This window comes from Fukomys damarensis, unplaced genomic scaffold (genome assembly GCF_012274545.1).
Source record: "Fukomys damarensis isolate Sample0158 unplaced genomic scaffold, DMR_v1.0_HiC HiC_scaffold_9, whole genome shotgun sequence".
NCBI classification, from domain to species: Eukaryota; Metazoa; Chordata; class Mammalia; order Rodentia; family Bathyergidae; genus Fukomys; species Fukomys damarensis.
Genome location: NW_022900921.1, coordinates 44,743,482 through 44,815,570, shown reverse-complemented (window position 1 = coordinate 44,815,570; position 72,089 = coordinate 44,743,482).

Below are 72,089 nucleotides of genomic sequence, written 5' to 3'. Positions count from 1 at the left end.
AAGCTGAGAAGCCAGTCACCTCCCTAATGCACAAGGGACTAGGAGCCATTTTAGATCTGAATTGTAACAGTGAATAAAAAATAACTTGTCAAGAGTAAATTCCACATACCAAAAAGGGCACACAGGGAACTCGGGCCAGGATATACATACATTTTGACCTTCACTCTTAACAGATTAATTAGGAAGACGAAATGTATGATCATAGTGCCATTCTTCAGAATGTAAGGTCTGTAATTCAGCATGTAATATATACTTGTACGGGCCTGACTGTAAGTGTAGAAAGGAGTCAGAGCCCAGAATGTTTCTATATTTGTAGGGTCATGCCCTATATTCCCATCTGGAAAAGTATTCTGTCTGGATTCTGTTTGCAAAGATTCTTCTCTACTTGGAGACTTCTATTTATCTCGGTGAGTCCAGCCCCAATCTGGTGTGCATGAAGAGGAATTCTCTCTGGCGGGCAGTCTGTCTCTGTTTCAACTCCTGGAGAGTTGACTTATGTAGTAAAGGTTGTAGTCGTCTTTGTCCAGGTGTCCACCAAGGGGGAACAAAACCCTAGTCCATCTGGGTGACATTTCATATCAATTAGAGCCAGGAAGGGATGTGACCAAATTTCCTGTTTTAAAGCTAAATAAATGGAAATGTAAAGAAGTTAAGTGACTCATCCAAAGTGGCTCTTAATCTTTTGTTGTTGTGTTGTTATAACAAAATGCCATAGACTGGGCACTTATAAAGGCCAAAAGTCCACACCTGGTAAGCACCCTGTGCTATGTGATAACAGGGTAGGAAGTAGAAGGGCAAAGTGAGTTCGTGTAAGAGCCCACAGGACAAAGGGGCCAGACCTGTTTTATACCAACTCGCTTTGGTGGTAAGGGTCCCAGTCCACCGAGCTGCATCCGTCCCTTCTGGGCACCAGCACTTCTCTGGGTGGTCACACTGGGGCCAAGTGAACCCTAGTTTGGAAGGGGGAAACCACAGAAGGGCATTGGAAAGGTTGCTTGGTTGGAAGTAGCAGCCAATACCAGTTATTCCAAATAAATAAATAGGTAGTGTTAATTATAAGGATTCTGATGTAGTCCATGGAATCCAAAGAGGAAGAAGGAGTTGGGCTGAAAATAAGACTATGGAAAGCCATGGAGAGGTCGAGAACCCTGTGTCTTTGTACCAGTTTGTCGGTGTCAGCTTGGTGGTTTGGCCTTGGCTCACTGGTGTGGACGGCGCACCACATTCATGTCCCAATTGCAGTCACACAAAGAAACTGTCTGATTCTCTTTTGTAACTAATCCAAGCTTTGGAGGAAACAATCTGTTTCCTTTGGAGGAAACAAATGGTCCTATCAGAACTGGTTTTCAACTCCAGTTGACATAGCTGTTTCTGGGCATCAGGGGCTTACAAGGTGTGATCAAAAATACAGTAAAAGACACATTGCCACGAATCCCCCTCAAAACACCACCTGTCCCCTCGAATACACTTATCCTACCATTTGTGCCACTCTCTGAAGGAGTTCCGGAGTCCTCTTCCTTGAGGGTCTTTCTGCTGTCCTGCCTCCCTCTGTGTCCTGAATCCATTCACAATGTTTACCTTTCGTGGTCATGTTGACTTCAGGGGAGAGCCAGAAGTCACCTGGTGCCAGATCTGGTGAATAAGGTGGCTGAGGACACAGTGTCATGTTTTCACAAGTCTGCTTTTCTGTTGGCTGGCGCTCCACAGCAGTATTCACTGTATTTTCGATCATACTTCCTAAAGACACCCGTGAAAAAGGACTTCCAGGTCTGCTGTAGAAAGGGACAAGAACAAGTGGATGAGTGTGTTTGATGCGAGGGGAAGGATTTTAAGAGGGAGTAATGCCAATGTGCATTTTACTGCAAAAATTGTTTTTAAATTTAAACACTCATCCCATATTTTTACCACTTCTTGCACATCTAGGGTTGAAGGATGCAAAGGAACAGTACACAGAAAAACACAGTTTATTGTGAAGGGTGCTGACTTCTCAAAAGCATCTACTTACAGGATTTGTTTCACCAGCTCCTTAGGTCTGGGGAAGTGAAAAAGATAGTTGCATACATGTGCGTGCACATACACACCTACATGCACATACGTGGGCATGTATGCACCCAAACACACAGTGCATACCCGATGCACACACATGTACCCAAGCGCACATCTGTACCGTCCATAACAGGGTGTAAAATCTCAGGAAGCTTCTCTCCAGAGTATCGGGACTTTATCCTTCCTTCAGTTTCCTAGCATTGGAACAATTAAATAAGATGGAACAGACTGAGAATTCAGGGTGGACCCTTTCAGCATTTCTGTACAGTTTCTTTCCCGTGGTGAGTGAGGTCAAGAAGGAAGGGGAGAAACAGCTGCAGAGATTAGGACACAGATAAATAAACAGAGCAACTGGCAACAGAAAGACAACAGAAGAAAAGCAACAGAATCAAGGAACCCAAAAATTGGCTTAGTGAAGAGATAACCCAATTGATAAATCTTTAGATAATAAGGGGGGAAGCATGCAAAGAAATCAGAAATAAAAGTGAGGAGGTTGCAACTGACTTTATAGAAATCATAAGGATAAGAAAGCAGCACAAACAAGTTCATGCCAACCAGTTAGAGCATGCAGATGAAATAGACACACACCTAAAAACACACAGATTATCAAAACTGACTCCAGAAGACAGAAACATTCAACAAAGCCACAATAGGGGCAAGGAAACAGTGATCACACACCTTCCCACCGAGAAAGCCCAGGACCAAGAACTTCTATGGTGAATTCTGCCAAACATTTGAAAAGGAATTAGCACTAATCTTACTCAAACTCACCTAAACAAATAGAAGAGAGAAGGGTTTCTAACACATTTCATGAGGGAGAACTAACAGATGTCAAAGCCAGACAAAATATAAGAAAACTATAGATCAATCAATATTCCTTACAGGTAGACACAAAAATCCTAAAGAAAACATCAGGACAAGTAAACCCACACAGATGGAGGTGGATAAGCAATTCCCAGCAACCTTTCTATCTTCTGCTTTGCCATGGATCAGGTCCTTCCCTTCATGAGCCCACCAACAATTGTGGGTTTTCTCCAGAGCCACAGCTGAGCTACTTGGACTTGTAGCCTCTAAAACTGTAACCTTATAAACCTTTTTTAGTGGGTGAGGGAGAGGGACTGGGGATTGAACCCAGGGCCTTCACAATGAGTGACACCCTCGACCCTTTTTTTATTTGGGGACAGTCTGGAGTCAAACTTGGGATCTTCAGCCTTAGTCTCCCAAAGTACTCCAATGACAGGTATGTACTACCATGTCAGGCTAAATCTGTTTTCTTTATGAAAGAAAGAGGAAGGAAGGGAGGGAGGGAGGACAAAGGAAGAAGAGTGAGGGGAGGGAAGAAGGGTGGAGGAAGAAAAGTGTGATTTACCAGTATGGAATATTTTATGGGGTGATGAGAAAATTCTGAAATCAGGAGCCACTGGTTGTGTATTATAAATATATTAAATACCACTGAACTGCTGTTTTTTAAATGGCTAGTTGTGTGTTGTGTGAAGTTCACCACCTGGGCCTCACTGGCCCCCTTCTCGACTTGTCCTCAGGCCACAAGCTGGGCTCTTTGGAGGCCTGGGACTGGTGGCCTTCTGTTGGCCGTGTTCACACTCCCTGGGCTGGCGAAGGACTCACATTGCATTCTCCCCTGCAGGTGCTCATCCACAGTCCTCTCTTCCTTGTGAAACATGGTGACATAGCCCAGTGGCCAGAGAAAGGCCAACACCCGTGAGAAGAAAATGCCCCGGGAAGAAGATCCATAGCTCACAGTGGGATCACAGCCTTGAAGCTCTTCCATCCTCGCCGCAGGGGCTCGTGGGAGAAACATCAGACCGGACCTTGATGGACTCGGGGGAAACCATTCACAGCCAAGTCAGGGGCTGACATCTGATCCAAAACTCAAATTGCACCTGCTCCAGCAGGTTACTTGGCATAATTACTCTAAGAGCTGGGCTCTGCAGGCTGAAACAGTGTCTTCGGTTGAGACAAGTCCTAGACACTGGTGCTTGGTTGAACCCAACGCCTCTGCCAGGGCCAGGGTGGCCCTCAGGGCCTAGAGCCTAATTTAAGGTCAGGACCATCTCCTGAATTGATCGGTTAACCAGCCGCATTCCTTGTGTCCTGCCTACCCATTAGAATCCTCCTTTCCTCTCTTCCTTGACTTCTTCTCCTTTGTTATCTCAGTTTTGAGCAACTTTATGAAAGAAAAGACAGGAAATGCTACACTATTTACATTCATCCAGGAACTGTTTTGCCAATAAAGTTTTGCCTAGTTGCAATGTGTCAGTATTACTTTCTTGTACTTTTCTCCCTTTGTGCTTTGCGTCACTGACCAGTTTTTTATCTGGACATTTATTTAACTTCAGAAGCGAGGGGGATGAGACAGGGCAGTGGTGTCCCCTAAATGATCCCAATGGGACAGCGGGATGGAGATTTGAGAGAAGAAGAATCAGTGACCGAACACGTTCAGGAGACAGTGAGCTGAACACTCAGACAAGCTCCTTTACCTCAGCAGACCAGCTTGGAGTGCAGGTTCTCGAGAGGAGGACTTGAAGCATTCTCCAAATTCGTATGGTCCAGACGCTTTTTCTGCAAGAAATTTCTAACCAACTAGCTTCGAAGAACAGTAGTTTGCAAAGATTTCTGTCACAGTCCTTAAAGAATTTGAAATTATGCATTCACTGCATATTTTAAGCTGATTGATTGATACTCAAAAGTTTTATCTGTTTGGTAGGTCAAAGGTGTGAACATCAAAAATAAAAGTCATATCCTTCCTTAAAAAGTTTCCAGTGGAATTTCAGAATAATAATTCAGTATTCACCAATGTCCATTTGAATAATGAACAAGACAGTTTTTCTTCTGTACTTGTATTAACAACTGACTTTCCCATGGCTTTTGTTCTTGTAACATTGTTACCCTTGGAAATGTCTTACTCCTTACTCACCATGCAAAATAAACACATGGAAACTGGAATTTTGCCATTTCAATGTGATCATAGTGAGATAAACACTAACTTTCTTCCAGCTTGCATTTTTATCATAATTACTATTTAGAACATTTATTATAATTATCATAATATATATATGTTATAATTTATTACCATCATTATTTTATAACATGATTGATCACAATATAAACACATTACGGATTTAATACATAATGAAACATGAAAGACAGAATTTCATTAGAACTAAATCCCTAAATTAGATGCAACATGATCAAACATTTCCTATGCATTTAATGAAAAATAGACCATGCCAAAAGCTTAGTAACTGGTAGTATATTATTTATATACTGCAAGTAGGAGATAACTGGTTATTTTGTAAAATAAAGAGCTATCTATTTGATTATTTCATGATACTTGCAAAAGCAGTTTTTAACCACTACTTTGAAAAATATGTATCAATCCGAAAGAAATTATACTAACAATTTTGTCTGTGGGTTTTCATCAATGACTCATGAAAACTTTGGCAGTCTTAGAAAACAGTGCGGTCACACTGTGAATCTCCAGTGACACTGACTTCTACTTCTCCCAATATTCAAATGTACATTTCTTCTCAGATGTGTCACACCCTAGGGCTGTGAATGATAACAGCTGAGAAGAACAGCTTACATCTAAGTATGAAAATAAGCTCTTCCTGATACTATTTCTTGGAATTCCTCTCTCTTGCTTAGCTTTGAAAAGGTTTGTTCTCAAGAGAGAAAATGGTGCCGCAGCAGTAATAAGGAGGGTGAACCAGAACTTGGAGCTGCACTTCCCAGTCGAGGGGATGGATGTCTAAGACGGAAACTATGTGCCACTGTAAATGTCGCTTCTCCTGGAAGTCTCCATCTATGAAATAATGGTAAAGGACTATGCACATTTAGCTGAAGATGTCACAGCTCAATCCTTGATTATCTGGAATGATTCTTACCTTTTACGATGGCAAGTACGTAATTTTTATACAAGGTATTTCCCAAAGCACTATAACATTGAGTGAGAAATTAGAAAACAAACCTGTAGCTCTTACTACATGTACTGCCACACTGTTGCCCCAGAAGATCAAACTAACTCTGAGCTGACTGAGCTGGGTGTTTACTCTCTTATTTGCTAGCTTTATAGGTATTCTGGGCTCTCATAAAATTTTATATTTACATTTCTAAAACTGAGGCTATGCATTGATTGATTCATCGTATTTGCTTAGGCGTCCGTGATCTGTCTGCTTTGATCCTGTATCACATGGAGGCTTGGTATTGATCTTTCATATTTGCATTCCTCGGGTGTGTTTGGAAGCCTTTCATCAGTGATGTTGCCCCTCCACTCTGCACACAGGTTGCTGGCTTGCCCTTGTGCATGACGCCCAGGGCCTCATTATCAAAGGAGAATTTGCCAGGGCCCAGCTGCTCCGACCTTGAGCCTCTTTGAAGTCTCAACAGAAAGCACTGTGGTGCTTATTTAGCACAGGGTTAGAGGCTTCAGAGCTGTCTGCCTGCAGAGTCAACTCCTGTCCTTTGCGTCTTCTCATGCCTCCTTCCCAGCCCTTCAAATGCAATATTCCAAGTCTGAGAACTTTGTTAACGGGGAAAGATGAGTCACGCAATTCTCGGTGCCACTGTTTCAGTCACCTACTCACCCAAGCTATTTAGTTTTGGGGGTTCGCTCCTCAAATCCGAGTCAGCCCTGCTCTTGAGGATTCAGAACTGAGAGTGCACACACCCCAGCCAGCCTCCTGAGCACGCTGGTCCCCAGGCCTTAGGCTCACACCTGGACTATTCCCCTCATTCTTTCTTGGTCTCCATCCTGGTAATAATAGGAACTGGATAATGCAGAAAAGGACATTGGTTTTCTGTGTCCAGAAGTGGAGGTCCAATTCATTTGTGATCAGCAGTTGATGCTAAGTAGGGGCAGCACGCCAGGCCGAGGCCTCCTCAAAGCAGGAAATGGCACTAACACTATAGCCAGGGTTCATGCCCATCTCAGCTAGCTTTCAGGTAGAGGCAAAGGCTGCCAGAGGAAGGAGAGCTTCTTCATCACCTCTGGTCATGACTGGGAATTCGCTTTCCCTTCTGGTTCTGGGGTATTATCTCAGGAGCTGCTCAAAGCAGGGAAAACACTCACCCGGTCCGTGGTGGGTCAGGCTCCTCAGGACTCAGTCTCCCCGCAGAGTATTTCCAAAGACCAATGCAACCCAAGGAAGAAAGCTAAGAAGTTGTGGTCAATTAAAATACAGAGACATAAAGGGTGGATGTGGAGACCTCAGCCTGCTGCCTCAGGAGAGAGGTGTTCAGTGGGGGAAATGGAACTGCATAAAAGTTCTTTTCCTTAACCCAAAAAAGAAGTTGTAAGTATGTGAGTTTGATACATAAATGTTTACATTTGACCTCTGATAAGTGTGTTGATATGGTTCTCAGCTCAGGATTAGAGGCATTTCTTCTTTTTGTAAATCCTCCTTTGAAAATGGAAAAGGAAAAGAAATTGAAGGTGTTCACAACAAACTCATGCACTGTATAAGACAGTTTGATCAACGCCAGATCCCAAGTATGACAAGGTCCCACTGTGGTAAGGCGCTGTCTCCTGGTGATGTCCCACCCCAGTGTGTGCAAGTACACGCTATGGTGCTCACACAACAAGGGTGAGGCCAGTGGCACCTCCACACACACACTGTCTCCGCTGTTAGGTGACCACAGATGCAATCCATGCACAAGTCCAACCTGAACACTGGTCCCTTAGGACATCTGGAAACAATTTTTTTTTTCAGTATTAGGGATTGAACTCAGGGCATTCACACTGAGCTACACCCCCAGCCTTTTTTTATTTTGAGTCAGGGTCTTCCTCCATTGCTAAGGTACCTAGGCTGGACTCAAATTTGCAATCCTTCTGCCTCAGCCTCCCAAAGTCCTGGAATTACAGGTATGCACCACCACACTGGGCTTCTTCTTGATAGGAGCATTTCAGCCCCATTTCACATAAAATTCCCTGTACCCTCAAGAGCCACACAAAAATCCACACCCATGCCCAGGCCCATCCTCACCAGGTGATGGTGTGTAAGGCTGGGCCACAGGTGCTGATCTGTGGAGCACTGAGAATAAAGGGAGCACAAGGCTGCCTGCCTTCTGCATGCCAGGTTTTGGCTTCCTCACTTGGTCTCAGTTATCACTGTTAGGGTTCTCTGGAGAAACTGAGTCTATGAATGTATTGTGTTAATCAACTTTCTGACACTGTAACAAAATACCAGAGATAATCCGCTTATAAAGAGGAAAGGTTTATTTGGCTCAAGGTTTTGGAGGGCCCAGTCCCTCAAGGTTTCAGCCTGTGATAAAACAGCACATCATGGTGGAGGGTCGAGCAAAACCATTCATCTCATGGACAGGAGGAAAACAGTGGGAGAGGAGAGAAGTGGGATGCATGGTTCCCTGAAAGTTTATGCCCACAACAACAGGCCCCACCTCTTAAAGTCTCCAGCACCCCCAATAGTGCCAAGCTGGGGACTATCTTTAACCCATGGGCCTTGGGGAAATAGCTAAGATCCAAGCTATTTGGTGGGAGTGTAAACTGGTACAACTCCTGTGGAAATCAGCATGGAGATTCTTCAGAAAATTAAAACTAGAAATTCCGCCTGACCCAGCTATTCCCCTTCTAAGTATCCTCCCAAAAGAGTTAAAGTCATCATATCACAGTGACACATGCACACCCATGTTTATAGCAGCACAACTCTTAATAACTAAATCTTGGAAGCGGCCTATATCTATCAACCAGTGAATAGATAAAATGTGTTATTTATACACAATGGAGTACTACTCTGCCATAAAGAAGAATAAGCTGCAGTCATTTGTAGGAAAATGGAAGCACCTTGAGACCATATATTACGTGAAATAAATCGGACACAGAGTTTAAATATTGCATGCTTTCTCTTACATGAGAAAAACCATAATTTCTTTTATATGAGTATAAATAAAAAGCAAAGTAGAAGATAATAGGAAACAGGAAGACAGATCTTTTGCAAATGGGAAGGGGACTGAGAAACGAGGGGAGGAGACAGGAAGGAAGGGAAGAGGAAGGGGAGGTAAAAAGAAATAAGATGCGTTATGTAAATGTACCAACTCCACATGAGGAGTGTGGTCATTATGTACCAAAAACTTGTATTAAAAAACCCAAACACTAATGGGATGGGTAAGAGTGGGAAGTGGGAAGAAAAGGGGTAAAGGTGTAGGGAAAAGGGGAAGGGTAGGGGCAAGGAAATAAAGGAAAAGAAAAAAATATGAGAAAATGAACAAATGGAAATAAAGAGTTCGTTAATGGGAGGGGAGGAGGGGGTGAAGGGAGGGCAGGGACAAGGGGAAAAAATGAGAACCAAGACCTGTCATGTGAAGGTACAGGATCCCAGTAATGAATGTAACTGTATTGTAGACGTAGATTGTACCAAAAAACTCAATAAAAAAGAAAAAAAACCCAAACAACAACGCACACACTTTGAGGAATCATCTCCCACAGTAAAGAGGTTGGCAGGTCCCAAGATCTGTGGCTGAATGGGCAAGCTGAGACCACATGGCCCCAGTAGTGTAGTCCAGTCCTGAAAATCAGGAGAGCCACCCATAGGAGCTCTAGGCTGGAGGCTGCAGTGTTAAGAACCAGGAAGAGATGATGTTTCAGCTCAGGTCCAAGAGCAGGACAAAGCCAGTCTCTCAGTGCGAACACAACTGAGCAGAAAAAATTCTCTCATCCTGGGGAGATCAGCCTTGGCATTCAGTTGAGGCCATCAACTGATTGGACAGGGCCCACCAACACGGGGGGAGCAATCTGCTTTATTCTGGTTATCCAGAATCTCATACACTTACCCATGATATTTTTTGATCAAATGTCTGGGTACCCTGGCCGGGTGAGGCTGTTATGTGAAGTTGACCAATCACCAATGTCCAGAGGAAGAAGTTACTTCAGGAAATGGAGGGAATTAATAGGTCAGGGCCCCAGACTCCTAAGGGACAGTCAAGAGAAGGTCCCTTCCACAGTGCTGTGTGGTGGGAAACACACCACTTCCTCGACAGTGTGGCCTATGGCTTAGCTAAGGAAAGAGTGAAGTCAGCCAAGGTGACCCTTTTCCAGAAAGCAAGGGTGACTGAAGCACCAGGCAGAGGGTCTCTGAACTGCTGACCCCTGGGGACTCCTTGAATGCTCCACAGCATCCCCTGGTGGCTCTGTAATCCCAGCACTCAGGAGGCTGAAGCAGGAAAATCTTTTAGTTTGAGGCCAGCATGGGTTTCACAGTGAGTTGAAGTCCAGGCCTGGTTACATAGCAAGACTGTGGCAAACAAACCAGAAAGATACTAATGAGATGTAGTTATTATTAGTACCTAATTAAAAACCCTCAATGAAAAGGCTTTTTGATCTCTGACAATTCTTTTATAAGAGGGAGCACCCCCTTTCCTGTTTAGGAGTTTAAAAGGCTGGCAAAGAGCATGATTGTTTCTTTTTCTGTTTTTCTTGTTTCTTTTCTCACATTCCAGCAACTTCCTTTCTTCCAGACCTTTTCCCACAGGTAGTCCAGCCCAGTCTCTTCAGGCAAGGAAAAAAGGGACCTCTTCTGAAGGGACCAAGAAGGAGTCTCCCAGGGAGGGTCTGTGGGAGCGTAACTAACAGGGCTTAGGGGTTGTCTCACCCTCCCTTCCAAGAGGACACAGCAGTCCCTACCCACACAGGTGCCACCACCCCTGCCCGGTGGCATTTCAGGTATGAAAGCGTATACAGGACACACCTGGAACAGGCTCCAAAACCCACAGCCACAGCCGGAGCTGCCTGGGACCTCGGCAGGAAGTACAAAATGGTAGGAGCAGAACAGCAGGGCTCATTTCCTGCGGGGGACACAGGTCATGGCTCAGGAAGACTCAAAGGGGAGAAGGAGGGCTGGAATCCCAGGGGCCCATAGACAGTGGGGACAGGCGGGAGGCAGAGCAGGGACACATCCCAAAGAGGTCCCTTGGACCAAAATCAGCCCATCGTCAGGGCCAGAGCCAGCTAGCTGTCACCAAAGAACTGGAGTCCGAGAGCCACGGGGCTGCAGCCTCCACGTCTGCCTGAGGTCATGACAGCTCCCGTTGGAGTGGCTCGCACAGCACAAGAGAGGCCATTCTTAGCCTTCCCAGGCCTTACATCAAAGAAGCCCCACAGTGCACCCAGGAGATGCCACAAATCTGCAGTTTCGCTTTCCTCAGTTAAATTAAATGGAAAAATCCCATGAAATATTTAGCACTCTTATTATAGCCTATTTCTCTAATTAGTCTATTGTATTATTAACCTTTTACCATCCCCAATTTATAAGTTAAACTCTGACATAGGTACATAAGAAAAAGCATTAGGACATGCAGGGCACTCTCTGGAGTTTGGGCTTCCCTTGGGGGTCCTAGAACACCCACAATCACTTTGTTTAATTCTGTGGAGCCATCTGAGAAAGCCAGATTCTGGTGACTCAACTCAGTTCCTCTTTAAAGGGTCCAGCTTGTCAAGACACCTTTCTACCCATAAAGCCACCATGTTCAAAAGCCCCCAAACTAATGGCAGCTCTTACAGGAGTTGTGGACTCTCCTTGGTTCCCACCAGTCCTGATCCTCAGATGAGTGAATTGCAGCTAAGGAGCTTTCACAGTCCCTGGCAACACCAGAGACCACAACCCTAGGAGCTCCCAAGCTCCCTTTCCTAAAGTGCATCGGCCTTGCAGCCCCTCTCCCGCGGTCTGGGGCGTCACCATGCAGCTCCGCTCGTCCTCCCTGGTCCTCTCGTCTCTGACACCCTGAGATCCTCCAGTCACGGGCGAGGACTCCTCGGAGCTGTATTTGCCATCTCCACGGTAAACCTGGGGCTGGTTCCAATTGCTTTAGATTCTTCTCTACTAAGCACAGGGGGCATGAAATAATTACAAACCAGGTGAAAAAGCCTCTTCGGGTGATGCTGAGGACCCTGAAGGGAGGCGAGAGGTGACCCACTTACAACTGAAAACCCTCAAGTCTGCCATCAGCAGTGGCCTGTTTGGAGTGGGACCGCAGGCTCCCCACTTGCACCTGGTCTCCAGGGCTGCACCCCAACCTAAGGAGGGAGTCGTAGTGGGTGTGGAGGGGGTTCTTCCTGTGCAGCAGACCCACCTCAGGGCAATGTCAGGCAGAAACCAGCACCCACAGAGCAACGCCATTAGTGAGGCAAGGGTAGAGGTGTGGTATAAGGCAGCCTTTTATAGCTTCTCCGTGGATGCTTCCCTTGCTTCCTATGTCCTAAAAATAAGACAATACAATCAGTTTTTTTTAAAGAAGGGAAAAAAAGAAAGAGAGTGTGAGCCCCCAGACAGATTCTCTTAAAGATCAAACAAAGGGACTGGGCACTGGGGCCAAGGGCACCTTCAGAGTCAGGCCTGCTGCCAGGGTCACTTTCTTTTCCTAGCTGCTATATATAGGCTCTCCCACCCAGGGAACCACCCAGGGAACCTGGAGAGGAGGAGGGCTGCTCTCGTTTGCAATTTCCCCCTTGGTGTTTGGTGCTACAATGAGCTCTAAAGTCATACATTGAAAGAAAAAAGATTATTTGAAGTGTATAATAAAAAAATACTGCTTTTATAGCCTGCACAGCTACATAGTTCAGCCAGGGAAGGTGATTCTATTTAAAGGAATGAGGTAAGTTGTGGCACCGTGCATGTATTTACAAACATATGTTATGTCTCTAAGTTTCTAACTCCTCGCTATCAAAAAGATTGTGAGTGACTGCTAGCTAACCCGGATATTTACTGATGGCAAACAGAGACAGAAATGCCTTATTTAGATAATTGATGTTGGCATCGGGTGCCAGAAGTTTCTGCCAACCATTATTTCTCTCTCTCTTTCCTTGGCTGACATCTAAACCTCCTGTGGCCACAGTTTTCTTTTTCTTTAACCGGTTTCTTTAACCATTTTACTGATCACACGGGTGTTGGACATTTTGCCAGGTCTTCTCATAAAATTTTATTGCCAAGGGCTGGAAACCAACTGCATTTCCAAACAAAACTGATTTGGGAATGTGTTTGCTTTGGCATTTCAGAAATCATGTGAATTCTTCCCTCTCTTTACTTGCCTGAGTCAAGTAAACATGGAAAGCTCAAATTTGTTCATTGATTGGGAGGAAAAGCTTGTGAGCATGTTATTTATTTGAGATACCAATTAACTTACTTAGAGGTACAGAAATTTACAGAGTGAAATCTAGAAAAAAAAATCTCTCAAAATAGAAGAGGTAGCACTTAACATCAACTATGAAGTTGTCTTTCCAGAATCAATGGATCAAGACTCTAGATCAGTGATAGTGAATCTTCTAGAGACAAATGCCCAAACTGCAAACCAAAACCCACTTATTTATCGTGAAGTGCCAGCACTGCAATTAAATCTGAATACTGAGATTTTAGTTTAGAAAAAAAAAAACTTACACATTAATATCTTTTGTCTTAAAAAAAAAAATACTCGTGCTATAGGTTCACCACCACTGCTCTAGATCCAATTACCCACTTGCAGAAGAACCAGGAAGCAGATGGGTCCCTCAGGGGGCAGCCATCAGTTGCTAGCCACATGATCAAGGGACCAACCTAGTTTTGTTGGTGCAGTTTGTTTCACATCTGTGGAGTCTGAGAATTCAACCAACCAGGACTAAAACTATTTGGGAAAAATTCCACTGTCTGGAACATGTGCAGACTTTTTTTCTTGTCATTCCCCGCCCCCCACAAACAATAGAGCATGAGAACAATTTACAAAGCATGGACGTTGTGTAGAAGTCACCTAGAGACCATATAAATATATGGGATGGTGAGTAAGGAGCTCGAGCAGATAGGTGGATTTGGAGTTTGTGGGGAGCACTGAAATCCGTCCTCTGTGGAGACTGAGGGGTGACTGCAAGTATGTTAAAAGGAAGAGAGAAAATATCAGAGAGTCGTCTTCTGGGTGAGCAGACTGAGGACATGCCGATCATGTCCACATGGATGAGGTCAATGCATGGACCTCATTATGGGGATGAATCCAAGTTTGAAATTGAGTATACATTTGATTGTTAGGGGATTATTGTTAATTTTTTAAATTGAGAAAAAGTATTGTGATTATGCAGTTTTTAAACAATTTCTTATCTTTTGGAAATTTATACTTAAATATTTCAGACAAAAGATCCTGGGCTTGCCTCAGACAATGTGGGGGCTGGGTGGGTGAAGCAGAGATCACCTGCAAGGTAACCAGGATCGTGGCAGAAGCAGAGATCCAAGTTCCAGAGGACTCATTAGATTGTTCTGTCTACTTACCAATGTCTGAAATTTTATATGATAAAACAATAAAGCAAAGAAGACAGCACTGCTTAAAGCAAAAATACAGAAATCTGGTGATGACCCTAAAACTCACCTGGGTTAAAAAACAAATTAAAGGGGCCAGGGACTTAGCTCAGTGGTTCCACCACCTGCTTTGCAAGAAGAAGGGCCAGAGTTCAATCCCCAGTACCAAACAAACAAACAAACAAACAACAACAAAAATTAGAAGCGGCCCAGGTGTGAGCTCCTGGATGCCCTCAAACCCTTGGTGCTGCTCCACAGCACTCACCAGGGGCCTCACCTTCCTAGTATCACAGGTCTGGTTGTGCATGGGACCCTGGACTCCCCTTCCTGCTCCCCAAACCCCTCCGTACTGGCCACCAATGGAAATTTTAATTTTTAAAAATTTTGGAAATGTTTTTATTCAGTGCAATTTTTTTCTCTTTGCTCAGTCTGAGTCCCCCTTGGCATCGCTCCAGGAGCTTCTGACACAAGCTCAGCTTTCAAACCAAGGCAGTGGATAGCACAAGTGGCCACAGTTGCCCAAGGTTTCTCCTGCCTGGAAATGAAGGCCATTCCTGACTCCTGGATTCTGGGACAGCCTTGTCACTTGGACCCAATCCTGTAGCCTGGTTGTAGGGGCACAGTGCATGTGCTCAGCCAGGCCCTGCATCTGCTACACGCCTCTTGCTGGGATCTGACACCCTTGGGTCAATCTTGCCTGAGAGTGATGTGGAGTAGGAGACCACCCAGTACAGACAGGAGCAGTGGGGTGCAGCCTGGGTCGCCCAGCTCCTGGTGGACTTGCCAGACCATAGATGCACAAGAGAGGTTGGCAGAACCAGACAGGCCGCCACAGTCCAAAATCAGCTGACTAGCCCACAGCTTGATGGCCAAGGTAGACTAGTTGTTTCCAGGCATTCACTTGGGGATTTTTCTTTTAAAGACAAAAAGTAACTAATCATTCTTCTCCTGCACAGTGCTATTGGGTGGTACCAAGGAATAGCAGTCATTTGACCAGTGTAGGAATGGGGGTGCAGAGGATGTTAATCAAGATTTACAGGTCCCAGAGGACTTCCTAGAATAAGAGACATCTAAAGTCAGACCTGCCAGGGTCTACAGACCAGCCAGGGAAAGGATGGAAAATATTTCCAAGAGGTAGGATTTGTTCCCAGAAGGCTAGAGGTTCAGAATGGATGCATAATGAATAAATGAACTGATAAATGAGTAGATGGATGGGTGGATACTTGGATGAATGGATGGATGGACAGATGGACAAATGGATGGACAGTCAGATGGATGGATGCGTAGTTAAATGAATGAGTAAGACTCAATGGATGGATAGATATATAATTGTCAATATCACATCTTTGATTCAAAGACTTAAAGTAAAAGTAGTTGAAAGGACGCAATGATATGAAACTTTTAGTTTCCATCTGAACTGCCTTGGAGTATTCTGTCTTTGCCACCCTGGAGTTTAATCCTCTCTGGAAGGGACAGTAAGATATTACTAATGAGCTGTTTAGCATTGTAGATGTCCTAGCATAATCTCCTATCCAGTATGAGACAGTAAGCTCATTGGTTCCATGTGGATGATTGTGGTGGATTAATGAACGGTCAGCTTGTAACAGCCAGCTGAACTGATTCAGCATGGTTTAGGTGCGGAAGATCCTCCTGAAGATTGTTGCAAGTAGCCATAAAAAGAGAACTGGACCTGGGGTTTAGTTCAGTGGTGCTGCTGCTTGCCTCACAAGTGAAAGGTCCTGAATTCAATCCTCAGTAACAAACAGACAAACTGGAGGGGAAGATCATGGCCTCTTGATTTTCTAGGAGAAGCTTGCTGAGGACAGCTTTCCTGAGGCAAACGTGGCTGTTCTCATCAGAGGAAGAGCTCAGGGCCTCCCTGTTGCTGGCAATGTGGGAATGGCTGCTATTTTTGTTCACCATGAGCATCACTTCCTGGCTCCAGTGTGGATCACTCAGCTGATTGGCACTAATTATTCATCCCACAGGTGTAGGTTTTCTGGCTTCCACCAGTGGCCTCTGGGCCTTCCAGGTGCAGACCCTCAATACGGACAAGCATGAGGCATTGCTATGGGCTCTAACACACTGGCTGGACTTGTGGGGGCATTACCTTGGACTCTAACCCTTTAGCTGGATTTGTGTGGGACATTGCTGTGAGATCCAGACATTTGGCTGAATTCTTTAGGTCTCTAGTGTGTGACTAATCCCTTGCAGTCTTCTGTATTTGACTTTTTGGGTTAATATTATAAAATAATCCTATAAATTATGTGTCCTGTATTAAATGTATTCCCTTGCTAAAACCCTGACTACAACAACAATAAATGAACAAGCCAATGTATTACTCAAAAGGCTTTAGAGTATTTGAAATTTTTAAATTACTAGAACTAGTCATCATACTTTTCATTAATGCAATGGGCCCCAATTTGCCCACAACCCTCCCCCAGTTTTTATGCCAGAGCACATAAACACCCCTGTATCCATGCACTGAATGGTTTAAAATCAGTACCTCTTGAGTTCCTCCCCAGACAAATTTGCGTTCCTCCATGGACTTGAGTACTCTCCCGGGCTAGAAAATGATGCACCTGCAGTACCTGCTGGTTTGAAGAAGGGCAGTGCTTCCCAGAGGTCCAAACAGGTGATGCATAAGGTTGCAACTTATACAAAAACATGCCAGTTTTTGGCAAGAAGCCACCGATGTGTACACCTTCCTGGAATGCAGGAGGAAAAGCAGCTAAGGAAACTGTTTTTATTTTAAAAAACAGGCCTGTGATATATAAACAATTTATTCAATCTCTAGGTTCCATCTGTGGATTTTTACTTAGAGACGAAATCTTGGCCTCTCATGTTGATCCCCACCGTGACAGAATAATGAGTCCAGGAGGAGAGACAAAGAGACATTTGGGCAGTGAGGGACGTTCATGACCATCTGGTTCTCCACACCTGTCCTTTACCTGCACTCATTGTACAGCAGAGAAACTGAGGCAGGGAAAAATTAAATGCATGCTCCAATTCAAAGAACAAAGTGTGTTTGGAGGGGTTACAAATGCACTCATCATCCTGACTGTGCTGGGAGTTTCTCAGTGCAGACACAGGTTAACATTTATCGAATTACAGTTGCCCCTCTGCATCTGCAAATGGTTGTGTCTGGAAATCCCCACAGACAGTAAAATCTGAAAGCTCAAGTCCCTTATATATACGTGTGCAGCTCTTGTGTGGGATGTATGCAATCCTCTGTATTCTTTAATCATCTCCAGGTGACACACAATTCCTCATATACAGTGGGAATCTCCATCACACTGTATTGCTGAGGGCATAAGAATGAAAGAGAAAATTCTCCACATGTTCTGTGCAGGTGCAATTTTTTTTCCAAGTGTTTTTGATTTGTGCTTGGTTGAATTCGCAGATGCAGGCTCCAAGCGTACAGAAAGCTGACTGTGTATACTTAAATTTGTGCAGTTTATTGTATGGCAAGTCTGCCTCCATAAAGCTTTCTTTAAAAGAGGGATGAATAAAGTGTTTGTAAAAGGGGAGGGGAGGAGGGGGTGAAGGGTGGACAGGGACAAGGGGAAAAAATGAGAACCAAGACCTGTCATGTAGGGGTACAAGATCCCAACAATGAATGCAACTGTACTGTATACCTAAAATGTACCAATAAACTCAATGAGGAAAAAAAATAAAAGAAGGATGAGGCTAAATAAAGGGATGAGGACCAAAACCACTGTTGGATTGGAATCTTTAGAAACCCAGATATTGACACATTCTTCAACAATTATTTGCGAGAATAAGAGGGTAGGAGAATTCATAAATAAAAAGTAGTGTTAGGGATATATCTATCAAATGCAACACATAGATTTATTTGAATTCAGCTTCAAACAACTCAACCATAAAATAACATTTGTGAGAACATCTGAAAAATATACGCATTATGGGAAATGGGATGATATGAAGTGATTCAGTGTTGTAAAAGGATGATATTAGTATTGTAGTTTGCTTAAAAAATAAAAAAAGCATCCCCCCACCCCAAGATACAGACCAGAGAAAGCTTGGATTTTTGCTTCATAATAATACAGTGGAGTTTTTTGAAGTGTTAAAGATTTATTCTTACATTTTTTTGGTGTAAAAATAGTGTCCTGAGGCTGGGTGTGGTGGCACATGCCTATAATCCCAACACTCTGTGAGGCTGAGGCAGGAAGATCACAAGTTCAAGCCCACACTGGGAAATTTAGAAATTTAACTAGAGCCTTTCTCAAAACATAAAGTAAAAATTAGGCTGGGGAATGCAGCTCAGTGCAAAGGTTGTGAGTTCAATCTCTAGTACTGAAAAAAATTGATGATTGATAATACATGATAGATAGGTAGATAGGTGGGGTGTCTGGGTAATTTTTAAAGAGTCTTTGTGTTTCTGAGATAAGATGTTTCTGAGATGAGATGTTCTGATACCTGGGTGGTGGGGAGTTGGTGGTGGTATGGAGGTCTTTGTTGAGGTTGTTGATGGACACCTGGTGGATCAATGGAATTTCCTTTCTAGATTTGTATCCAGTTCACATTCTCCTCAGGTTAAAGGTTAGGAACTGATTTTCTGCACTCACCAATTCATGTCCAGATTACAAATGTTGTTATCCCAGGGAGAGAATGGTCGCTGCAGGGAAACGAGGGTTATAGGGAAGAGGGACGCTGAATCTTTCCAGACCCTGGAAGCATCCTCTGGTGCATTGGATGTACAGAACCCAGGCAACAAGGCTGTCAAAGAAGGAACCCAATCTCTTTAGGGACAGGCCAAAGCTTCCCGTGTCACCAAAGCCTTCTGCACTGCTGTCTAATGTGAAATCAGTGTGCTGAATGTGAAATGTTAGGAAGTCATCCTCAGAACCTGCATCAAAAGGTAGAAGAAACTACTGAGTGCTCTGTTTCTGCAGCTTGTTGTTTCCCTCAGAGAAAACTGAGGCTTGGGTTGTAGTAGATTCTCATCGCATCTTGCTTTGCCCTCAAAATCAGAAACAAACAAGAAATCCCCCAGCCTCCAGCAGTCTCTTCTAGGTGTTGGGAATGAAGGCTCTCAGTTTTTCCTTTGGCAGGATTTTTGGCTCAGGTCTCCATTGTCAATATGTTTACTGTCTCCCTCACTTTCAAACTGCACTTCCTGCCCAGAAACAGCAACCAGGGATATATTTAGCCTGGCGCACAGGATGCCTTGTGCACAGGATGCCTCGTGCTGCAGCCAGGAAACAGAGTCCTCTCTAAGTACCATGTGAGGTCACAGGGCCAGGATGTTTCCCAGATAACGGCACCTGCATTGGGCCAGGGAATTTAGCTTAGTGGTTCCACTGCCTGTGTCACAAGCTCAAGGTCCCGAGTTCAATCCCCAGTACCAAAAAAAAAACAAAAACAAAAAAAACAGCACCTGCACTATTCTGTCCAGGCCTCCTGCTCTCTGCTGGCCCCCACTCAACTCTGTATGGGATGGAGGAAGAGCGATTTCATGGGAGAAAATCTGCCTCTTAGTTTAGTGATGGGAATCTCGAATCAGCAGTAAACCTGCCTCTCAGTGACACACACGTTCGTGTAGCGCATGACTCATAGCAGCCTGTCGCTTACATAGGTGACTTTCCTGTCCTATTACTGCTGCTTCCCACCTGTCCCTTGTTGGTAATGCTACAAAAGAGATACTCTCCTGCCCTCTGAGTGTGGACTCCATGGAATGGTAGAAAGAAGCAGAAGATGGAGATGAAAACAGAGCTTTATTGCTGATAAGTGCTAGGCTTGAGGGTATGGCTACGTGCACAACCCACACTGTCTTACATTACTTCTCTTTCCCAGTCTCCTCCCACCCCCAGATGTGCAAAGCCCACAGTCCAGATGTGCAAAACCCACTTGAGGGAAAGTGTGGGTTTGAAGTACAGCAACACAGTTAAGACAGTGCCTCATGCTGTTCTGGACCGGAGAGTGGGAAAGAGAGGACCTAGAGCTCAGATTAGAACCTCCCACTGGAGATCACAGAGCAGTCACTGTCACCATGAATTGCATGACCCAAGGAGGGATGGTTGAAGATGAGAACAGGCTGAGAGTGATGCTAACACACAGTCACCCCATAGGTACTAGGAGAGCACTAGTGAGCACGCCGGGGTGGGTGGGTGGATGGTGGTGTTAGGAGTGGGACTGGTGAGAGACAGGAGGCATTGAGGGTTCAAGGCAAAGGAACGCAAAACAGGAAGGAAGAGTCAAACTCCCTTGTCCTAACATCCACAAGCTTAATGGAGGGATGAGACCAAGAAATGGTTGGTCACAGCTGAGTTCCTTATGGGTTCAAGTCAGTGACCAGCTGATGATCTCCATGCTACAGCTTTGCTGAGCCTAAACAGATCCTCAATGGTGAGGATGACACAGTGGATTTTGTTTTGCTTTTAAACATGGGAGCCAGATGACAAAAGGAAACCATTTCTAGTTCAGAACCTAGGAGCAAAATTGAATAACAGCCTGTGGTGGCCTTTGCAGTAAGGTGATATGCAGAAGAATGGCATGGTTTAAAGCAGTGTTCAAAGTCACCTCAAATATTCCTTGTCTCACTATGATGGAAGGCACTGGATAAAGGAAATCAGAAGTGAAGTGCTTTGCGTGTAGTCACTTTGGTTATATCTAGAATTACCTAAGGCCTATCCGGCCCACCAATGCTAACCAGCTCTTCCATACGCCAAAGCTACCCAGCTGTACACCACCCAGAAGGACCAGGGGTAACAACCTTTTGGGCTCTCACGAAACCTCACAATTCACCAAGAATCAGATGGAGAACTCAGAAGAGTTTGACCTTAATAGAACAAAATTATCATCAGGCTATGCAGTGCTTCCAGCCTCACCTACCAAAACATCAAAGCAAGACCTGGAAGGATAAAACTGTCTCCAAGGGATTCACCCGCATCTCAAGGCAAAGCTCAAGCATGTTTGTAGCAATATGAAATTTCCAGCACTCAGAAGGTAAAGTTTATATTCTCACATACAGCTAAAAATTATCCCCCAAAATCAGGAAAATATGACTCAGAAGAAAGGAGGGAAGGAGAAATGATAGAAATTACCCAGATATAGCACAAATGATAGAATTAGTAGTCAAAAAGTATCACAAGTTATTGGAGCTGAATTCAGATATGCCTACAAACCCAGAAGAATGATTGAACATAATAAATACAGACATGGAAGAAGAAAAATAAAAGACAAATTAAACTTCTGGAAAACTTCAGCTCATAAAACAACAGAGGAGGTACAATGAGATTATTTTCAAATGTTCAAACATTCCAAAAGGAGGTAGAAAAATAAGAGAAAAACAGAACAACTGGTATAATACATGAAGCACGATAGTAGATTTAAACCCACCCATATCAATAATCATATTACATATACATAGTCTAAATAGTTTCATTAAAAGGCAGATATTTTCCCATTGGATTTATATATATATATTGCATTCCACAAGAGACAAATGCTCTATAGTCCTTTAATTCACCATGTCCTGATGGCACTGGAGCACATGAACCTTCTCTCTCTTCTCTCCTTCCTTTTCTACCCAATGAGCCTCTATTCCTGAAGCCTTTTATGCAACCATGTTTGGCTTTTAGTTTCCCTTTCTGCCAGACTCCTTAGTACTGAGCCATACAACTCATACTTTCATTTTAGGCACTATGAGTTGTTTTGGGCCACCATAGTTTTTGTTGTTGTTGTTGGTGGTGGTGGTGGTGGTTTTTTTTTTTTTTTTGAGTCAGGGTCTCACTATGTAGTTGAGACTGACCTGGAACTCACTATGCAGCCCAGGCTGGTCTTGAGCTCACAGTGATCCTCCTGCTTCAGCCTCCCAAGTGCTGAGATTACAGGCATGCGCCACCATGCCTGGCTCCAATATGTTTGTTATTGGCTTGGACAACTGATCTCCAGCTTTCTTCTGTGTCACCAATACATCATAACTGTGAGTCAAGATGCACAGAGCAGTGCACTGTGATGCAGGACTAAGGCTTGCTTGAGCCTATTTGTGAATCTTTATTCAGCTCTAGCTGCCTGTCCTCTGTGGGGCTAAGACTACTGCATAAACACTGTCTTTCGCAACAGCTAAGGAAGTTGACCAAATTCCTTAGCATTAAGACCCCTTGTTGCTCATCTACCTGTGCCTTAAGCCCCACTTCTCCTAATTCCTTGAAATGCACTCCCCAGTGGATTAGTTGGGGTTCTCCAGAGGAACACAACTGAGAAAATATTTGTATAATTATGAGGGAGATCTGTTAGGTAAGCTTGCAGCATCAGAAGCAGGCGAGTCCATAGTGGCCATCCCAGGAAATCAGAAGTGGACGAATCCACAATGTCCTTCAGCGTGCTAGAAAGCCAGAGGATTCAGGAGCTGCTCAGCTCAAGCATGGAAGCTGAAAAACAAGCGGGACCAAGAACGCAGCACCAGTCCATGGTCAGAGCCTGGACACTCCCTATGGAATACCTGGTGCATTAGAAAGTTTACACTGGAAATCTGAAGAAACTGAGGACTGTGGTCTAGAGGTAATGGTGAAGACCGGAGTTCTTCAAAACAGGCGTACTTCTTTCTTCTTTCCCTTTTTTAATTCCATCCAGGCTGTAAGTCTATTGGCTGGTGCAACCCACATCCGGGATGGGTTTCCCCCACAGTTTGCTGGCCTGTATGTCAGTCATCTACAGATACACTCAGAACTGTGCTTTGCTACACTGATGGGCATTTATTAGTCCATTCAGGTTGACTCATCATTATGAACAGTCACACCCCCACTAGCTTTCCTGGTGTTGTGTAGAGTTTAAGAATCTCCCACATCTGGATTCCCTATGCCAACATTTTCCCCAGTTGTCAATATCCATTGGTTTAAAAAAAATCAAGGGAGAAAGAAAAGAAAACACATTTCCAGCACCAAATGTATGGGTTTATCTCCCATACTGACCAGTTCTCCTATGCTAGCTGTGTGTCCTACAATGCAATGCAGTTCTAGCTGAGGCTAGCACAGACCCAGCGGGTTAAGGGCTCAGTTCTGTAAGACTGCTCCCTCCCTACTTCAATGCCCAATGCAGGTCTATGTGGTCACCTGTGCTTCTGGCTGACCATCTGTAAGTCAGAGGTTCCCACGCCTGCTTCCTTGTGTTTAATAATTTGCTAGAATGGCTCAGAGAACTTGGTAAAACAACTTACTGGGTTACCAGTTACTTATAAAAGGACACAACTCAGGAGCAGCCAGATGCAAGAGGTGTACAGGGCATGGTATGGAGCTATGACGCCCTCTCTAGGGGTTCCACCTGCCATATGTTCACTGCCCTTGATGGTCTCTGAACCTCTGAAGCAAGGTTTTTATAAGGAGGCTGCAGGATGCAGGTGTGATAAATTTCAACTCCATCTGCAGTTCCTCTCCCCTCCCTGGAGGATGAGGGTGCAGCCAATGCTCCAATCTTCCAGTCATGGTTTGGTCTTTCTGATGACCCAGCCCCATCCAGGAACCCATCACTTCATTAGAGCAATAGATTTCCTGTCACCCAGGGAATCCTGAGGATTTAGGAATTCTGTATCAGGAACAAGCAACATGGAAAAACAAAAGATACTGCTAGCATCTTTATCACTCGGGAAACTAAAGGGGTTTTAGAGGCTCTGTGCCAGGAACAAGAGGACAGACACCAAATATATATATATAGATATAGATAGATAGATAGATAGATAGATAGATAGATAGATAGATATACCAAATTGGGTCATAGCTTCTGTGAAATGATTGTTGCCAGTCGTTACACTTTGCTGTAAATACTGCTGGCAGAACCAGCACAGATGGTAGCAGTGGTAGAGTTGTTGTTCATGTCAACAGGAAGGGCCTGAAGGAAATAAGTCTCAGTCAGATTTCTGGATACAGTCATGTGAGAAGGTCAAAATATTGTTTTCCCCCCAAAACAACTATAAAGGTGGAAAAAATTCACAAAACCATTATCAGTGCCCTGGACACTGACTGAAGACTATATCGATCTAATCAACATTTATGCATGAAAAAACTACTAAGAACAGTGGGAATCTGTGGATGGTCTCTTCTCTAGTCCTCTGGTCTGGCACAGATAATAATCATCCAGGACAGGCCAGGAGGAGCAGCACTTTCAGAGCCACCTTGATGTGAAGCAGTAGGCAATACCTGCATCTAGCTGCATAGCCTGGCAAGTACACTCCTGGCAGCAGGTGAGCTGTAGCGTTATTCACCTGAAGCTGGTCTGTGAGTAGGAAAGGTGCTCCTGGCTCAATCTGTGAGCTTGCATAGAAGAGACTGGTGGAAGCCCAAGCTAGCCATGGCTTGTATGCAAGACACAGAAGGAAGACAAGAGGAACAAGTGGAAAGTAAGAGCTCGGAGAAGTCAATGTTCTGAACTTTGAATGTGCTGCTGTCCCTGCCCATTCACAGACCCAATAGCAGGGGATAGAGCCTTGCAGTTCAAGGTGCTGAGACATCTACTCTAATCCCAAGGCAGAGATTGTTGTACTGGAGGGAAAAAAGTCAAGATCCAACTCTATGCCGTGTGCACCAAAGAAGATACAAAGATTTGAAGATCAGAGGAGGTTGAAAATGAAAAGATAAAATGAACACACAAAACAGTATCCCAAAGAAACTTCAAGTGGCTATACAATATCAGGTAAAATAGGGGTCCGCGACCTCCCCTGACTGCGCATCACCAGCCTCAGCAAGGAAGGCCACCCGGAGATCTCTCCCGACACCTGCTTGGGCCCATTCGGCAGGATCGCGACCTCCTCTGACTGCTCTGCCACCAGCTCCAGTAAGTAAAGCCGTTGAAACACCCCCATGACCTGTCCCCCACCCTGCGCCCTCAGACCTCTTGATTGGGCCAGTCCTTGGACCCACTCTGCAGAAGCATAGGTGGTCATAAAGGGTATTTTTCTGAGCTCCCAACTTTGAACATCTTTAAAGAAAGGGCCGGGGAAACCTGTCACAGAACTGTGTGGAGTTCAACCCTGCAGGTTGGGAAACTCAGTTTAGGCCTTGTGGCCTAAGGTCAGTTTGAGTTGCGGGGATCTACTGTTGGCTAATTTAGATCAGGGGACTTCGTTCTGCACATGGCTGTGCATGTGGTATATTATGACAGCAGAGACATAGTCTGAAAGAGGCCCTTCAAATTTTTTTTTCTTTGCCTCATTCCACCCTGCAATTTCTTTTTTCTGTCTTCTTTCTCCAACTCAGTCTATTGCTCCACCATATTATCCCTCATCTCCCTTTCTATTCCTGCTCCTGCCCTAAATCAGACTTCTTCTTTTATAATTTTTCTTTTTTCTTTATGTTCTTTTCTCCTGTCATTTTACCTCACTCATGGCTCAGTAGTTTCAAGGAAAAGAGAACCCCTATTACTGTTAAGAGGATATATTCTTGTCCTTATTCTTGCACTCTGTCTATCCCTTTTGAAGTTAATAGTTTTGTAAAGATTGTATGATCATTCTACATCCTCTGGCTTCACTTGAAACCTCCAATTCTTTCACTTATCTACTCCTCTCTTCCTAACTCAGTCTAAGCACCCATCCTAAATGGTAAAGATGCTATATTGAAAAGCATATTCACTGCAAACATATTTTATTTGGGCTGCTTCTTGATATTAATTTAATTCACAAGGTTTAAAGGTGATAGATTAAAAACTACCACTTGTGGTCAATTTGCAAGTTGTGCTTGATCCTATTGGGCTGCTTAATGTATCAATTGGGATAAAGGATTGTGATTGATTTAATGAGTTGTTTTCTCCAATATTATGAAAATGAGGATGTCTATGAGTCATTAGAGACTCAAAAGCTAAAGCACAACTATATCAGGAAGATTTAAGTAATAACCCAGAAATTAAACCAAGGACAAGCCAACAACAAAAATAAAAATGAGAAAACACTTAAGCAAGACATAAAGACAGACTTCCTGTTCACCAATGGCAAACAGTAGGGCAAATTAGGATGAAAAGTCTGATAGTGAACCAGCAGGACACCCTGGACCCATAGCACAGGAGGTAACAAAACAGATCAATCAGGCTCTAGAAAAATTCAAAACAGAAATAACTTCCCAGATAACCATAGAGATGGTGGGCAAAATGGAAGTCGTGATTCGAGACTCTAGAATAAAAACAGAGAAAAAAAAATAGATGAACTCAGGACCATGGTAGAAGCCATGAAGGCTCAGCATAAGAAAGAAATGGAAACAATGAATGCCCAACAGAGGAAAGAAATGGAATCCATAAAACAGATTTAAACAGATATTCAGGAGATTAAAAACTCTATTGAAAGTGTACACAACAGAATAAAATATTGCGAAGACAGAATTTCAGATATGGAAGATAGGATTGCAGTCAGTGACCATGAAAAGAGAGGTCTCTTAAAAATAGTAAGGGAGCATGAGAAATCAATCCAACAACTTCTACATGATACAAAGAAGAATAACATAAGACTGATAGGAATCCATGAAATAGCAGGAGAAAATGCAAATGACTTAAAAAAGCCCTTCACAGAATTAATGACAGAAAACTTCCCAAACAGAAGTGAAGAATTAGATATACAGATAAATGAGGCACATAGAACTAGAACTAGCCACAATAAAAAAAAATCTACACCTAGACATATAATAACCAAGATCCCAGAAATCCAACAGAAGAACAAAATACTACAAGCAGTAAGAGAAAAAAAACAAATCACACACAAAGCAAAGCCCATCAGAATCACAGCAGACTTTTCAACACAAACCCTTAGATCAAGGAGAGCCTGGAGTGAGGTATTCAAGTCCTAAAAGAAAGCATATTGAAGATATACTCCTAAGTGAAATAAATAAGTCACACATGTGTAAATATCGAATAATTTCTCTGGTGTGAATAAACTGTAACAATACATACGATCCTAATAAGATTACTGACATTGTGAAATGGGAAAAAAGGGGCTAAAGGTGTAGGGAGATGGGATGGGTAGGGGAAAGGTAATAAGGGAAAAGAAAAAATGTGAGATAATGAAAATATGGAAATAAAGTGTTTGTAGATGTGGGGGGGTGAAGGGAGGGCAGGGACAAGGGGAAAAAAACAAGAACCAAGACATGTCATGTAGAGGTACAAGATCAAAACAATGAATGTAACTGTACTGTATCCCTAAAATGTACCAATTGGGATGGGTAGGGGAAAGGTAATAAGGGAAAAGAAAAAATGTGAGATAATGAAAATATGGAAATAAAGTGTTTGTAGATGTGGGGGGGTGAAGGGAGGGCAGGGACAAGGGGAAAAAAACAAGAACCAAGACATGTCATGTAGAGGTACAAGATCAAAACAATGAATGTAACTGTACTGTATCCCTAAAATGTACCAATATAAAACCCAACAGACCAAATCAAATAGGCAAGGCAAGAAACTAAAAGGAGAGGGGAGAAAAAGCAAAAACAGTCAACAAAAGGACAATAACATGACAATAATAAGTCAGAACATATCAGTTATAACCATCAATGTCAATGACCTCAATTCACCAATCAAGAGAAATAGACTGGCCGAATGGATTAAGAAGCAAAATCCAACAATATGTTGTATACAAGAAACACACCTAGTGCAAAAACAAGCCCATAGACTGAAAGTGGAAGGATGGAAAAAAATTCTCCATGTGACAGGAGCCCAGAAAAAAGCAGGGGTAGCAATCTTATTCACATACAAAGTAAATTTCAAACCAAAACTTATTAAGAGAGACAAAGAAGGCCACTATATCCTTGTAAAGGGAACAATTCAAGAGGAAGAGATGACAATCATAAACATATATGCACCAAATATAAATGCCCCCAACTATATAAAACAAATATTAACATGAAAAACCAAATAAGCACTAATACAATTGTAGTGGGGGATTTAAATACCCCCAAATAGACAGATCATCTAGGCAGAAAATCAACAATGAAATACTAGAACTGAACCAAGCTTTGGAACTCATGGACTTAATGCATGTCTATGGAGTATTCCACCTCACAAAATCAGAGTATACATTCTTTTTGGCTGCACATGGGTCATTCTCCAAGATAGACCACATACTAGCTCACAGAACAGGTCTAAATAAATGCAAAAGAATCAAAGTTATCCCCTGTATATTATCAGATCATAGTGCAATCAAGCTGGAAATGAATAGCACAAGAAACTGTAGGACCTTCAGAAGCACATGGAAATTGAACAACACTCTCAATGAGCAATCAATAGATCACAGAGGAAATTAAAGAAGAAATTAGACAGTTTTTACAAATAAATGAGAATGCCAATAAAACATACAGGAATCTATGGGACACAACGAAAGCAATTCTACAGGGAAAATTCATAACACTGAATGCCCACACTAGGAAAACAGAGTGAGCTCAAATAAACAACGTAATGATGAGTTTTAGACTCCTAGAAAAACAAGAGCAAGAAAAACCCAAAGCACAAACAAGAGAGGGAATTATAAAGATTAGAGCAGAAATCAATGCAATGGAAACTAAGAAAATGATAAGAAAAATAAATGAAACAAAGAGTTGGTTTTTAGAAAGAATAAATAAAATCGATAAACCCTTAGCTAATCTTATCAAAAAAAGGAAAGAAAAAGCTCAGATCCATGCAATCAGGAATGAAAAAGGTGTGTGACTACAATAGATCCAACAGAAATCCAGAGGATCATTAATACCTACTTTGAGAACCATGCAATCAGGAATGAAAAAGGTGTTGTGACTACAACAGATCCAACAGAAATCCAGAGGATCATTAATACCTACTTTGAGAATCTGTACTCCAATAAAATGGAAAACATAGAAGAAATGGACAGATTTCTAGATACTTATGAATTACCAAAGTTGAACAAAGAAGATAAAAACATTTTAAACACCCCAATTACAGTCAGTGAAACTGAAAATGTAATTAAAAATTTACCAACAAAGAAAAGCCCAGGCCCTGATGGATTCACTTCTGAATTTTACAAGATATTTAGAGAAGAACTACTGCCTTTACTCTTCAAATTTTTCAATGAAATTGAAAGGGAAGCTATACTTCTAAATTTATTCCTGGAAGCAAGTATCACTTTGATTCCCAAACCAGGGAAAGACCCAACTAAAAAAGAGAACTACAGGCCAATCTCCTTAATGAATATAGATGCAAAAATCCTTAATAAGATACTAGCAAACAAAATACAGAGGATCATACATTCTGACCAAGTCTGATTTATTCCAGGGATGCAAGGATGGTTCAACATACATAAGTCAATAAATGTATGAAGATATACTCCTAAGTGAAATAAATAAGTCACACATGTGTAAATGCCGAATAGTTTCCCTGGTGTGAATAATCTGCAACAATGCATAAGATTCTAATAATATTACTGACATTTAGAAATGGGAAGAAAGGAGCTAAAGGTGAAGGGAAGGTGGGATGGGTAGGGGAAGAGTAAAAAGGGAAAAGAAAAAAATGTGAGAGAATGAAAAGATGAAAACAAAGTGTTTGTAGATGGGGAGGGGAGGAGGGGGTGAAGGGAGGGCAGAGGTAAGGGGAAAAATGAGAATCAAGACTTGTCATGTAGAGGTACATGATCCCAACAATGAATGCAACTGTACTGTATCCCTAAAATGTACCAATAAACTCAATTAAAGATGAAAAACATAAAAAATAAATAAATAAATGTAATACACTACATTAACAAAGCCAAGGACAAAAACCATATGATCCTCTCAATAGATGCAGAAAAAGCATCTGACAAAATTCAACACCCATTCATGATAAAAAAAAACCTGCAAAAAATTGGAATAGATGGTCTATATCTCAACTTAATAAAGGCTATCTATGAAAAACCAACACCCAACACCATATTATATGGCCCAAAACTGAAAACCTTCACATTAAAATCAGGAACAAGACAAGGATGCCCACTATCACCACTCCTCTTTGATATAGATCTGGAAACATTAGCCACAGCAATTAGACAAGAGAAAGAAATTAAAGCAATAAAGATAGGAAAGGAAGAAGTTAAACTGTCATTATTTGCCGATGATATGATACTCTACATTGAAGACCCAAAAACCTCCACCAAAAGACTTCTACACTTAACTGACAGATTCAGTAGAGTAGCTGGATACAAGGTCAACACCCAAAAATCAATAGCCTTCTTGTACACAAATAACAAACTCACTGAGAGAGAAATAAGGGAAACAATTCCTTTCACAATAGCATCCAAAAAAATGAAGTATCTAGGAATCAATCCAACAAAAGAAGCAAAAGATCTCTACACTGAAAACTACAGCACTCTGAAAAAATAAATTGAAGAGGATATTTAAAAAATGGAAAGATATCCCCTGTTCCTGGGTAGGAAGAATCAACATAATGAAAATGGCCATACTATCAAAACTGCTGGACAGATTTAATGCAATGCCAATTGAAATTCCAACACTATATTTCACAGAACTAGAAAAAAGAATCCAAACATTCATTTGGAACCATAAGAGACCTAGAATAGCAAAAGCCATCTTAGGCAACAGACACATAGCAGCGGGTATAACAATTCCCAATTTGAAACTATACTACAAAGCCACTGTGATAAAAACAGCATGGTACTGGCAAAGAAACAGATCTGAGGATCTGTTGGAAGACTCAAAAACAAATCCAGATGTACTCAGCTACCTCATCTTTAACAAAGGAGCTGACCATCCTCAGTGGAGGAAAGATAGCCTCTTCAATAAATGGTGTTGGAAAAATTGGATCTCAACCTGCCAAAGATTAAAACTGGACCCTTATCTTTCACCATGCACTAAATCAAAATCCAAGTGGATGAAAGATCTAAATATTAAAACAGAAACACTAAACTTGCTGGAAGATAAATTAGACAGAACTCTCGAAGACACTGGCATAGGAAAAGACTTTAGGAACAAATCCTCAGTAGCATGGGAACTAGCAGAAAGAATCAATAACTGGGATCTCATCTTATTAAAGACTGCAAAAGAAACCATCGACAGAACCTACAATGTGGGAAAAAATTTTTACCAGCTGTTCCTCAGACAAAGGACTATTTTCTAGAATATATAAAGAAATCAAAACAATCAGCCCCCTCAATATAGAGACCCAATTCAAAATGGGCATCTGAAATGAACAGACATTTCTCAGACAAAGAAGTAAAGACAGCAAGTAAATATACGAAAAAATTTTCCACATCACTGGTCATTCGAGAGATGCAGATGAAAACAACACTGAGATTCCACCTCACCCCACAAAGAATGGCTGCTATCAAGAGATCAAACAATAACAAGTGTTGGAGGGGTTATGGGGGAGAAATGAACCCTTATCCATTGTTGGTGGGAGTGCAGACTGGTGCAACCACTGTTGAAATTAATATGGAGATATCTCAAAGAGCCTGGACTGGAGGTTCCATTTGACCCAGCCATCCCTCTGCTGGGTATCTTTCCAAAAGAACTAAAAGAATCATGTCACAGTGATGTATACATACCCATGTTTATAGTGGCAAGTTTGTAATAGCTAAAACTTGGAAACAGCCCATTTGCCCATCAGTTGGAAACTGCATAAAGAAGATGTGGTTTTTCTATAAAATGGAATACTACTCAGCCATAAAGAATGAGACATTAGATTCATTCATAGGAAAATGGATACATATTGAGGATATACTCCTAAGTGAAATAAATAAGTCACAGATGTGTAAATATCAAATAGTTTCTCTGGTGTGAATAAACTGTAATAGTACATAAGATCCTAATGAGATTACTGACATTGTGAAATGGGAAGAAAAGTCTATAGGTGTAGGGAATGTGGGATGGGTAGGGGAAGGGTAATAAGGGAAAAGAAAAAAATGTGAGATAATGAAAAGATGTAAATAAAGTGTTTGTAAATGGGGAGGGAAGGAGGGGGTAAAGGGATGGCAGGGACAAGGGGGAAAAAATGAGAACCAAGACCTGTCATGTAGAGGTACAAGATCCCCACAATGAATGTAACTGTACTGTATACCTAAAATGTACCAATAAACTCAATTAAAGCTGTAAAAAAACCCAATGTCAGGTAAAATAGACTGGATTGCAAGAATATTACTAGAGATATAAACAATATTTCATATGGGTCAATATGCCAGGAGGTAAAATAATCTCTAATGCATAATGCCTTAAAAAGGAGCTTCAAAACAGATGAACAAACTCACAGAATTGAAGTTTAAATAAACAATTCCAAAGATATTTGGATATTTCATCATCCCCCTCAATACATGGAAGAAAAACTCAGTGTAAAATCCACAAGGACATGGACAAGTCGTACACTATCGATCAGTTCCACCCCGTTGACATGTGTGGAACATTCTGGCTGCAGAGGCACACACTTTTCAAATGCATATGGAACAGTCCGTAAAACAGCCCATTTGTTAGGTGATAAAATGAGTCCCATTATACCAAAACAGGTTAGTTGTGTGAAGTGTGTTCTCTGCAACTGAATTCAATAATCAAATACAGTATTGTATGTTCTCTGACAGCAACAGAATCTGAAGTCAACAGAAGAAGAAATCTGGAGAATCCCGTGGTATTTGATATTAACAAATTGCAACCTTGCCTATAGGTCAAGGAAAACATGAAATGGAAATATAGTAAACAATGTAAATGAAAACACAGCATATAAAAGTTTAGGGAATGCATCAAAAACAGTGCTGAAATGGATATTTATAGCAGTAAATGCCAGAAGAAAAGTCTCAAACTAATAATCCAAGTTTGCACATTAAAAGATAGGAAAAGAAGATGAATCTAAACCAAAAGCAAGTAGAAAATGGAAGGATTAAAGATTAGAAATTAATGAAATGGAAAGCAGAAAAATCAATGAAGCCAAGGTTTCTTCTCTGAAAAGATCAACAAAATTGAGCTATCTTGGGCTGGGGATTTGGCTCAGTGGTTCCACTGCCTGCCTAACAAGCACAAGGACCCAAGTTCGATCCCCACTACTTAAAAAAAAAAAAAGAGCTCTCTTTAGCTAGAATCATGGAGAAAGAGAAAGAGAAGGCATAAATTTCTGAAATCAAGAATGAAAGAGAGAATATCTTAGATCATACAGAGATTAAAAGAATAACTTTATGCCAACTAACTGAGACAATTTAAATGAGCTGGAAAAATTCCTAGAAAGACAAAACTTACCATAACTCATTCAAGAAGAAACAGAAAATGTGAGTAGTATTATGAGTAGTAGATTGAAGTAGTTTACAAATTCTTGGGCCCGGGATTTATCTCAGCAGCCTTCAGCCTGCCTGATAAGCACAAGGCCCTGAGTTCAATACCCAGTACCACAAAAACAAATCATATTATTGGGGCCAGGGATTTAGCTCAGTTGCACTGCGCCTGCCTCTCAAGTGCAAGGTCGTGAGTTCGATCCCCAGTACCAAAAACAAAAACAAATTCCCACACAGAAACCTCAGAACCTGATGGCTTAACTGGTGAATTCTACCAAACAATTAAAGACACATCAATCCTTCATAAACTCTTTCATCCCAGTTCCTTGGATGAGAACAGTATTATATGTTAAGAAAACAAAACTATAGCCCAATATTCTTAATGCACATAAATATATTCATTTTTAACTAATAACAAAGTGAACCCAAGGACATATAAGGATAACACACCATCACCAAGTAGTATGTATCCCAGGAATACAAGATTGGATAAGTCTCTGAAAATTATAATACAATATAATATGCTAATAGAATAAAGGACAAAATAAATTATCATCTCGGTAGATGTAGACAAAACACACGACAAAATCTATTTATGTTAACAGGAAAAAAAGAAAAGAAGAAAAAACTCTCAAAACACTAGAAACACAAGGCACAGCTGGATAAACGGCATCTGTGAAAATCTAGTTACCGTCGGTACCGGTAAGGCGCCTCAGAGGAACAGAAGCGTTGGGCACCATACACACAGTGACCCAAGGGGAGACACTGGGTGGCCCAGCCAGAGACCAGAGAGCCCTCAGTGAGCGCCTGCACACTGGAGCAGACCCGCAGCTGCTCAGCCCAAGAAGATGGAAGCTGCGGAACAAGAGGGAAAAGGATGCAGCTCACACCAAGGCCAGAGACCTGGAGGCTCCCTGGAGGATGGCCGGTGAGTCTGAGGTGAAAGGTGGACGAAAACTTGAGACCGAGGCCCCGGGGTGATGGCAACTAAAGTCGCACACACTCAAGTGGAAAATGGCCGCACTTCCTTCTCCTTTCCCCTTTTATTCCACCCAAGCCTATTGGTTGATTCCACCCACAGCCGAGGTGGGTCTTCCCCCTTCAGTTTGTTGCCTTTCACACCGACCTTCTCTGGAAACGTCCCAGACACACCCAGAACTCTGCTTTACTAATCCGTTAGGCGTTCTCACTCCTGTCAGGTTGACACATCACCATTAACTGCTGTCACATTATACTTACCGGTAGGAGAGGGAGTGCTTTTCCCCTAAAATCAAGAACAGGTCAGGGATGTGTACTGTCGTTACTTTTTTCAACCAGTTTTAAAACCATGTTTTAACCAGTAAAATAGGCAGGAAACAAACAATAACAACAAAAAAGAAGGTTCATCCAGAGTAGAAGGACATTACTAAAACTGTCTTTATTCTCTAAAAACATGATTCCATGATTCAGTATGTAGAAAATGTCAAAGAATCCACCTAAAAGAAATAAATGAGTTGATCAAGATTGTCTAGTACAAGATTTGATATACAATGAAAAATCCAAAGTGAAATCAAGGCACTGTTTAGAACAGTGTCACAGCCAACAAAATACCAAAGACTAAATTAATAATGTATAAGATTTGCGCATGAAAAACTACAAAGCATTACTGAAAAAATTTAGAGCAGGGCTGAGTAAGTGGAGAAATTTCTAGATGCTCAGTTATTTCAATATTGTCAAGATACAAATCCCCTCCAAGTTGATCAACTAATCTTCACAATCCCAAGAACTGGCAACTAGATTTAAAATAACCATATGAAAATGCAAAGGACCTATAGTGACCAAAATTTTTTAAAGAAGAACAAGTAGGAACTTGCATTGCTTGATTTAAAGATCACCATAATCCACACTTGGTAGCAGGGAAAGTATATATAGATCAAGGAATAAAAATAAAAAAGAGTCTAGAAATAAACCTTCACATTTACAGCTGATTGAGTTTTTACAAAGTTTCCAAACCATTCAATTCCACATGATGGGGTAACCCCTGCAACAAATAATGTTAAATATCCATATGCCACAAAACAGAAAAACAAAGAACCAGAATTGATACTGTCATCTCATACCATAAAAACCTTAGCCATAGTGGACAATAGACATAAATATAAATGCTATTAAATGTATAGAAGAAAACAGAAACAGTCTGGGTGTACTGATGGTCTGCACACTTTTTTTTTTTTTTTTTTTTTTTTTTTTTTTGTACCAGGGACCAAACACAGGACTTTGTGCTTTCGAGGCAGGTGGCAGCACCGCTGAACTAAATTCCCCCTGAGGCTACACATTTTTACATATGATACCAAAAACAAGAGAATGAAAAAAGTTGGTAAGTTTTTAAAAAACATTTTAATATTTCAAAATTTTAAAACATTTGTGCTTCAAAGGATGCTGTTTAAAAATGAGAAGATAAGCCATAGACTGGGAGAAAATATTCACAAATCACATTGATAAAGGACTTATATGCACACTATATTAAAAAAACTCCCCAAACATATTGTTATGTGCACAAATAACTCAATATAAAATGGTTGAAAGATTTGAATGACACTTCAGCAAAGAAGTTATACAAATGGTTACTAAGCTGATACAAAGATGTTCAACATTCATCACTAGTCAAATGCAAAGTAAGGCCACAGAGATACATGAGCACACACACACACACACACACACACACACACACTGGGAAGATGTTATGGCTTACATTCAGATGTCCCCTTAAAGCCTTATGTCTTCATAGGTGGGGCTTTGGGGAGGTGGCTGGATCTGGGTTGTACTATACTAGATCATGGGTGTGTGATGCTGGATTAGTTTACTAATTGGTTTAGCATCATTCTGGGCTTAGATGACGGATTTACTGAAGAGGAAAGACCTATCCTGAGTGTTGGTGGCACTAAGCAATAGGCTTATAGCCTGAATGGGAAAAAAAAGGTAAAGAAGAAGGTAGGCTCTGCTACTTTCTGCCTGTCATGCCATGGACTGTTTCTCCTCTGTGATGCCTCTCTGCTATGCTGCCCTGCCTTGGAAACAACTGACTATGAACTGAAACCTCTACAAACTAAATCTTTCCTCCTATAACTTGTGGATATTATATATTTTGTCCAAGCAACTAGAAAGTAACTAAGGCATATGGCCATCATTAAAAGCAACAAAGCTCATTACCCAGGCCTTACAAGTGTGACAAGGATGTGGAGAATGTGGAGAGACTCTAGCCCTCGTATGTTGCCAGTGGGGATTTAAATTGTGCAGCCGCTTTGGCAAACGTTGGCATTTTCTTAGAAGTGATACTTTCCACTTGACCTAGCAATTCCACACGTGGGCATGTCCACAACCAGATGGGTGTGCAAATGTTCAGAACAGCCCTAACTATCCATTAATTGATGAGTGGACAAAAAAAGTGTTAGCTGTATGCAGTGGACTGCATCTCAGCAATAAAAGGAAAAAACTACTGATAGATCTTCCATATAGAGGACCCTCAAAAACATACTAAAACCCAGCAAAGTCAGGCCCAAAAGGCTACGTATTATATGAGCCCATTGATCTTCAGTGCCAGGAAAGGTAAATTTTAGAGACAGAGGCAGATTAATAGTTCCAGGGAGAGCTCACGGGACTGTTCTAAAGCACAGTTGTGGTGATAGTTGTACAAGTCTGTATGTTTCTTAAGAATTTTTGAATTGAATGCTTATAGTCGCCAAATTTAAGGGTGTTGAGTTATGCTACAGTAAAGCTGCTCAGAACTTGAAAACACAAACTATATAAACCTACAGTGAAACTGCAGCCACATTCCATTTGGCTCTGCTATAAATCATTTCTGCTGCTGAAGTTAAGCTTGAATTTGGAATGATTAAATGAGTTTAATGAGCAAATCTCCAAGAAGATTGGTGTGTGTAACTAATGGTATTTAAAGAAATAAACATTCTGTAAATCTTGTTGTCTGTTTACAGCAGACTACTGTTTGCTAGGCCTTTTCCAGTACAAGCTGTTCACCTCTCAGGGGTGTTGCTACTTTATGTAAGCAGTCATTAATTAAAAGCTCAGCTCCTGCCCAGGAATCAGGCAAAGGGCAATGAAGCTCTAACAGATGTCCTCTAAAAGAGTTCACTTCTTCAAGCAAGTCTCCTAATTTTTACTAATTCATGCTTGTACATTTTTGGGTGGGGAAATACATCCTTTGTGGAATAGCAGTAAAAATAATCAGCCACAAACAAATACCCTTTTTATATATTGACGATTGACATGTGTGGATATAAAATCGATTTGTGCATTGAACCAACTTCTATCCTCATGTCCACGTGAGGAGGTTGTTTCATGGGACTTTTAAAAGAAGACTATGAGTGGAAAGAAACTTTGTAAATTTAGGAGTGGTATTGGCATTGTGATATAGTAGGCCTAGGAAACCAGAAAGCGAGAAACAGTCATATAGTATTCTATAATATGATAATAAATCAGATGCATTATACTACATTGAGAACTGGGTATAGGGGCACACACCTGTAATCCCTGCATTCTGGTAGGCTGAGGCAGGAGGAGCTCAAGTTCAAGCCCAGCCTGGGCAATTTAGCAATTTAGTGAGATTCTATTTCAAAATAAAAAATAAAAATGAACTGGGGATATAGCTTAGTATAAAGGCTCTGGGTTCAGTCCCCAGCACACACACACACACACACACACACACACACACACACACACACACTCCTTCTACATTGAAATTAAACACTTCTCTTCAACAGCATCAAGAGATCACACAATTAGTAAACGGTGCCAAAGCCACTGTCCCTTGCACCTGCCCACCCTACGCAGCACACACCCCAGACTTTGCCGTCCTTCTGGTCTCCTTGACTAGACATCTGTACCCGGTTGCGCCTGCTTCCTTCTTTAGAGAGCACCATGTGTTAGCCCTGTGCTTGTTATCGTCTGCACACAGATGGTCCGCCCACTCAGACTGCAGCCTCTTTCCTCGTCCCTCCCCTGGCCAGCTCCACAACTCCGGCTGACTAGTGTCCCTGGGGACAAGGCTGACTGCTTAGCATTTCTTGGAGAGCTTTTTGCAAGGCATCTCAGGCTTGGGCCCTGGCATCACCTGTGCTTTTCTCTTTTAGGCAGTTTATTGGTATGATTTAGATATACATAATGGTCACATTCATCATGGGGAATTTGTACCTGTACATGAGGTACCTTGATTCCTCTTTTTGTCCCATTCCCCTACCCTCCCTTCAACTCTTCTTCCCCTCGTTATTTACAAAGCTTTATTTCTATTTTATCCTTCTTTTCTCATTTTTTCTTTTTCCTTCTTTCCTTTTCCCCTCCCCCTTCCCAAGTTCCCCTTTCCTTTTAAATTATTTCTTCATATTTCATAGTGTCTATTATACATTTTGGTCCTTATTTATATTTCCAGTTTCTCACACCAGAGATACATATGTGCCCCATTTATTTCACTTAAGAGTATGGTCTCAAGTTGCATCCATTCACATAGAAATGTCTCAAGTTTATTGTTCTTTATGGCTGAATAGTACTCCATTCTATAAAAAAACATTTCTTGGGCCTGGGGATTTAGCTCAGTGGTTCCCCTGCCTGCCTCGAAAGCCCAAGTTCCCAAGTTTGATCCCTAATACAAAAAAACAAAACAAAACAAAAAATATTTCAATCCATTCATTCTGTTAAGGGGCATTTGGGCTGTTTCCAAGATTTAGCTATTACAAACTGTGCTGCTATAAACATGGGTGTGCATATATTACTGGGGTATGATGCTTTTAATTTTTTCACGAAGACACCAAGAAGAGGAAAGCTGGGTCAAATGGAACCTCTAGTTCTTTTAGGAGTCTCCACACTGATTTCCACAGTGGTTGCACCAGTATACACTCACACCAACAGTGGAAAGGGGTTCCTTTTTCCCTAAATTCCCTCCAGCATTTGTTGTTGGTTGATTTCTTGATAATAGCCATTCTTTCTGGAATGAGATGGAATCTGAATTTTTTTAATTTGCATCTCTTGAATAATCAGTGATGTTGAACATTTTTTCATATATTCATTTGCCACTTCTATGCCTTCATTTGAGAAGTGTGTATTCATCTCAGATGCCCGTTTTTGGATTGGGTCTTTAAATTTGGGGCAGTCTGATTTTTTTTCAATTCTTTATATGTTCTATATATCAGTCCTTTCTCTGAAGAACAACTGGCTAATTTTTTTTTCCATTCTGTGGGTTGTGTTTTCACTGTTGGTGATTTCCTTTGTTTTGCAAAAGTGTTTTAATATGATGAGGTATTTATTAATATTAAAACATAAACCATAAATATGCTGAAAGAGAATGGGTCTGACTCTTGAAGACATAGGTGTAGTCAAAGACTTCATGATCCAAGCCCCGATCACATGGGAATATTACAAAGAATCAGCTGTACTTGAAACACAAAGCTTCTTGGCTTCCAGCTTTCATATCCAAGTGCTCCATTTCATTCTGGTGAGCAGAGAGCCTCCTTAGGGTCCAGGGTGCCAGCCTGCAACCTGGGGACAGTTTTCTTTTGAGTCCTAGCCCGTGCCTCAATGCCCCAAACACAGACCCTTTTGTCCTATAGAAGAACAGGGAACAGCCCTTTCTACCCCACTGAGTAAAAAAGGGCCAATTGGCCTCCTTTCAAATATGCTAATTTCCAGGCTTCCAAGTTTCAGTTCAAGGCCTGCTTTTATGCCTTACTTAAAAATAAAGGCCTGATAATATGGTGCTGAATGGAGATGCTGACCACACTCACCAGTGCCAAGAGATAGCTATGCCAGGAGCTGGGCATGGAGCTCATCGGCCCACCTGCTAACGGGGCCGTGGGCTGGGCCTGTGCAGAGTCCCCAGCCCCAGGCCTGGCCTGGTTTCCCTTAGGAGCCTGAAGAAGATGGATCCTGACTTTTTCTTCTCTCCGTTCAAAAGTGGAACTCGCTGTGCTTTGTCTCTGGTTATGCTGGTGGGGGAGTTTGGACATCTGCCCTTGCAGGGACTTCTTCTGAAATCCCAGATAATGGATGCAAGTGTGTGGGCTTGGGTGTCCCTGTTCTGGGGGGAGCCTGCGTGGCACTCACAAGTAAACAGGGCTTCCAGGCCACTTGCCATAGTCTGGACTGAAGGAACCAGATGAATCCCACTAAGCCCACTCTTCCTGACCTCATAATCCAAATGATTTGGGCCCCAACCCAAAGATCAACAATCCTGCCTGCCACACAACTTCAGAGAAGGTGTTACATTCTCTGTGTCTTAGTTTCTTTATCTTCAAAATAAGAGTAATGATGTGCTCACTTTGGCAGCACAAATACAAGATAAGGGTAATGCTATATTTTAGATTGATTCTAAACGAGACCATATACATATATACATACATACCTGTATGTACACATATATATCTACATCTATATACCTATATCTCTAACTGTCTATCTCTCTATATCCAGTCATCCCCTGGTATCCACAGCATATTGGCTCCAGGACCCCCCCCAAACACCCACCTCACAGATACTCAAGTCCTTTATATAAAATGGTGTAGTAATGCATAGAACCTAAGCTGATCTTACCATATACTTTAAATCAGACTTATATTATTTATAATACCAAATACAATGTGCATACTATGCAAATGGTTGTATTATATTGTTTAAGGCAAAGGTCGTAACCCCTGGGCCACAGATCTACATGGGTCTCTGGTCTTTGAGGATCAGGCTGTACAGCACTGTACAGCACGAGGTGAGCAGTGAGCAAACAAAGCTTCCTCTGTGTTTACAGCTGCCCCCATTGCAGCTGCTCTCACTGCCTGAGCTCCACCTCCTGTCAGATGGGGGTGGCCCTAGATTCTCACAGGAGCTCTGTGATCCCTAATTGTGACTGGTCACACGCTGAGAAGAAAAGACCCTCCCCAGATGTGGGTGGCACCAATCAATAGGCTTGGAGCCTAGAAGGCATAAAAAGGGAAAGAAGCAGGAAGTCTGCCCTTGGCTTTTTCAGAGGAGCTCCAGGCTTCACCATTGCCTTGGGATGTTTGTCTCCAGTTTCTTCAGGCAACTAGCACAGACTCTTTAGATTTCTAACGCAGACCCTTTGGCATTCTGACACGAACTCACACTAGACTCTGCAGCAAGCTCCAGGCTTTCAACCTTGGACTGAGTCCTCTGCTCTCCAGCACACACGTGGCCACTCTGCATTCTTCCACCCCTTACTCCACAGGCAGCCATTGTAAGCCTACTTAGTAAACCCTTTATGTATCATATACATATATAATATATATATAATATATTATATATGTATATAAAGACATGTAATTTATATACAATGATTTGTGTATATATAATATAAATGTTATATATAATTTTATTATATAATACATATATAATAATTTTCTATATAATATATACATCACCTACATATACACATCACATATCTCATATATATTATATAGCACACATATGTTCTATATGTCAAATATACATCACATATATGTCATATATATCTCACATATCTCATAAATAAATATACATATCTATATATCAAGCTCAGACCCTAGTGTGAACTGCACAGGTGAGGGGTCTAGGTTGTCTGCTCCTTCCCTCCTTTGCTCCTTTGAATCACCCTAAAATCGTCTCCCCTCAAACCCTGTCCATCAGTGGAAAAATTGTTTTCCAGGAAACTGGTCTCTGAGGCCAAAAAGGTTGGAAACCTCTGGCTTAGGGAATAATGACGAGAACAAAAATATCTGTACTTGTTCAGCATGGACGCATTTTTTGTCCTGAATGTTTTCTGTCTGCACTGGTTAAATCTGGGGATCCAGGACCCACACAGACACCGAGGGTTAACTGTAGAAATCATGACTAGAACAGCATAGGGTGTCAGTAAGTGAGCACTGTTAAATTTTAATGAGCATAATCAGCATCACAGGGTACAATGAAAAAGGATTTTCTTGCAAACAACAGAAACCACTCTGGCCAGCTCGAGGGACTCATTCCTGAGTGACTGCTCCACATTTTCCAGTCTCTGTAGGAGCTGGAGAAGTGCACTCTTGGGGGATGTCCCAGGGACAATTCCCAGCAGAGAGCCATCTGTCAGACAGCAGCGACCACAGAGCCTGGCTCCAAGGCCATCCCAGCTGGCAAAATGACTGCTTCGCCTGCCCTCTGGGTCCTCTGGGCTCAGGTCCAAATTGATATCTCTGCTTGTTATCTCATTGGTGAACTCTGAATCACAACTGCAGCCTCAGTTGTGAGGAAACCTGGGAAGTGGAGTTTTTAACTCCCCAACAGCTTCAGGACAGAGAGAGGCTCCAGCAGGAGTCGGGATGGGGAACAGGGCCAGTTCACACAGTATCTGCCCCAGGGAGCTACAAGTCTTTACTGTGTCCTAAATGTGCTGGTCTGACCAAGGGGCCAGGACCTCAGAAAGATGGAGGTGGGGGCTGTGGATAGGGACAGGAGGAATGAATAAACAGGAGGCAAAAATGTCACCAGGAGCTGCAGAGCAGCCGCCGGGTAGGCAGTGTGTGGGACTTGAGGCTACAGCCAGAACTCAGGGCTGCTGGAAGGGCCTCCTGGGTTCCCTTAAGGCCAGGCTTTCTCCTCATTCTGTCTGCTCCCTCATACCCAGACCAGGCCTCATCCTGGAGCCCAGACTGCATCTGGTCCCCAAGCCCACTGCAGTGCCCACCTGGCCAGCCTCTTTGGCTGTGCTCACTGATCAGAACAAGCTCCGCTGCACAAGTAAAGGAAGGGCTGAGGCTTAATGAACCCATCCTGGGGCTGTGCCTGGGCTCCACTGGAGCCATCCAGGAGTGAGTCTCTAAGCCAGGGAGGTATACAAGCTGAAGACATGAATTGGGGTGCTGGCCAAATGTCCCAGAAAATTTCCAGCTCTGAAATTAGATACGACAGTGAGACACAGAGTCCCAAATACCCAGGAAGAGACTCAGCCAAGGAGGAAGTTAGCCCCTGTAGTTGACTTCTACATAGGACTGAAGCCAGGTTCTTTAAAACGTGTAGTTTATTGTCTGCTTTCCTGAGCTGAGCAGCTGGCCAAGGGCTTCTCAGCAAGAGGAGATAATACTGCTATCTATTTTTCAGCCAATTAAAGCATAGTCCTTATGCTTTTGACCTAAAGCAGTCAAACTTCTTCCCAAAGGGCCTGGGCTAGGCCCTGAAAAGACTTGGGGGAATGACCATGCCTGTACTCCAGCCAGAGCTGACATAGAATAGTCTTTTGACAATTATGAATTTAGTTTATGGACCAGAACTAATTGAGAACTGGAAAACAAAAACCGTGTGTTGAGCAGATATGAGTAATAAGTTTCTTTTTCTCTCTTATTTGTATTACTGATAATATTTTTTTTATAAAGTTTCTGTGTAAACTTCAGAAAAATAATTTATTTGAGCTTGAAGGACATTTTAGTAATCACTGTACTAGGAAGATATAGAACATGCTTCTGAATTTGTCTTATTTTATTTTTAGTGGCTGCTGTACTAGGTCTGAAGGGTTTCGGTCCATTCATAGCCCATGGTTCCTGCTCCACAGATTCAACTAACTATGGGTAGGAATTTTGCTTTTTAAATTTGCATGTGTCCTGAGTTAGGAAAGAAGCACTGAGTTTTTTTTTTCTTAGCATTGTTCCATTGCCTTATCCTTTTATTGTTTGCCATAGTAGAATGACATTGAGGAAGCAAATCAAGGTGGAATGGCATTTGTTCAGGGTCCTTAGGATGGAGTTGAGGGACCATTGTTAAATAAGACTGGACAACAGCTGGACCTTCCAATGGGAGTGCAGATCTGTCCCCTCCCTGGGCAAGCTGACCTCTGGACTGGGCCAAACTGCAGTTTCTGGAAACACTGTTGACTTCTGCTGACCCTGTACAAGGGACCCCTTCCCTCAAACTACCTGGAGCCTCAGAGCATGCCCAATCCCTTCCTTATAAGACAGTTTAATTTATGACACCATGGTTCCTAACTAGGATTTAAACCATAAGCATAGTTGCCATTTTGTCAAACCTCAGAGTGAATTTTCAAGATTTCCTGACTCCATTTTTCATGACTAGAATCCTTATCAGCCCCCCAGATAAATGTAATTTACTTGGTTCTCAATGAAGTTGATTTTTATGCTCTTTGAACAACTACTTACATAACATTTATACTGCTTTAGGTATTATAAATACCCTAGAGATGATTTAAAGTGGCAGCAATTGAGCATACAAATAAAAACATTATTTTCATCCTTAAAGAGATCAGGTCATAAAAGGTCACAAAGAATTGTTCCAGGAAATGCCCACACTAATCCAGCCCAGCAAAACAACCAGCCTTATCTTTAAGACTGTATTTTTTTCTTCTTAGCAAATGACCACAGAACTGCCAACTGTGACCCAAAGGCTAACTTTAGTAACTGCTACTCTCCCTGGTCAGAAAGTTCTGGTTCTTGCAAATAACTTTTACAGATTTCTCTGTTCTGATCAAATCTTCTATCTTTTCTTCGTTCCCCAGATACACGGAGGCCTGTGCATGTGTGTCCTGATTGTAATCCTACTCTTTATTGCCAAGTGAAAGTTCCTTTACCAGAGATGATGCCTTGTCCAACTTTGACAAAGCATATAGGACAGTGTGGCTAGGTTGGCACCAATCTCACATCATTTGACAGAAGGAACTTAAACGCCCTCATATTTTAGTATCTGAGAGGCCTGGATCCAGTCTCCTGCAGACACCAAGGGATGATGCAATTCCAAATACATTGCCAGAGACTCAGACTCTGTAGTTCACCATTTGTGTGTGGACATCTCCTGGATGGTTTGGTTTTGCTACAGCTGGGTGGGCAGGTGTAGTTTGGGGTGTTGGCATCCATATACCTGGGGCCTTTTCCTTTCCTTCAAAAGCCAAATATGCTTTCACATTGGACAGATACTTGTGTCGCTTCCTCGATGTAGATGGTGGATTGAACACTTGCATCTACTTCCTACCTCTCCTACCATAGAAAAGAGAGGGAACAAGAGGGGACCAGAGAGGGACAGTGTGGCCTTAGAAGATAAAATGCAGGTGAAAGTCAAAGGTGACAGGTCAGAAGCCCAAGTGTCCTCAAAAGGCGTCCTGGGGACTTCTGGAAGAGGTGGACCCAGGAAGGGACCTGACCAGTGCTGAAGAAGCAGTTGGGTATGAAGTTTCCCCACCTCCACTCCCCAGCCCCTGCTCCCAAGCCCATGAGGGGTCAGGAGATTTAGTCATGGTTCTCCATGGAGGCACGTGGAGGCTCTCAGGAGGAGGATCAGGTACAGCAAGGGCGGGGTCCTCACTGTAGGAGAGTGAGACACATCACACCCCCTGGAACTAAGGGTGGGGCTGGCAGCCTCTTCTCTAGTGCCCAGAACTGAGGCAGTCAGTTCTTTACCCTCTACTCAGGATGCTGGAAGCTTCTCCTTCGAGGAATCAGACAGCCCAAGAGGAGAGATCTGAAAGTACTGACGTCAGGGATTCCCCGACTCATGGTCCAGGCAGGTCAGGAGTCACAGTCACCAACACCCACCCTTCCTTCACCCCATTTGCAGCCAGCCTTCCACTCCTGATCTGGCCATCTTCTCTGCCCCTTTCCCCCTTGGCAAGTCAGGAACTCAGACTGGGCAGTGCAGACCCAACCACTTTGGCCTTCCAAATATGGCTATCATGAACATCCTCCTGTCAAACCTTTTGAACGCTATCAATCCTTCCAATAGGCACTGGAAACCCCACCAAGTCTTTCCATCTTTAGGACTCTTCCTTCAGTGCACATTGTCTCCAGTCCCCACCACCCTGCCTCTTCTCATGCAGTCGGCTTTCTCGCCTTCACTTCTCAGTCCACCACATACAGACTTCTTCCTCACAGTTCCCCAAAACCTGCCTTGGCCAAGGAAGGTCATGGAAATTGCTAAAAATAACAGTGCTTTTCTACTTGACTTGGTGGCAGCACTCAACAGTGCTGGCTGCCACCTTCTTGAAATACTCTCTGCTTTGGCTCTGAGATGTCTCCAGAGGCCCCTGTGTTGAAGGCCTGGTCACTAGCCCGTGGTGGTACTGGGAGACAGTGGAACTTTAAGAAGAGAGTCCTAGTGGGAGGAAGTCAGGACATTGTGGACATGCTCTTTTAGATGATCTTGGAGCCCTGGCCTTTCCACTCTTTGCTTCCAGGCCATCATGAGATGATTACCTTTGCCCCACCATGTGCCCCCTACTGTGACTCTCTACCTCCCTACAGGCCCAAAAGCAATGGAGCCAGCTGACCATGGACTACACCTGTGAGTTACAGTAAGTCTTTTCTCCCATATGTTGTTTATCTCAGATGTTTTGTCATGGTGACAGAAAGCTGACTAACGTAACTTTCTTCCCAGTTTCCTTAGCATCCTGTTCTATGTCTTTCCTATGCCACTGACCACATCTCAGCTTCTTTCACTGCCTCCTTCTTCTCTACTCAGCCTATCAATCCTAGTTTTCTCCATGGTTCTATTTTTCTCACCATCTGAGCTTTCCCACTGATCTTAACCACTAGATCCCCACACGTGTGCCTCCAGCTCAGACCTCTCCTCTGTGTCCAGTGTCATCCTTGGCAGGAGCAGAAGCCCTGCCAACTGAACACATCCAAGGTTGAGCTCACCATTTCCCATCCAATCTTACTTCTCCTCCAAAGCTGTCCTGATCCACAGCCAACATCTGAAAACACTGAGAGTCATCTTGGACACCTCTTCTTTACTTCCCATATCCAAGCCTTCACTAAACCCCATGGAGTCTACATTCAAAGCAAATCACAACTTCAACTCTTTCTCCCTGTCTCCGTGACCACCACTCCAGTCCATCCCCCATCATCTCATGCCACCTGACAGTTTGTCTTGCATTCATTCTTTTCCCTAGTGTTATTCCCCAGCTTGCTTCAAGTCCCCTAGTGGCTTTCCACCCATTCAACATAGGATAAAACCTTCACCCTATCCTCCAAGGCCTGGGTGACCCATTCTTCCTCCTCCAGCTTCCACTCCAGCCACATGGACATTTCTTCATTCCCTGCCCCTGCTTTTTGCACTTGTTTCCACTCTCTCACAGCATCTTTTCTCTCTTCCATGCTCAGATAGCCCTCTTCATCCCTCGGGAAGAATTGTCTGATTCTTCACTCCCACATCACAGTCCTGTTTGGATAGGAACCCTTGGTGTTCAGTTTGTGTTCTCCTTGGGAGCACTTACCATGTAGCATGAGTTATGGAAGTTCTGGTGTCTTCTCCACTAGGCTATGCTTGAGCCCAAGGGTCTTGTCTTATGACATGACCTCAGGACTTATCTGCTGTGGTTTGGGTCCCTGAAAGTCTCACATGAAAATTTGGCCCCTCACAGGATGCCTTTAAAGGTTAGGGATAGTGGGAGGCAATTAGGTCCTTGGGTGCTGCCCATGAAAGAATTACTGGAGTTCTCAAAGGGTCCAGAATAGTTCCCAGAATAGCCAGTTACTATACAGAGTGATCCTGGTCCCTGAATCTCTCTGGCATCCCCTTGTACTATGTGACTACTCTCTTCCTTGCGCCCTCTCACAGTAATACTGTGACCATATTGGGATTTACCTAGCAGGCCCTCACCAGACACCAAGCTGATGGGGCCACCAGATCTTGGACAAAGCACTGAACTAAATAAACTCTTTCCTGTCTATATTAACCAGCCTCCAGTATTTTGTTACAGCAATGGAAAATGGACTGATGTGCTACCACAGGGTACAGAATACAATGTGTGTTCAACTAATATTTTCAATAGGAGATCACAAAAGCCATCCCTAAATATGAGAAAATCTTCCATAGTACTTTGAAATTTTTGACTCCATAACTCTGTAGGAAAAATGAAACAAATTTTGTAGTCCACATCACCCCTTTAAATTTACAGTGCTTGTCAGTGCTTGGGTAAACATTAGTGTGTTCTAGCAGCCAGTGCTGCATTATTTTCTGTTATTCTACTCCAACAGAAGAGATGCTGGGTTAATGTCCTTATGGTTCCTGGGCATCCAATCAAATGCTCCCTTTCGCATGGCTTCTCCCCTTTGGTTACAAGACTGTCCCTAACCTCGTTCACGTTAATGGTAGGATAAGTTCTATGCGAGACAATGCAATAATGCAGTCATTTGCTTTAGGTCTGAATGCTGGGTCTGAGTCACAGGCCTGCGACTGAGTGTTAGTGATATAATCTGAGCAGATGGCAGGGTCTCTATGTGGGTGTGATCCAGCCCTGTGCGCCCAGCCTGTGCCCCCAGAGCTAGACTGTATCCTGAGTCCCACAGGAGAGGCAGTTCTTGGGCTCCCTGGCCTGGGCTATTTTTGTGCATTCTCAGCATCTGTTGGCAGAACTGTCCCCTACCATGAAATGAATGTTGCATCCCCCTACCAACTTGTACATAGAAACTCCACTCCCATCCGGAGATTTCCTTAGTCTATTTTGCACTGCTATCACAGAATACCTGAGACTGGAGGTGTGCAGAAACAGATTTATTTCCTGAAGTTCCGAAGGCTGGGAAATCCAAGGTCCAAGCCTCTAATCGATGAGAGGTTACCTAGGACCGCAACCCATGGCAGAGAAGGGGACAGGGCTTTTATCAGGAGCCACTTCTACAGTAACTAGTTCACCCCAGGGACAGTACCCTCAGCCTGTTCCCAGGGACAGAGCACTCATGACCTAATCATCACTCAAGGTCACACTGCGGTTTGCGTTTCTAGTACGTGGACTTTAGGGGACACATTGCATTCGGAGCAGATGGTCTTAGAAGAAGGGTCTGGGGAGAATTAGGTATAGATGCAGTTGTGAGGGAGGAACTGATGCTTTTGTACAATGAGGAAGTGAGACCAGAGCCCACCCAGGGCAGGAAAAAGGTGCCCATCTGACAGGCCAGGGAGCCCTGCCCCAGGGACCAGCCCTGCCATATCCTTGATCTTGGACTCCCAGCCAAATGTCTGCTGTGGTCCTTTGTTCAGCACCAAAGCTAATTAGAAGTCCCTGGTACCTCTTTCCATAAGTCCTCCCTGTGTCAAGGACCTGGAGGAAGGCCTACTCCCTCCCTGCGCAGGGGTGGGAGAGAAACAGCTGTTGACTTTTGTTTTACTCCCATCTGGAGACACTTGATTGTCTGTGTAAGAGCACATCACATAAAAATGATCTGCCCTTGATCTCACTCTGTAAAGTAGAAGGTTAATCTTTAAGTACAGAAAGCAGTCTCATAAGTTGACCTCTTCTGCCCGGTCCCAGCCTGCAGTCACACTTCTGGCCATTTTCAGCATCTTCGCATTACACTGGTGCCTGCTATTAAATGACTCACTCCCTTCTCTCAGCTCCTAAAGTTACTTTGGAGTTTTTATTACTACAGACAGCAGAGAGTTTAATACTAATTCCTTTCTTCTGACTTTTAGACTTTTCCTCTGAGTTTCTTGGTCAGAGATTTGGAGTCGTCTTGCTTTTATGAGAAAGGCCATGCTGCTTTGCAAAAGCTGCAAATACAGAGGCCCAGCGCTTCAAGCCTGCTCTCCTGACCCATTTTATTGGTTCTCCTTAGTTGAACTAGTTTAATAGACAATAGTAGACCCTCAGAGTTATTTGACTACTTATTTCTATCTATGCTGTGCTATTTATGTTGTAATGAACAAAATGGCAGTGCTTGGAAATCTCTCCCCGACGGTTCTGCGTCAATCAAAAACCTGCAACTGAGGAATTTGGTTTCGACATGCAGTGCGAGTATGAAAGATGTTTGTTTTCCATATCAGCTGTACTGTACTTTCAGAGGTTTATGGGGACAGATGGTGAAACAGAAGCAAACAATGGAACAGATAAGGAAGGAAGGAAGTGCTCCCTGGTCCAACACAGGTCTCCTGGTCACTGCATTCATCACAGGCCACCTAGTGGACCCATGGTGAAGAGGGCCCTGTGGGGAGGGCAGGAAGTCACTCTCCTAGGCCCCACACACAGGCAGCTTCCAGAACACCCCACTTGGGATTCTGTGTCCTCCCCAAGACAGACAGCTGCCGTGTCCCCAACTCCCATGTGCTCTGTTGCTTCGCATTTCCAGTCACATTTCCAGGGGCTTTGTCCTGGCGTGGTCATGTGCGGGCCAGCAAGGAATGGAAACAGTTGTTCCTTCTTCCTACACTGGACCACATGGGGAACTCAACTGGAGGCACAAGGTTGCTGCACAACTGAGAATGGAGAAGGTTCCACGGAGGACATGGGGTTTGTCTTTCCTCAGGGCTCATTTCTGGTTTTCTTTAAACAAAACAATATGTGCTTATATAAACACATGTTTTATAAAAGCAAATGTTTTTATAAGCAAAACACAGTCTGCTCAAGCCCCTATGCACTTGAAGACCTGGAAGGAAACACTGCTTTGAGTTTGCCCAGTGTAATTCCAAGTGGTAGATTTTTAACTGGACCTCACAGGTTGAGAAGACTAGGTCAATGAAAGGATGGTAAATATGGCAGGATCCTTCAGAGTGGGAAGGGTTGACATTGTAACTTCCTGACACGATTGTCCCTCAGCATTTACAGGGAAGTAGTTCCAGGAACCCCCTTAGATATCAAAACCCCAGATAGGAGTTCTTTATAGGAAGCAGTGTGGTATTTGCATAAAATACAGGCACATTGTCCCACAAGTCATCTTTAGAGGACTGATAATACCTAAGACAACAGCGGTGCCATCAAATATTGGTTCTACTCTACTGTCTGGGAATGATGATAGGAAAATATCCTTTCCATGTCCAGTATAAACAGTTCCTCCCAATACTTTTTTTCCTCCAGTACAAAGAATCAAACTCAACTCAGGACCTACGTTTGCCAGGTAGGCACTGTGCCTCTGAGCTACATGCCTGGCCCCTAGCCCCCAATACATTTGATCCTCACTTGATTAGATCCATAGATGTAGAACTTGCTAATATGGAGGCTGAGTGTGTTCCCAGGTTTCTTGAGTTTCTAGAGGTCCTGGTAATTAAATAAGAGACAGAGGGAGAAAGGGGGAAAAGACTTAGTTAATTCATTCCAGATACCTGGCTTCTTTCTGACTTTTATTTTTTCTTCTCTGGGTTGACCACAAAGTGAACCCAATACTATGAATCATAAGGCTTCACCTCATGAATGTTCTATCCCAAGACCTTTAACTTTCAGAACTTTTCATGTTGCATTCAGATCCTCAGGAACTCGATATTTCCCTGTGCTCTGGGTCCTTTCCAGGCAGGGCTGTGTAATTGCAGGGGGCGTGTGCCATGTAGAGTGTGCTGAACTCCTGATTCAGTCAGCAGCAGCCTGGTTCTTTACAGACCTCCTGGATGAACCAGACTTACCCCCAGAGCACTTAACCATTCATGCTGTAAATGGCTGCTAATTTTCTGGCTCTGTGAAGACCATAAAGCTCAAGAACCTCACCAGAGTAGGCTCGGTGCCTGCAATCTCAAATACCTGCAGGATGAACATGTGACTAACGACCATCATCCTACAAGGAGTTCTCTGTTGTGGGGTGGCTTCAGATCTGGGATCAGACCTCACCTCAGATACAATCAGCCCTTGTCCCACACAGGAAGCTGAACTACACTTCCCTCATTGAAGGGGAGCCAACTCATTCATCCAGGAAGACAGATGGGCTCTCTTACAGCAGGGGACACATCCTCCTGATCTTTTTCCCGCAACCTCTTTCCTGGAGAGGGGTGACTAACAGTCAATGCAGCCCACAAAATCGTCCTTAGCCCATGTCCACAATTACACTCCCTTGTCTGTGCCTGCCACCCGACCTGGGCCCCTCCGAGGGACCCAGCCCATTGTGCTGAGTATATAGGTAGCTCAACCCCAGTTTCCTGCCCAGGTCCTGGTTCCCTTACCCAACTCTTCAGCCCTGAACTGTCCTGTTCAGCCTTCTCATACCCACCTTGGGGGCTCTGTGTTCACCACAAGAGGCCAGGTGCCCTAACAAGAACACATGGCCCCAAAACCTTAGTTCCACAACACAGCAACAGTTTATTTCTTGTTGGTGCCACACATCCAGTGTGCATTGGTGGGGAACTTCTACAACACTAGGGACCCAGGCTGGTGCAGGCTCCTCTCCACCTACAGGTCCACTGGGTCACTAAGACCTAAAGGAGGAAGCAACATAGAGAGCTATGTGCCCACTCAGGACACTGCTGCTCACATTTCATTGCCAAAACCAAGCAGCTATGCCTAATTGTAGTGGGTGCTGAAAAGTGCAGTCCCAGCACATACCAGAAGGCAAAGAGGACAGGAATATTTGAGGGTGGCTTTTGTGAGTCCCAGGCTCTCCTCCATCGACCATGACCCTGTCCTTGTGGGTCAGCCGTGCTGACCTTGGCATCCTTCCAGATCCCGCTCTGCTCTGCTTGCTCCTTCTGTGTTAATACACCCGCGGTTGCAAGAGAAAGGATCTCTCTGGCTGAGGAAATCAACCACTACTTCCTGCCAGAGGAAGGAACTGATCATCATTTACAAGAGACCAAAGTCCATTATTAAACACAGCTCCAGGGAATTACCAGGTTCTCACTTGGGCCAGGAATTTACATTCAGCCAGCCAGGTAGATTCATGAAGATTTTTTAAGGCTCTGGGCCAGCACCAAACCCACAAAATCTGGCCATGGAAGAACTCCACGGGGACACACAGGCCAGCATATCCCACAGCGTCCGCAGCAAGTCATTTCTCCCCCAACAAGACAGAGCCTGCAGATGCTGATGCAGCTGGAAGGTGGCATCCACAGAGATGGTTTCTGTCTAAAGGTCCCCCAAAGCCTCATGCGCTCCTAGGTAGGGCTTTGGGAAGGTGCTGCATTATGGAGAACTAGAGATGACTTCCCTTTAGAAGGTGGGGCCTGGTCAGAAGGCATGGATCTTTGCAAGTGTGACTTGGAAGGGTTTATCTCTTCCCCACTCCTCCCTTCACTCTTTCTCTGCTTCCCTGCTGTTATACCATGTACCACTTCTGTTCCACCCTACTTTGGAGCCAGTCAACTGTGGACTAAAACCTCCATAAACTGTGAGCCAAAATATACTTTTTCCTCCCTTAATTTGCAGGTGTGAATATTGTGACTTAGTGACAAAAAAAAAAAAGTAAGTAAGACACATGGGATCAGCCTGAGCTCAGGACCAAATGGAGAGATGTTTATCCATTCTCTTTTCATGGGCCCAAGAGTTGTGCCTGGGAACCCTGGCGCTCCCACTCCAAGGTAGGATCAACAGGAAGAAAAATATATTCACAGGAAACTAAGACCCTTCTATAAGATGCTTATTAGTGATGTGGCTAACATTCTTGGTATGGGTTTGAGTCCCTGTCTGGACTTGGTACAGACTCTTGTGGTATCTGCAACCCAAAGAAAAGGGAGAACCTTCTAGATCAGGAGGCTATTTAGCTGCAGAGTGGAAACCTGACCCCTGGCCCTTTGATTCCCATCCCTCACCTTTATTGGGTGGCCTTTCATTAGATGAAGGCTGCAAGTGTGCTAGGCAGAGTTGTGCCAAGACTTCTATAAGCTTTCTGGGATATTCTTAGCCAACCAACCAACTGGGATCTAGCCATTAGTTAAAGGCCTCAGAGTCTTATTTAAAATGAACCCCAAATGATTTAGCCTTACTTATGCCAAATGGAGCTGTGTATTAGTCAGCTTTCCTGCTGCTGGGACACAATATATGACTTCAACAACTTAAAGCAGGAGTGCATTAACTCAGCTCACAGTTTTATGGGATTCTGTCCATGGTAATATGTCTCCAAGGCAGAAACAACATGGTGGAAAGATGTGGCCGCTTAGTTCTGGTGGCTAAGAATCTGAGCAGGGGAACAGGGCCAGAAAAATAGGGAAAGGGACCCAAATATAGTTGCCAAGGCCACACTTCCATGAACCACCCAGACACACATTGTGCTCCACCAATCCCCAAGATGGCTCCCAAGCCACTCAGGTGGACACAGTCACACTTAACTATCACAGGCTGCTTAGGTTGACATCTGCCTTAGTGGTTTGGTCAGCTATGAAAGAATGCTACAGCCTGGTTGCCCTAATCAACAGCCATTTGCTGCCTACTCTTCTGGAAGCTAAGTCCAAGTCAGGATTCCAGCTGATTTGGCTCCTGGTGAGGGTTCTTTTCCTGGTGCAGACAGAAGCCTTCTCACTGTGTCCTACATGGGTGAGCATGAGCCCTAGTCTCTTTTTCTACCCCATCATGTGTGTCCCCCAATACTTAACCATACAACCCACCTGGGCTAGGGCTTCAACAGATGAATTTGAAGGGTGACACAAGTGTTCAGTCCTCAGCACCATTATTGTCCCCTGTGTGAGATGTGGTTCCAGGCTTTCAAAGAATGTGTTATTCCAACACTGCACTGCTGGAGAGGACCTTGGGGATCTCCCACTCTAGCTTTCTTCTTCTGAGTACATTCCTCCATTTATTTAAAACATCAGTAGCACTGGTCACTTGAAGATTACTTACCCTACTTTTACTGCAGGGGCCACATAACAAGCTTGAGAGTGGCAGGGGCCTGGCCAGGCTGGACACTCCTCACATGGAACATGAACATTTATGAGACAATGGCCACATGCATTGGTACTTAGGTCACAACTCACCTTCAAGGGACCTCTGTGTTTTGTTAGTCATGTGTAATTTAAGTCAACCAAATTTATACCTATTTGGTGCATAGCTGTGTTTTCAAATCTGTGAACCTGATGATCCCTGAGACTGAACCTCTGGACTCCTAGTTTGAGAAATCCTTAATATCTCCAAGTAACAAGTGTACCAATATGTCCCAGTAACACACAGAGATGAAGATGGTAACTGCAACCTTGGTTCCCTAGGTGATCCTGAATAAGCACAGTAAATGTGTTTTGGATGATTGTTCTAATAATAATAATAGCACAGTTGATTCTCTGTGCCTACAGCTTCCTTAATGAACAAAAGATCAAAAGTATTTGGAAGACAACTGCCTCTGTACTGAACTTGCACAGACTTTTTTCTTGTCTTATTCCCTAAACAACACACTTTGACAGCTAGCATTTGCATTGTGTTAGGGATTATCAGTAGTCTAGAGGTGACTTCAAGTATATGCAGAGATGTGCATAGGTTCTATGCAAGTACCGCACCGTTTTATATAAGGGACTTGTTTGTTTTAAGATTTTGCATACTTGAGATCCTAGAAACCACCCCCCACACATGTATACCCAAGTGCTGTAGCTTGGATCCAGCATGTCCTCCAAAGGTCTACTCATTCAAATCTTGGTCTTCAGCTTGACACTAGTGGGAGGTGGTGAAAGCCTTAGGAGGTGAAGCCTATTGGGAGGTCCTTGGTCACTGGAGTGAGTTCTCAAAGGGACTGTGGGACCTGCTTCTCTTCTGCTCTCTTTCATATCCTGACCATGAGGTACGTCTTCTTTCTTCCCTTCATGTACTACCATGAGCCAAATCCAACAGGGCCAACTGATAACAGACTGAAAGCTCTAAAACTGCAAGATGAACCTTTTCTCTTTATAAGTTGATTTTCTCAGGCATTTGTTACAGTAACTGAAAACTGACTAACAGTAGGGAATGCAGTGATAATAACAATAATAATAATAATTAATATTTCTGTCCATTCCCCTCTTTTTTAGTTCCTAAAGCTGATCCCAGGGCATTAAGAATACACCTGGCCCAGTTTTTATATGGATCCTTGAAAAACCATGAAATCAGGTCCAGTTTTCTAACCTACTGCTGCATTTCAAAAACTTCTTGGCCTCACTTCATAGGATTACTGATGAGCTCAAGAACTTTAGTGTGCACACCTTCTCTTTGTTGGTATTTACTGCTAGAAGTAAGAGTTTTTAAAATTATCTTTATTAATTCACTTAAAAAACAATAGATCAATCCAATAAACTCAATAAAAAAGAAAAAATAATAGATCATATATCTTATGAAAAAGGCTGTATTGATTTAAAACCTTACAAAGGGTAGACTTGTTCTACAGTTATGTGACTCTGTCTCATGTCTGACTTAACAGAAGGCAGCTGGGTTCTCATAGTGGCTTCTGCACTGAGCCAGCATTAGGACACATGATGTGTGGCTTGTAGTTCATGTCACTGCACACTTGAGAGGAACAAAGTGGGGAACAGACAGAGAACGGCGTTGGTAAAGATACTTTCAAACTCCAAGTGTCCTGAGGGTCGCAGGGATACTCAGTGTCCCACACACCTTGAGAGCCAGTGGCCAACACTCCATCTTTTTGGGGGTCCTTTCCTTCCTTCTGTGATTCCTCCACACCCTGGAGCTGTGCTGGGATCCCCCATGCACTCCAACCCGCCAGCTCCCCACCACCCAGCTGCGCTGTGCTTCCCTGCTTCTCTGACCTCCACACCCTCTCAGCTGTGCATATCTGAGCGTTTTCTCTGGGACTCTGGGGCTCCTCCTGTCCCTGAATGGTCACCCACACAGAAACTCCTGAGCCTGCCTCAAAAATCCTTCTCCATGTCCTACCATCTTCACCCAAACTCTTTTCTATGCTGCAAAAGAATCCAGGCACTGGATGAAAAAGGCAATTCTCAGCTAGGTATGGTACACACATCTGTAATTCTAACACTCTGGGAGGCTGAGGCAGGAGGACTGCAAGTTTGAGCCCAGCCTGGGCAAAGTAACAATTTAGACAGAACTTGTCTCAAAATAAAAAAAAAAAAGAAAAGAAAAAAAGGCTGAGGTTATAGCTCAATGCAAAGGCCCTGGGTTCATTCCCCAGTAGCACAGCCAAAAATGGGCAGGTTTTAGTCAAAAGAGGGAGGGCAGAGTCAGAGAAGCTGAGCAGCCAAAGAGCAAATTCTCTTCTCTTCTGGGAAGGGAAGAGCAGAACAACTGAATCATCTGCTCTCTGTCACAAGGCTGAGCCCTAAGTTTGTTCAACCCTAATAAAACACTAGTTTCTCAAAGGCTTCCTCCCAAAGCCCCACTGTGTCCGAGGGTGCTATCATGCTCTGGCCAGCTGAGCCTTGTCACTATTTCTGTGTTGCACCTGCCTGTCCCCACCCCAGCAGGTCAGCCCATCACACAGTGCCGCTGTCCCTTGGGGGAACTGTGGAGGTGTTAAATAGCAAGTGACCCAATGAATGAGATACTCGGGGTTTCTTCCATAGTAATCCCACCCCCTCCTCACTCTACCGGGCCCCACCTACAGCCCATGCATCTGGGACCTATGTGTGATGTAACACTGCACCCACACACAGTGCCCAGCTCATGGCCGGGGATCAGTAAGGCACGGTGTGATCAAAACATACGGTGAATATTGAAATTTTTAAAAAACTGTCACAGTTAAAGACACGTTGCCTTTTATTCCCTTCAAAATTTCTCCCTTGCTTTGCACACACTTACCCCACTGTTCTTGACACTTTCTGCAGCAGCTGTGGAATTCCTCTTTCCTGAGTGCCTTGATGAGCTGTGATAAAAAACTGAGCCCTGCTGCTAAGCACCATCCAACAAGGCAGTCTTGTAAAAACATGGCGCTGTGTCCTCATCCACCTTCTTCACCAGACCTGGGTATGGCACTGTGAGACTCCTGGCTCTTCCCCAAATCAAAATGTCCATGACAGGTACGTGTTTTCAATCGGCTCAGGACACTGAGGCAGCCATGACCACACAACTAAAGGGGCTTTTTGGAAGCAGGGTGGGGGCTGTTCCTGTTTATTTAAAATGAGACTTTTGCAGTTGCCTACCACGGCATCACGTGGCTTGCATTAAATGCTGAAGATTCAAGGCATATCTGAGCCTTCAGCATTTGGATGATAAGAAAAGACACTTAAAATGTGCCTTTGTGATGGCTTCAAAGTGCACACTTTTGTGGTATTTAGCACATGCACCATGTAACCACCAGCCCTATGGAGGCCCAAATCATTATTAAGGTAAAGTTCCTCACCCTATAAGTGGTTTTTATGGTTCATCCACATTCTAGCCTATGCCAGTACTTCATTCTTTTTCATGGCTGAATACTATTTTGCTCTGCAGAGGCATCCCATTGCTTGCTCTTTGGAGCTTCTACTTGGCCCTTCCTGCCTAGTCACCTGCCCTCTCTTCCTATCCTTACTCTCATCAAAGGCAGGAACTTCCCTGTTCTATTCTCATCTGGAGGGTCAAGAGATGAGAGATGTCACATGGGCCAATTGGAGGACCTGGCCCAGTCCAAAGGATGCTAGGAAGATGGTAGCTATGGGGTTGGCATGGAGGCCAGGGCATAGTGGGAACATGGCTTCTTGGACTGGGGTCCTCCCTGGTTCTGACCTCCAGCAGAGCTTGCTAAGCCCCTCCCTCGGAGGCAGGATAGAAGTAGATGGAATGGAAACAAGGATATCAGAATTGTAAAATTGTACTATTAAGAAAATCTCCTGCTTCTCGATATAGCCCACTTTACATGTTTGCTCTCTGTCTCTTCTCCCAAGATACACAAGCCAGAGCAATTCCCTTTCACCTGCAGACTGACTTTTTCCACTTGCGAATAATCGATCCTCTCACCTGTGACTGTGTTTCCTCCACGCTCCAGCAGGGGCAGCAGACCGAAGCTTCTGTCACAGCAAAGGTTTGCATTCACACGCAGCTCAGCAGAGGTGTGATGCAACAGCAGGGACAGAGGTCCTAGATTGCCCTTCCTCAGGACACCCTGAGTCTGCATAAATACAACCAGCTCTACATCATAAGGGCCTCTCTCTTGAGGGCCAGCACTCCATTTCATCGAGTATGCACTTTTTATTTTATTTCTTTTTTTTGAGACAGGCTTCTTCTATGTACTTCAGGCTGGCCTCGATCCTCCTACCTCAGCTGGGATTAAGGTGTGCACCACCACACCTGGCTGAGTGTGTACTTTTAATTTGTGCCTATTAGATCTCTTTGTGCCTCTTACTGATGCATCCTGAAAGTTCTTTTCCCTGGCAGGTGTTTGGAACCTGCAACTTAGTTCTCCAGGTGAAGTGAGTTTAGGGACCTCCTTGGAACTTGCCCAGTGACACAGCCATCCAGTTGGCCTCCTAGATCTGTGGCTTCTTTTGTAGCCATGGGCAATGGAAACCTAGTCTTCTTCTCACTGTCTCTCCCAAATATTTCATCGGTGCCCACAGCCCTGTGCTGTGAGGCCCCTCTCCAAGGAAAGGGGCACAGGCAGCCTCTGTTTGAGGGGGACTGGTGCACTCAGTCTTTCCAAACAGTAAGTGTCAGGGGGCTCACGAGTAATATTCTGGAATAAAATGGTGTACAGCATGGTGACCATTCCTCAGGAACTACATGAACCTGTTTACCCAGCTTTCCAGTGACCTGACCATAAGCCCAGCTTCCTGTCCACCTGTCCATGAGTCAACTACCTGCTTCTCATCTTGGAATTAGACATGTTTTCTCAGGAGGTAGCAGACAGCAGTAGCCTCCCAGCCTCAAGAGATTCTTTTCAAACTTATCACAAATGACATGATTTCAGTATTATAGCACAGAAGTGTTTGAAAGTCACTATGGGAAATAATGTGAATTCAACTTCTGCCAATAGACTCCAAAGAAGAATTCTCTCTCTTTTTAAAAAGAGCAATGTACACTCTCATTTTACCACTTACAGATGCATGAAAATGGCTTTTAGGAATCTTGTTCCCGAAGGTTGCAAAATGTCTTTCAGCCGAGGTGGCTCTTTAGTTTGGTAATAAAAAGTGAGCACAGTGGCCTATTCATTTACAGAGACAAATTCCAGCCTGGGGATACAGTTTAGAATTTTGTAGGCAGTTTCCAACAGCTCCAAAAAGCCTCATGAATTCCTGGGCCAGGGAGGAATCATCATAAAAGTTCTGGCAATGGAATCTTTTTTTTCTTTTTTATTGAGTTTATTGGTACTTTTTAAACATACAGTACAGTTATGGCAATGGAACCTTGAAGGATTAAGACATAGCAATCATCAAACAACAGCCAGACCAATTTCTAGCATAGAAGACGCATCACAGGGGTGACCAGCCTTGACTGGATTGAACTTAACCGGAGTCATCTCTATGAGCTTCTACTCCACTCCAGAATCCCCATGGACCAATAACCCTAAAGCAGCCAAAGCACACTCAAGGTCAGATAAACACCTTCCTTGGAGAGGCATGTTTGGGACAGCAAGGAAATTTCACCAGGGATTGGGAAAGCACCACTGAAGAAATGTCATCTGACCATCATTTGAATAAAAAGAACCCAAGATAATGAAAAGCTTCCTGGGCTGGCTATGGGGGCAGGTAAAGCTGGAATCAACCTAGCCCACAGTGGAAGGCTGGGAGAGGAGCCAGAGGCTGCATTTGAACTCTTGTCATTTGAAGAAACTGCTGTTACGTGGCTCTTGGAGAATGAGGCAACAATAGTGACCATGTGTAGTCGGGTGCAGTGGTGCACACCTGTAACCTCAGCACTTGGGAGGCAGAGGCAGGAGAATTGTTTCAAGTTCAAGGTCACTCTGGGCTACATGAAGTTCAATTCCAGTTTAAACTCCATAGAGAGACACTGTCTCAAAAAAACCTAAAATAAAATTGTGACAATGTACTTTATCTTTTCGGCGCTATTGCATTTTTTTAAAGCCTACAAACCCACACTTCAATTCACACAACTTTAAAAGCCATATCACTTTTTTTTTAATGGCTGAAGTTTCTCTTAAATTATTCTTGGCTGTAAACGTGGATTTGTTTGAACTCAGAGATATCCTTTGTCTTTTCAGCCCATGCTGAGAGAACCCGAATAATTTTTGGTCACAGCTGCAGATCTGTGGCTGCAAATGATCTCTTAGAAAATAGCCATAAACTTGCTGAAATTATCCTTTTAAAGTTTTTATTTCATTTCATGACATAAAATACTTTAGCTTTGTTCTTGTGGCTAGATCTCAATTCCTGGCATTTCCCCAATGCACCCTATTATCAAAGAGCTTCATGCATTTTTAAACGAAATTAGCCTACTTTCCCAAGCCTTTCTTTTCAAGGGGCTTCAAGTTTTCAAGATCAGTTACACTAGCAGAAAATCCAGTGCAACTAACTGTTGTTTCCATCACCCCCCTGCATAATATACAATTTTTTTACTTCTTTAAATGCAGTCCTGAAAATTACTCAGCCTTCTGTTTTTTTCTGGTAAAGTTATTTTTTTCACCATGACTTATTCATTACTATCCAACTGATTTTCCTTTAGATAAATTTGTTGCTATTAAATAATTGCCCAACTTGCACAGTAAGATGAAATATAGTTCCTTATCTTCTAAGAAATTATTCTTAATTATATAATTACTTTAGCCTGCTACTAGAATCATAAACTCTAGTTTAAAAGATTATTGTATCTAAAAATAAGACTTAAATGTGGCAAAATTTGCCGAAACAGTAAACAAAGCAATTATAGCTCCTTCTACAAGTGGCTCACCAATTAAACTACTGAGTTCTAGGTTGTTTCCCTTTCCTTCTTGAGTTGAATTCTAGGTGCCTCTCATCTCAAACAAAGAATTGAACAAAATGAGCAAAAAGCAGTGGTAAAGTTTATTTGAAAAAGTAAGAAGAGTGAGGGAGAAACTGGCTTTGCAGAGCAAGCTTGGGCTGAGTAAAAGAAGAAAAAGCAAGACAAAAGTACACCCTGTAGAAAACAGAGCTGGCTATGGAGAGGAAAGTGAGGACAACAAGGTCTTCTTGACGTCTGTGTCCTTTCACGCTGTCCAAATCTGAAGGAAAACCAGAAGAACATCTACATCCGGGTCCTGAGAGGCGGTGCTGGGATCTCGCACCTCAGGCTGACGTCAGAAGTAGGCCACGGAAAACCTGCTCCTTTGCTCGTTCTCTCACTAGAGTGTCCACGTGCGGGGCTGTGGGAACTGTTCTACCTAGGTGCCTGGGATGTTGTAATTAACAGGTCATGCCTACTTCCCCAGCCAGTTTTGCCATGCCCTAGTTACCTATCTCACAATAAAAAACGCAAGAAGGAATATATGCAAAACATCTAACCAAAATAATTAATTCCAAATTATAATCCTTCCTATAAGAAGGACTCTTATGAATCAGTAAGAAAAAACCAAGCACCCTAATAGAAAAAGGACATAAAGAGTACAATTAAGCAATTCAGAACCCTCAATGATTCGTGTGAAAAAGATTAACAACTCTATTAATAAAGAAATTAAAACCAAAATAAAAATGAGAAAAATTCACTGATTAGATTAGCAACATACAGGGCAGGGGATTTAGTTCAGTGGTTCTACCGCCTGCCTCTCAAGCACAAGGTCCTGAGTTCAATCCCCAGTACAAAACAAAAAAACTAAAACAAAAAAACTAAGATTAGCAACATCCAATGTGGCTTTAAAAACAAACCCCAAACACCTAGTGTTAACTGAAATATCAGGAAATGGGAAGGCATTAAAAACTGTGTGACAGGAGAAGGAGGAATAACCTTTCTGTACAGCAATGTGAGAGTAGCTATTAACAATTTAAACATCCAAACTCTTTAACCAACAGTTCCATTTCTAGGAAATTGTACTAAGAAAATCACATCTGCAGAGAACCTTGTAGAATTTTATTCATTACTCTATTGCCTACATTGGGGAGAAGGAATACAATTTCCTGATTGTTTAATATAAAATGCATATTGCCTTTATAAATAACAATACTAAAACTATTATTATGGAAGGGGAAAAATAAAGCATGTGATTGAAATTTTCCAAAATGGATTGTAGAATATTTTCTTCCATGGAAAAAAAACAAAAACCTGTCATGTTGCATACTTTGGGGGTAGCTGTCAGGAGAGTTCTTGCCAGAGTGTAAGGTCCCACAAAAGTCACTTGAAGCCAGCACTGTGCTAGTAGCTAAAATATTGTTAAGAAGTGGGGGTTTGGTTAAATCTACTGTCATGAAAGACAGAATCATGTGTAATAGATGCACATTCATGTGTAAATAGCCCTTGTTGGGCCGGGGATTTAGCTCAGTGGTTTGGTGGCCTGCCTTGCAAGCCCAAAGACCCGAGTTCAATCCCCAGTACCAATAAATAAATAAATAAATAAATAGCCCTTGTTAAATTTAAGTATCTATGGGAAGTAATATCAATATCTCAAGTCTATTTTTATACAATGCAATGTTCAGTTTGAACCTGTGACTAATGAATGAAAAGCAATTTATCATGAGTTTTGTTGTGACTTTCCAATCTATATGTAAATCTAGAGAGGTAGTAAAATATTTTCAATATTATTAAACAGATTTTTGTGGACAATCTACCCTTGGAGAAACTCCACGGAATGAGATTCAAGAGTATAATAACTTCTTGTTCTTTACAGTTTGGTTGTATTTGTTGTATCTGTAAAGGAAAGATGCAAATGTTGGAAATATGGTAAAGGGGGCTCCATTTCCTTCCAAGTCCTTTTGGGGCTCTGTGGAGCAGGCCTGTCCCAGGGCTGCACAATGCTTTAGGGTGTGTACTTTGGTTCCCATTATGAATGATGGCTGATTATGTCTGAGATGCTTCACTTTATCCAGTAAACACGCAAATGATTTCTATGTGGTATAAAAAAGGCAACCACAAAGCCTACAGTTTTCCTGCTGTGTTAGGGCATTAACCAGCTTTGTTCACCACTTTGGGTTATGGCTGGAATTGTGTCCTGCCCTCCAAAATCCATATGTTGAAGTCCCGACCCCCCAGTTCCTCAGATTACATTTGGAACGGGCACTTCACAGGGATAATTAAGTTAAAAAGATGTCATTGGGGTGATCCCTAATCCAATAATGCCAGTGTCCTTGTAAGGAGAGGAGCTAAGGACACAGACACCCCCAAAGGGAACTGTTTGGGGACACAGGGAGAAGGGGCCATCTGCAAGCCCAGGGGACATGCAGAAGGAACCAGCCTGCCCATGCCTGGGTCTTAGGCTTTACCAGGATGGTGACAGAACAATGTTGTTTTGTGTTTGTCATGCTTTGTTATGGCTGCCCTAGAAAAGGAATACTCTTAGCTAAATCATTTCCACCTGCCTTTCCTGACTAGATCTATTTTTTTACTTTCTTCTCTGGAACAGCTTCAATGCCCTGCTGAACCTCTCACTCATGTGTTAGACAAACCTTCTGTATTTCCTATGAAAGTCATGCTTTCGTCCTTTGCAATGTTATACTTAGGCATATATTTTCTCAAAACAATAATCTGCTTGATTCCTTCCTGTTTGACACCCCTCGGAGGACTCGTGTCTAAATGTTCTATGGTTAATTCTTCTGCTATCTGAGATATCAATCAGTACGTTGGGGCTGCTGCTCCCATTGCCTTTTTTTCCCTTTTGTTTTTAGCCTCCTCTGCCAGTTGCTTCACTCAGGGAATTCTCCTTCCATCTAGGTGTTATCTGAGGAATTTTATCACTGAAGGGTCCAAGTCCTGGCAGGCGTTTTAGATTAAATTCAGGCAGGTAGAGGAAATAGAGATGTTTCCAGGCTCAGGAAGCTTCCGGGAGAAGTTCGTCTGGTGTCTCCCTGGAGCTGCTCAGCGGGGAGGCCTGATATTGAATATTCTTCTTCAGCCTCATTTGGAGATGTTAGCAGACATAAACTCTGATGCAAACCCTTTGTGATTCTACGGGCACCATGTCTTAATCTCAGCAGGCAGAATCTGACACTATTCACAGAGAGGCTTCCTTTATTTATATTAATAAAACAGCCATTCCCTATCCCAGACATGGGTTAAATTCCTCCCATTGACCAAAGTTAGAGAACAGGCCCTATCTTAACAATAAGATGGGAAATAGTCATCTTTATCTAGAAAAACATTAGATCATTTTCAGGTAGAAAAACGTGAATTACCTTATTCGAAGCACAAGGAGCCAATAGGGAAAACACTCAGCTCAATGCAGGAAATGATGTCTAGGTGTTGGGAATAACTAAGCAATTAATAATTATTAAGTTAAATAATTAATTTAAAATTAAATCAATAATTCAGATAATGAATCAATGATACGTGGGTACCAATTTAGAGGAAGGGTACAGAATGGGTTGGTAAAGGGCTCAAGAGTCTGTTGGAAGATTGGAGACCCCAACTGAATATTCCCTGGGAACAGAAGCCGAGAAGTTACTGCACTTATTTTTTTAATCCCCAGAGGAAGGAAGCAGTAAATATTTTAAATGTTTGCCTGTGTCTGGGAGTCATTGAGCTCTCTGCTGTCTGGGAGTAGCAGCGGCCTGCTCTAGGCTGAACTCTACACCTCAGGCCAAGGACGGTCAGTGACCATGAGCACTGAGCACTGCCTGTGGGTTGGCACTGGTTGGCACTGTCTCAGCCTGGGTCACCTTCTCATCAGCCCTGAAAAGGAGCTAAGTCAGATCCCATGTATAAGCAAGGAGGACAATGTGCAGCATCACTTAGTGCCCAGGCTGGGTGCTGAATTCTGACCCCTATCTCCTTGATTCCTGAAGGCAGGTGGTGGGCACCCATACATCGACGTGGTTCATCAGGTGAATGCTGTGCAGCCAGAAACCCAGGAGGGCACTCTTCTTAACTGTTTTATGTCTCATAAGCAATATTGCAACAATAATTACATAATATTTTTAAAAATTTGTTGGTACATGTTTGCAGTACATAATGATTACATTCATTATAGGGAGCTGGTACATGTACATAACACATCTTAACACTTTTTTCCTTCCCCTTCCCTCTCTCCCTCTTCCCTCCATATATCTTGATTGCATTTTTTTTAAATCACATTCAACAAGATCTTGTCATTGAAATTTGAAGGCTACCCAATGTTATCCACACCTTCCTACTTTGCAATCTATGCCTTCTTCTTGTTTCCCCATAGAGTGATATTTTTTATTTGCCCTACATGAGTATTTCTTACACAGTTATTTTCCTATCTGACCTTGACTATATCCCTAAAACCCACTTTAGCTATATTGTAAAGACCACCAAAATCTGATCCTGAGAAGCAAGAGCAAAACAAAAGGAAAGCAGCCCTAGCGTGGTCTACTACCAGATTTTCAGTCCTTTTGGTAACTCAGAAAATCACTAGCCCTGAAGACAGATTCACTGGATATTCTGTTGCTAGTACAGCCAAGTACCTGACAGAAACAAATGCAAATCTTTAGGAAAAGATAATACTCTAAGAGTCATAAATGTTTACAAATTATTTTTCAAGTGCGATATCTAGCACATAATAAAAAAATAATCAGGTACCACCTCATATCTGCTAGGAGAACTACTATTAAAAGCAGAAAACAGTAAATGCTAATCAGGAGGCAGAGACTTGGAACCCTTGTGCACTGTTAATGGAAACATAAATTGATCCAGACACTGGAGAAAAAAAAAAAACAATATGATGGTTCTCCCCCCAAATTAACAATGGAATCACTATATGATCTAGCAACTCCTCTTCTGGATACATGCAAAAAAAAGAATTGAAAGCAGATTCTCAAAGAGCTATGTCTATAGACACCCATGTTCACAGCAACATTATTCACAATAGCTAAAACACAGAAGTAACTCCGTGTCCACTGACTGCTGCATAGACCAGCAAACTGTGGGTTTTACATAGAATGGAACCGTGAAGACATCAAGCTGAGTGAAATAAGCCAGTCACAAAATGACAGATATCATGTGGTTCCACTTATCTGAGGTATCTAGCATAGTCAAATTCATAGAGACAGAAAGTATAACGGTGGATGTCAGGATCTAAAGGGAGGAGAGAATTAACAGTTGTTTAATGGATACAGTTTCAGTTTTTAGAGATGAAAAGATCAATCTCGAAATTCAGAACTGTCATAAAAGCAAGCTCAAGATCTGGGATCAACACCAGCATTAAAAAATCTCTAGGGCTGGGGATTTAGCTCAGTGGTGCCGATGCCTGCCTCACAAGTGCAAGGTCCTGAGTTCTGTTCCCAGTACCCCCCTCAAAAAAAAAAAATATATATATATATAGATATAGATATAGATATAGATATAGATATCTCCAGGTCTACCTTCAAGGACGAGGGCTTGGGAAACAAGAATATTTGCAAAGAAAAACAGATTGTCTCTGTAGCGCATTACACTAAGGAAAATTTCAAAGCACTCATTAGAGAGAAAGAAATTTGTGCCAAACAGATAGCAAAGATGCACAAAAGAAAGGAGCACTGTGAAAATGGTAAAAACGTGGACCAGACTAAGTGAAAATCGATGGCGTCAAGCTGCATAAATTCAAAAGTGTGCAGAGAGGATTCTGATCCCTGACATCTAAATATATGTGTTGGGAGGAGGGCAAGTGGGGCCAAATTCTCGAGATCGTTTCACTGTTCACAAAGTCTAAAAGCACCATTTAGCAGATTCTGATAAATCAAAGGCTACATGGAATTTATAGAGCATTCACTGAAAAAATGACCAAGATCTGAATGCTTCTCAAACTGACAGAAGAAAAAATAATAAAATAATAAATCACAAAGAGGCAACAAAAGTAGAAAGGGAAGCAACATAAAAAACAGGCAGGGCAAAGATGAAGCAAGCACTAAGACAGTAAATTTAAACTGAATCACCTTCGCAATGACCTTACGTATAAACTGGACCAAAGGCAATAGTTTAAAAAATAACAATGTTAGGAAGTGCTTTTAAAACAAAATTCTCACCAGATATAGTGGCACACAGCTATAACCCTAGCTACGGAGGGGGGAGGGTTTCATGTTCAAAATAATTTAGTGAGACTCTCTCAAAATTTAAAAAAAAAAGTGGGGAGAGAATGCAGCTCAGTGGCAGAGTGCTTGGTTAGCATAGCCCTGGGTTCAATCCCCAGTACCACAAAAAGAAAGGCAGAAAGAAAAGGGATGAGGCATGAAAGAAGAAAGAAAAAAGAGAGAAAGAAGAAAGAAATTCTATTTCTGGTAAGATGTCAGGGTAGTTTGTTAAAAATGACATTTTTGTGGAAAAAAAAACAATGAAAAAATAATATACAATTATTTTTCAAAAGACACTAAAAGCAGCAAGAGCTGATAAAACAATTTTTTAAAAACCCTAAAAAATCAGAAATCTAAGTGGAAACCTAGATAGGTAAGTGAAGTTCTGATGTCCCTTGTGCCCTGGAAGCTTATACCAATCTGGGAAAAACTGAGCTTGAGTTTTTGGCCTCACGGAACAGCAACAAAAAAAAAAGTCAATGCCCAGAGACTAAACCCAGAGGACTTGGTTTAAAGCGACTCTCTTCCATAAAGGTGCAACTGACAAAAAAACTTTTGCTTAAGTAAACTTCCATTAAAAAGACTTCAAGGAGAAGTGGATCAATGCTAAATAGGGCATAGGAATAAGAATTTCTCTTTGGGATCGTAACCATAGGCCAGTCTTGGTGAAGATCTGCAGACCATAACCACATCTCCTGGGTGATCCATAAAAACTTCCTCAAGTTTCCAAGTTCCTAGACCAGTTTCCTAGACCAGTAATATCTAAGTTTCCTAGACCAGTGATATCTAAAACTACTGGAGAAAATGAGCTCAGATTCTTTCCAGAAGAAAGTAGCTTCATCCTATGGTGAGTAAAACTTCAAAGATAATTTTTCAAGGATGGTGGCCAACAACACATAGCCAAAATAAATAAGCATGCAGGGAAAATGAACAGCTTGAGCAGAACCAGTGAAATGTGGATTAGAAAAGCTGAACACAAGGATTTCAGATAATTAGGAATCTGACATAAAATATAAAACAGCAATTCCTGGTGTATTTTTTTTAAAGAAGAGTGTATAAAAATCATAAGTCTCAAGTGTAGGAAATAAGAAATCATAAAATGTAATACAGACAATTTGATTAATAATCAAACAGAACTTTTGGAAATAAACAATAAAATAATTGAAATTAAAAATTCAATGAATTAAACAGAAGAAAGAAAATACAAGAAGAAAGATTTAAAGACTTGGAAAGTAGAGCGAGAGTTTAATATCTATTTGATAGTAATTTAAGAAGGAAAGAAAAAGAACGAGACAGAATAAACATATATGAGAATAAAGATTGACCATTCTTCATAAATGAGGCATGATTTTAATCTATGGTTTGAAGAAATCAAACAAGGAGCTGGGCATGGTGGCACACGCCTATAATTCCAGTTTCTGAGGATGCTGAGGCAGAAAGTTCAAGGCCAGCCTTGACAATTTAGCACACCCTGCCTCAAAAGTCAAATAAAAATGTCTAGGGACAGAACTCAGTGGTAAAGAGCTTGCCTCACATATTCAAAGTCCTTGGTTCAATGCCTGGTACTGGCAAGAAAGAAAGTGGGAAAGAAAGGAATCCAAAAAATCCCAAGCAGGATAAAGTAGAAGAAATCAACACCGAAACCTATAAGAGTGAAAGTAAACAACACTACAAGTGAGTCAAATTGATCAAAAGGCCAGGGAGAAACAAAGACAGATTACCTTTAAAGAAACCACAAAGTGAATGACTTTGCCTTTCAGCACCAACGATGGAAGAGAGAAGATGGTGGAACGGTGTCAGCCAAGTGCGGAAGGCAGCAAAGACCAACCAGGAATTCTAAATCTGGTGTAAACATCTTTCCAAAAAGTGGGGAAAATGATAAAAACATGCTCAGAAATGAAAACTGAGTTTTCCAAAAGCAGGTTACCAGTTAGGAAAATTCTAAAGCACTCTAAAGAATGCTTTGTAGGTAGAAGAGAGACACCACATTACAGGAGTTCATAGGATGAGAGAGGAAAAAAGAAGCAAAAGCAGATGGAGAAGGCATAGGCAAAATGAAAAACAGACTTCTGGGAGTATTAGAATAAGTGACACTTCTATGTAAGTGGGCAGAAAGGTGCATGGAGTAGACTGCTTCTCTAGTCTTCAGCTGCCCAAAAGTATGCTAAATGTATTGATTAGATGATGAAAGGTTAAGTTTTATGCTGTCATTTCTAGAAGAACCACTAATAACATAGAAACCTGGGATATTAATCACTTCCATACTATTAGAGAATTTAAAGAAATAGAATGGTAAAAATATTAAATTAATCCCAAAGAAGCAAAGAAAGGATTTGTAAGTTTGTCATGCAACCGGGTCCTCAACCATGAACCTGTAGCACAGACACCATGGTAGGAGGTCATTGTCAAAGAAGGCAGCACCCTCTTCCTCCCCCCCTCCCCCACTCCCCCCCGCTCCATTGTCAGAGGATGGCCTGGGATGAGAATGTGCAGTCCTTCTGTTTGGCTATGCGATGGGCTCCCAGTTTCGTCAGAACAGCTGGTGATTTCATAGGCCTTTTGAACGTGCGCACTGTCCTGGAGTTACCAGATTTCTGAGTTCATGCCTCACAATGCAGAAGAAAGGCTGGGAGGACACTGGAGATAAGTAGGAAGAAAGTTTGTTAGAGGAATGCTCCCAAAAGAAGGCAGAAACCTGAAAGTGGGTATCCAAGGCGATTCTTTGTGTAGGGGGTTTTCTGCACAGAAATGACTACATCTCAGGCCACTCGGGGCCAAGCTGAGGTCCCCTATGGGGTTACAAGCAGGGAAGTTTGGCTAGAAGTAGACCTGTGGAAACTCTGGACATGTAGCAAGTGTACTTTTACAAGCACCATTGATTGTAACTTTATCAAATCATCAACACAAGCAGAACGAAAACCTGTGCTAGAGGGATAGGAGTAGAAGTTTGGTGGCCCTGGTTATATCATCTTGCTCGTCACATTTCTTGGCCTCATAGTCCAGGAGGATCTCAGCAGAGTATAACACGGGATGCAGACATGTCTCCATTTAGCTGCCTGTGTCCTTACTACAGTACCAAAATGCTGTGACTGGTAGTTATTGTCGTTCCACACTCAAAACAAGACAGACCCACTCCCCAGCAGGGCACAGACAGCCCCTCTTTCCACAACCAGCCCGTGGCTGCTCCAAGTTCCCCTGGCTACCAACCTGCACCATGAACACCCCCTGCCTTGATGGCTGTCTAGGAGGAAGAGGGGCCTCGCTTGGACTTCAGGAACTGTCTTCCTTAATATGAAATAAATAGTGTTTAGCAACTTGGGAGCTGAGTTTGGGGGCCATTGTTTCAGCTTTCCTGTGCTGGCATTTGTGATAAATGGAGACTTTTGTTTTGTTTTGTTTTGTTTCCGCACAGGAAACCTAATGCAGCAGACCTCTTGATGATGGGCTGAATCCAGTGTGTCAGAGCCGACAAAGTCAGGAAGTTCAAGTGATGGCTCCTAGGAGGATCCAAACAAAAACACCACCATCACCTCATGAAATAGAAACTGCTACGCTAAAGCAAAAGGTGCAAGACATGGTCCCTTTGTGAAACACAAAACTAAATTTCTAGGTGGTGTTTCTGGTTCTTTTTTTCAGTCATTCAACAAACACTTATTCAGCACCTTCCAGGGTCTGTCTAGTACTATGCAGCCAGCCTCACCCTTAAGGAGCTCAGTTTGGGGAGGAAGAACAGTCAAGCACACAGGTTGTCAGAGCCCAGCCCTGGGCACAGGGGACAGTGGGGAGTCTCCTGTGGCATGGGCTGCAGATGTAGCAGTCTCAGGAAGGCTCTCGGAACAAAGGGGGATTAGGCTGAAGCAGGCCAAAAAAGCATCTAACTGGGGCACAAAGAAGTGTGGAGGGTCTAGACAGAAAGGGCCACATGTGCAAAGGCCCTGAGCCATGAAGGGACTCGAGCTCTGTGCTTCCAGAAAGTGAGAAGCCAG